Raw genomic sequence first — 72,089 nt, 5'->3', positions numbered from 1 at the left:
TGACCAAACTGCGGGAGGCAGTGGAAGACAGGAGTGCCTGGCGTGCTCTGGTCCATGGGGTCACGAAGAGTCAGACATGACTAAACGACTAAACAACAACAACATACAAGTTACCTTCTACTCTCCAGAACCCTTTAAGAAAAGCTTCCTTTACTGAAGATGCTGAACAACAGTGCTTTGCCTTAGGACATCTTGTGAGTTTGCGGTGTAGATGAGATTTGAACCTGGGTCTGCCAGGTTAGTAGCTCAGAATCTCAGCCACTACAGGAGATCTCATACAATACAAGGGAGAGCAATCCCCACATCCTCTTCTTAATGATTCCAGGGTGTTGACAAGAAGCTCAGCATTTGGCAGTCTGCTCAGGTAGCAAGAATCCGTCTGATCAATTAGCTTAGTTTTCTGATTGGAACAACTCACTAAATAGTCATTTTCTGTTTTCAGGCTGCTGACCTTCTCTCTCCTTTTTTGGCACTGCTAATAAAAGACCTAATGGTTGTTTTAAATCTGTGTAATATACTTCTCCGGGTAACAAGTCAGCTCAATAAAGTTGTAATTCTTTCAGCATCCCATCAATATGTAATTTCTCAATTATACGGAGCCCTTTGAGAAACTGCTGGTGGATTCAGGGCTTCTTGTCAGCTTCTTGGCCTCATTGTCCTTGAATTCTATAGAAGCACAAAACAAATCCTCAGGGTTCAGGGTCCATTTTAATTGATACCTCTTCAAATATCTCTGTCCAAGAAACACTCTGGTGGGGATTTAATCTTATTTCAGTGATAGGATTTAGAAGGGGGGTGGGAGGTCAATAATAGCCATGAAAGATATGTTTGTAATGATACTCAATGCATAGGAAAAACCCCAGGGAAACCTTTCCCCAAAAAACAAAATCACAGAACTAGTGCTGGAGATTTTGGCAACAATCCAAGGAACGAAGGAAGGAGCCTGCTGAAGATGCACAATGGTGTTTCTTCGACACAGGAGGCGGTTTATATGTGCTTCCCACACACCCTATACAATTTATGCTCTTGCACGTTCTTTGCAAGTTTCTCTGTTCTTTTCATCAGCAGCCAAGGGTATCCCATAATATTTCATTCCAAGATGTCTAGGGCAGGGGTGGTGAGCTGTATCTGACCAGCAGGCTGGACCCTGATCTCTCCCACCTGCTGTGAGTCACTTGATGACACAATGTTAGGTGACCCATTTTCCTTTTTCATCAGTTTGAATTCTCACAGTTCGAACTCTGAAAGCATCAGTGATTAGCCAACCAGCTATGCCTGCAAACCACCTTTCAACCCAGCCACCACTTTTCCTGCCCCATATCTGAAGAGGCCTGGTGAGTCTAATTTGGTCCATTGGCCGCAGGTTCTCCACCACTGGTCTAGATTATATATGTGAGGAAAATGCAGGTTTTTCAACTGTCTTAGGAAAATGTAGAAGTCAAGCTGTGATCCACATAGCTTACTAACAGCACTATACATGTCTAATTTGAAGTAGTTCCTACACAGCTCATTGGGATTTACTCCCAGGTATGGAATTGCAGCTTTAAACTATTATTACGACCACACATCAAAAATGCTGCTTTTTAAGCACACTTTTACCGACCTTTTATGGTACATTATCTCATTTAGCCATAGTTTATGCTATTTCTGTAATGAGGCAAATTGCCTTGCCCTTGGATGACATCATTCAGTACTAAAAGCTTGGAGAGAGAAAAGTCCAACTTATAATTAGGTTCAAAAGTCTCCATTCATGTTAGAAAAAGTCAGAGACAGTGACTTGCAATGGGGACATGGTTAGGTTTGTAAATGTCTCATTTATTTGCAGACTGTTTGGAAATCTCTCATTCATGGCTGCTAATGTGATGGGTGCAATCAAGGGCACAAATCTAAAAATGTAGGCTAAAACAGGATGCACAGAGTTTTCTGCTATTTTGAATTCATTATAGGCATTTATTTATTTGCAGACTGGGCCAATGCAATATGTGTGTGTGTATCTATCTATCGATCATCTATCTATCATCTATCATCTATCTATCTATATCTTATCTATCTATCTATCTATCTATCTATCTATCTATCTATCTATCATCTATCTATCTATCTATCATCTATCATCTATCTATCTATATCTTATCTATCTATCTATCTATCTATCTATCTATGTATCTATCTATCTATCTATCATCTATCTATCTATCCATCTATCTATCTATCTATCATCTATCTATCTATCTATCTATCTATCTATCTATCTATCATCTATCATCTATCTAATCTATGTATATCTATCTATCTATCATCTATCTATCTATATCTATCTATCATCTCAGTGGTTTTAAAAATATGCTGGTTTAAGTTCAGAGTTAATTCTATTTCATTTTGCCTCAAGCTCCACAAAGCCAGGAAATTGGAAGCTAAGGTTGATGCATTAATAGGCATGCCCCATGAACACCAACAATGCCATGCACTATTACAAATTATGTTTCCTTACAACTTACCCTCATCATTTCCAGATTGGTGCTATGCACTCAAACCATCTTATCCTTCTGAGCAACCTGGTCGCCAAATTCTGTACCAGCTGCAGCTTCTGAATCGCCTACAAAAGCAGCCCCATGTATAACATATTGGGGTAATTTAGCCTAGAGGTTACCAGAGCAAAGACAGTGAAAGTTGGGCTATCCCTGTCTATATAGGGGCATAGCTGGGCCACCAGCCAAAGCTCAAGTGACCTTGATGTGTCTAGATATATCCCCAAGATATGTACCTGCTCCTTCAGAGAAATTGTGGCCTTATCAAGAGCAATCCCCCTCCCATCTATCCATTCTAGGGAGTCACCCACCAAACACTGCTGCAATCTTGTCTGGATTAAGCTTTGCTTAATGGCTCTCATCAAGTCCATTTCCAAGACAAGACATTAAGCTAGTACATCTACTTCTGTACCTGAAAATGTAAAGAAGCACAGCTATGTATTGTCAACATAATGCTGAAAATGTACTCCAAAACTCTGGATGATCCTGCTCACCAGTTTCATATAGATATTAAACAACATAGGGGATAAAATCAAACCCCGCAGAGGCCCACACTGAAGGCTGCATGGGGCCGAACAACATTTCCCAAGCACCATTTTCTGAAAACAACAATCTAAGTTGAACTGGTACCACCCACCCTCAGCTCAGACTGCTACTCCAGAAGGATACTGTGGTAGAGACAGAGGCACTGAGAGAACAAGGAGAATTAACAGAGACACACATGCCTTGTCTCTCTCCTAACAGAGGTCATCAAACAGAATGACCAAAACAATTTCCATGCCAAAACTGAGCCTAAACTCCAATTGAAGTGGCTTTAGCAAATCAGTTTCACCCAAGAGAGCCTAGATCTAGCCCATGGCCACCCACTCAAGAACCTTACCCAGTAAAGGGAGATTAGTGACCAGCTGGTAGTTACTTTGATTTTCTGAACTGAGTGGGAGATTTTTGAGGAATGGCCTTACCACTGCATCCTATAATCAATGTTATTATTTACTGGGACCTTGTATATGCAAAGCTATGCACCCTCCTCATGAGTACAGAACATTATTACACATCGCTGTCATGGGGGGGGGCGGTAGGTAGAATTTAGCTTAATTAACTGTACTAAACCAGCTTGCCATAGGAAGCAGCCTAAAGGCAGCTGCATTTTCAAGTGCCTATGCACATATGAAGCAACTCTTCAGCTAGCAGGATTCTACACCACACCTCCTTGAGTAATTATATCAGAAGTGTCTTCCTTCTTAGATAAACCAACCAGTGAAGATGCTGTCAGGAAAGAGGTTAGGTCAGCTCTTCAGCAATGTATCATTAGTTAACTTTGACAACACCATTTCAGACAAAGGACAGTCTTGGTTGGGTTTAGGACTAAGACAACAATGATTCATCACTAACAATAAAGGCTCTGGGGAGAGAATGGAGGCAGGTATTTTTCACTTCAAAAAGGGGAAGGATATTCTCAAATGTCTTTCAACCTGAAATTTCCTGTGTGACTTTCAAACTTTCCAAATGGAGTAGGTTCACAAATTCATATTCATCAGTAAGTCAAGCAATATTCTTGGATGTGTGGACTAGCTGTTCCTTAATTGTATAGAAACATAAAGGAGGACAACAATGAAGGTTGAACTGACTCGAGCTGACATCGAAGGACTGAAAAAGCAGCTCTGTCTACCCTGACAGCTCAGATTAATCTGAATGAACCAAGTCTTCTTGAATGACGCTTGGGAGAGCAATAGACACTCTTTATCCTTGCCAGATCCTGGACAGGACAACTCAAGAGTACCAAAGAAGAAAACTATTTCACAAGTGCTGATATTATTTTTAAGAGAGGGTCATAGAAGGGCCATCAACTGTCCTCCAAGTTCAATTTTCAACTCAAAACAGGTAACTTTAGGGAAGGTAAAGAGTTAACGAAGTAAATTGGGGTGATTTTACAACCCCATGATCCTGTGCAAGTACCACCCAGCCTGGTGCTCCTGTTTATTCATGGCTGTTCACAACTTTTAACTATTTGTTTCTCGCTGTTATCTTGCCTTGCTGTAGTTTCAGTGGCATCCTGACTCTATTCCTTTTGTCCTTACATTGCCCCAATACAGTCAGTCAAAGACCATGCATTTGATATAATGACATAAGAACACTGTGTAGCCAAACTTAGCTGACAACAATAAGGACAAAGTGCTCATCTCAGTTGTTGTTGTTGTTGTTTAGTCATTTAGTCATCTCCAACTCTTTGTGGCCCCATGGACCAGAGCACACCAGGCACTCCTGTCTTCCACTGCCTCCCACAGTTTCGTCAAATTCATGTTGGTAGTTTAGAGAACATTGTCCAGCCATCTTGTCCTCTCTCGTCCCCTTCTCCTTGTGCCCTCAATCTTTCCCAGCATCAGGGTCTTTTCCAGGGAATCTTCTCTTCTCATGAGGTGGCCAAAGTATTGGAGCCTCAGCTTCAGGATCTGTCCTTCCAGTGAGCACTCAGGGCTGATTTCCTTCAGAATGGATCGGTTTGATCTTCTTGCAGTCCATGGGACTCTCAAGAGTCTCCTCCAGTACCATAATTCAAAAGCATCAATTCTTTGGCGATCAGCCTTCTTTATGGTCCAGCTCTCAGTAGAAAAGTATAATGCCAACTCCTAGGGGTGGAGGCCCCTTCGGCCCCCCAATAAAATATTTGAGGGGGCCAGCCCCCCCAAGTTGATAAGTATTGCCATTCAAATGGAGTGTGTGTGTGCCGCACCTTGTGATCATTTATGCGGGTTGTGGCTTATTTTATTCAAGGTTGCACCTCTGCACATGGATGATTCTATCCAATCAGAGATTGCGCTAGTAAATGCAGCTTCTCAGCCTTCTTGCAATGAAGCTTACCTGAACAATGACTATCCGATGAAGCTTTTCAGAAAGCGCAGGGGGAGGAGGGGAATGGACTCAGCTCTCTTTTTAGCTCAGCAGCACTACACAAAACAGATTTCTCAGCACTCAAATTTGCCTTCATGAAACAGCTGTCATTGTTAAGACGATAATTTCCCAAAGCTAATTTGAAGGATTGTGGTTTTAACTCTGCATAAAGGATATTTCATCCACTGGAATCCATTATGCAGAGTTAAAGCCCCAATCCTTCAAATTCACTTTGAATTTCTATTGAGGAAGAAACCACTAGCAACACTGGGGCAACGGAACTTTGCTGAGAAACCTCAGTTATTTGGTTTATCCCCTTGGTTGCCCTCAAAACTGCTTCACTATTTCATTAGAAATTCCCTTTTAAAGTTGGTTTAGTTGAAAGTTTAATATTCTTAATAATATCCCCCTTTCAGGAAGCTTTCTGTAACATAGATTTAAGATCATTTCTTGTGCACACACAATCTGTGAAACTAAAGTTTCAAGAGCTCCAAGCAAAGAGCAAATAAAGTCAATATACCAACACATTGATGATATATAGTAATGGCTTTTTGGTCCCCTTTGTCAATAATACAGGCAGCTGAGAGTCAATGATCCATTAGTTAAGGGAAGCCCAAGCTGGCAATAAAGTCATAGGCTATCAAGTTCTGAAAGAACTCTTTGTGTTGATCTTGTCAGGAGTCCATTAATTTATTTGCCCATTTTCCAATTTTAAAACATTTGGGAAGTATTACACACATCCACTAGATCCTAATAATCATGAAAAAAAATTATAGCTGCAATGCCTCTGAACTCCAATAAAAGCAGATGAAACCACATGGAAACATGGAAGCAATTTCCCTATGGGTTGCAAAGGGAGAGTCTGGATTGCTTCATCTTATCCATCGTCTCGAAAGTCTGTATTTTTTAATTTACCGATCCTTTAACTGTGGACAGCACAGTTAACCCGCTGCCTACATTTTTACTATATATTTTATTGCTTTCTCAAAAGACACATATATATTTGAAATTAGAGCCCTAAAGGCACGGTTGGAGTGCATCTGCAGACTATCACCCTGGGAGAGGGCGTCTAGTCAAGGCCTGGGTTGTTTCTCAACTCACACAACTCCCTCAGTGACTGATTGGCCAAAGGCATATATGATATTGTGGAATGAAAAGTGACAGACTGAGAGGAGAGATCATAGAGTATGGCACCACTACCACATTTTTGTGTGCCTCATTGCAAGAGCCTGCTCTGAACAACTCAAGGACGACTTCCGTGGTTAATCCAAGCCATTTCTGCCATTCTGAGTGGCATTGAAGGAAGAAGGTCACCCACTTTGCAACGATGTCCCTAGGAATAAGAGAGAAGGGTTCGTTATTATATGTACCCTGTTCTGGCATCTCTTAGCAAAGCAGTTGATACTATCTCATATGTTGAACATCTTCTAGTCTACAAGCTTGAAAACATTCTGTAAACAGCAGTGCCTTGTCAGACCCATCACACTGACGAGCAGGAGAGAAATACCACTGAATTAATCCTCACTACATCTTGTCATAGTTCTGTTACTGTTGCAGCTGACAACTGTCTTTGGGGATCAGTCTTTCAATTAAGCAAATGCCATCTAAATGTCTCCTGGAGACAGTGAGGCATTTATGAAACTTGATTGTCTGCTGAACATTAGAGAGTGACATTCTTAATGTATTATTAACATGACCTGCAACTCCTCCCAACTGCTGCTTTGGTCCCATGGTCTGATAGCAAACTTTCCCAATTCTTCTTGCAAAGCAGCCATCCTAAGAAATTAGATGCATGTTGTTTCCTTAAGGTCATACATGCATTGATTACTGTCAGTAGCTGTCAACATGATGACCTCTCCTTACATCAGTCACATTGCTACTATGTCCTGAGATGTAGAAGTGGAGGTACCTGGGAGTTGGGTGCAGAGCAAACACGCCAGCAGGAACACCAAGTTGGTTCCTCTAGTGAGTTTGTATTTCACTGATCTGACCATCACCTTGTCTCCACCCTTTACCTCCCAGTAAGCAGCAGTGGCATGACTGACCCAGAGGTCAGGTGAGCAGTACTGCCCATACATGCCATCTGCTACTGATTTCTGTACACCTGATGACTAGCATGTGAGTTTGTGAGGTGACTCCATTGCACAAATGCATTGCACTCCAAATGATATTGACATTTTTATATGTGGTAGTTTGTGACGACCCATTCACATGTCATTGCTTGAGGCAGCAGTTATCAGGTAATAAGTGGCTATGGATAATCTGAGAAGCAGAGTACTTTTCAATGGTGCTCACTTGACCCCCTAGATGGGGTAGTTTCCCCCATCCCCTTTGAGGCTGAAGGCATGGGGCCAGCATGTCAACACCCCAACATATTGGGTGCTTGGTCAATGAGGCAGCGTGGGACACACACCTTTATAAGGCAACCTGGCCTACCAGAGAGCTTTTGGCAGAACATCACAGGATCTCACCCCACTTACAGTGCAACAATATGGAGTCAACAAAGTGCCCTTTAGGGGTCAAGTAGGAATTTTAGAAGAAGGCTGATCACCGAAGAATTGATGCTTTTGAATTATGGTGCTGGAGGAGACTCTTGAGAGTCCCATGGACTGCAAGAAGATCAAACCTCTCCATTCTGAAGGAAATCAGCCCTGAGTGCCCACTGGAAGGACAGATCCTGAAGCTGAGACTCCAATACTTTGGCCACCTCATGAGAAGAGAAGACTCCCTGGAAAAGACCCTGATGTTGGGAAAGATGGAGGGCACAAGGAGAAGGGGACGACAGAGGACCAGATGGTTGGACAGTGTTCTCGAAGCTACCAGCATGAGTTTGACGAAACTGTGGGAGGCAGTGGAAGACAGGAGTGCCTGGCGTGCTCTGGTCCATGGGGTCACGAAGAGTCGGACATGACTAAACAACAACGAGACTTCCGGGTTAGCGCCATCAGCTAATGGCGGATTCTCTCCGAGCTCGGGAGGGATCTGGCTCCGCAGGAGTTGGGTCCTGCCGCGGCGACGACGCGGGGACCCTTAGAAATCACAGGCGCTGAAGCCTGTGAACTTGGTGACTCGGCGGGCACCATTTGCGCCCCCCGACCCGCGAAGGAGCCTTTTTAAAGGCTTCGGAACGGGGGACGGGGTGAGCGGCGCGGTGCTGAGAGTCGACTGCTTCTCCTGTGGAGTGAAGCCGCATGCCATGGTCGGATAGTGCTGACTTCTTCTTGTGAACAATTGGACTCTAAAAGCAACAACCCATGAGTAGTACGGAAATTGGATTTGTAAAGAAAAAAAATTTTTTTTTAATTAGGCACGATCGGGGAAGGCGCAAACAGGAAGTCCGTCTCCCCGTCTTATAAATAATCTAAAGCAAGGACTAGCTAACTAAGGTCAAGAGAATTTCTTCTTTATTGGGTAAAAGACATTAATTTCATGATTTGGCAGTATAAGTAATTTTACTGGAGGATAAGAGCTAATTTTGAGAGCTGGAGTGCCACCCCCCCCCCCGGACCCGGGAGTGATCCGCGAGAGAGCCTGTTGAGGAGATATAGAAGAGTTTGACAGCTGTCAAATTAGCTGTCAAGAAGGAAAAAGAGAACTTTGTTTTTGCTATCTCTGCTGGATATATTTGCTACAATTAGGTTATATTTTGTTGAAAATAAGGAAGAACTGATACAAACTAACTTGATTTTTGGATTTGAACTGGAAGGAAGATAAAGTAACCAAAATCCCTCTAGAGGGGATTTTGGGACATTACAAGAATGGCTGAAGGAGGAAAAATTCAAGCTAAATTGGACAGAGTGTTTCTTCTCTTGGGAAAGTTACAAGGCCAAATTGATGTTTTGGCTACAAATGTTGCAACTCTGGACTTAACAGTAAACAAATCCATTGAATTTGATAAGGACTTGACTCATGAAGTCCATGCAGCTGGACAAGAAGAGAAACTTGAGAGATTTGAGAGTGTGGAGAAAGAGATATATGTTGTTTCTGAGGAAAAGGAAGGAGGAGATGTAATGTTGCAGATGACAAAGGAGAGCCAGAGGCCTGACATGATGGCTACAAAGGAAAATAAGTACTGGATGATGAAAATCTGTTTTGAATTGAAGATTGAAGAATGGAGAGATCTCCTTATGTGGAGATCTGAAGACCTATGGATTACAAATTTGATTAAGGTGAAAGTTGGAGCTTTTGGGACATTTGGACTTAAAAGGAGTAAGAAACAAGATTCAGGCTCCACTTTTAAGTATGGAGGTCTGGCTGGAAGAAATATGGACCCTATCAGGACAGAGCTTCTCCGAGATCTGGTGTTTAATATTAAGGACTACCAAAAAAACTGGCAGAGAGGAATTGAGAGAGAATTAAGAGCCTCGGACGTGAGGTCTCCAGGCTGATAGTAGACTAAGACTGATGGACATTTGTTGGGGATTGAAACCGGGAAAGGGGGGGTGGGGTTTGGGAATCCAAAGGGTGCAGAATAATAATCTGTTTTTTTTATTTTGTTTTGTTATTAGTATGAAAATTGGGGAATTCGTGGAAGGGAATTTGGGTCGACTTTAGAAAAAAGTTTTAAGAATGAGCACTGATGTTTAAATACTGATGTTTATAAGTTAAAATTGGTTTTTTTAAAAATGAATTAAATATAAAAAGGTCAAAAAATGGGGACAAGAACTTGTTGAATTAACAATTTGAATTGGAATATAAGAAGGGGAGGTGTGGGGAAGTCAGGGAAATATGTTATTGAAAATAAGGATTGTAAACCTTATGTGTTTTTAATTTTTTTGTTTTTTGTTTTTGATTTTTTAATGTATAAAGGTGGAAAAACTCAATAAATATCTTTTTTAAAAAAAATAAGCAAACAACAACAACAACAACCAGGAATTTTAGGGAGGGGTTCAGGTGTGCCTTTTTTTCTGCTTACCCATTACTGTCCCAGCATCTGAGATGCGGTAAGCAATTTGGCAGGTTGATTTCACTTATTTGGTCACAACTGGCAGGTAGAGGGCCAGTTAGGATACCTTGGTGAACACCCTGAGGCAGCTAGAGGGTGAAAGGCAATTTGCTGCTGCACATACCGCTCATTTGCAAGCTGATTTGAGGGAAGTGGAAAGTGGTGGCCGTTGACCCCTGGAGGCAAACACTGGCAAGCAGGGATGAGGTGGAACAGACAGGAACGCTCTAGGTTTACCTTCATGCTGCATGAGCCAGGAAAGGTACAGGTCCACAAGTCAGTTGATCCACAGGGTGTTAGCACCCAGCAGGAGGCTCTCCCAACAGTCCCCTCAACTGAGGGGCTGCTTTTACTTTGCACTATTGTTTCTGCTTGTTGCAGATTCCCATTGGTTATGGTTAATAAAGTTGTAGTTCTTAACCCACTTACTGCTTTCTGTCTTCATTTGAAGGGGGGATGCTTTGCTGAATAAAAATAAATAAATCACATCTTGAAATCAAGATAAATGACATGCACAGTATTCCCACATTCTAATAAACCTGAAGCCCAATGAGCAAAAGAGAGAAGATTAGTACTGTAAGATTTATTCTTGACAAATCCCTGCTGCCTCCCCCTAATCATTGCAGTTATTAAGTTGCTTACAGTCTGATGGCTTTATTATCTGTTCTACTATCTTCCCTTGAATTGAAGCCTGGCTGACCCATCTGTGGTTTCTTGGTTCCTTCTTTCCCACATGTTTTGGCGATTTTAAAATAGGTCTCTTTCCAATCTTGTGGCACATCATCTGATCTCTTTCCAGGAGTTATCTGGGTGTGAGGGATTTGATCTTTGCAAACTTGAATATGAACTGACTGATCCACAACTCCTTGACTAATGTGCGGATCGGAGCTCAATTATCTGCTAGGCTTTTCACTCCCTGAATGTCCTGGCATTGTTTTTCATTCAGAAAAAAAAGTTTAGAAATGCATTGTTTCAAGAGAAAATGACTCAAATGTATGTATTTAAGTGTTTATTTTCCTGTGGAAGTGTGGAAATGGAAGAGCATAGACATATGGGTAAGGACATGGAAAAGTGATGGACCTGAAATAGACTGTTTCCTCCATCTTTAACATGAAATGCAACCATGGCTCCCTTCCAAATCCTTACTCACCTGGGATCAGGACTGGAGCTCCAGTAGAATAGCTGGTATGGCTGTGGTGGAGATCTGGATATTATTGACAGTAGCAAACACACCTGGCTTGTTGAAGCATCATGTTGTTGCATGCATGAAAGCTTCTGCACCCTGCCCTTCATGGATACAAACCCAAGTGGATAATGGCCTACATTATTGAGTTTCTGTGTAGCACATGCATTCATAAATAGAAATTCACATCCCTTTTATTTACGAGCATAAAATCATTTTACTCAGGGAGCAATTGTCATCACAAAGCATATTGTAATAGTGTGGAATTGAGTGGGTGAATATTCTTGTTTCGTGTTACCGGAAACAGAGGAGAACACAGCAGAGACATTTTGTTGATTTTGCATTATAAAAAGATGCTTGATGGAGGATGTGTGCGCATACATGAGAGAGAAAGAGACAGAGAGAGAGATGATACATGTGGAAGTGTTGCCAGTTTTATTGCAACTAACTTTTGGTAATTCATCTTTGTCAATAATTAGTCAACTTTAGTGTGGCAGACAAAATTTGCTAAAATGATGGATCTGCTTAGGGAGTGACATAACTGCTGATCGACTTGGATACATCCGTTAGAAAGTCACAATGAGAATAATAATATAGAGCATTGCGGAAGTTAATATCAGTTCATTTAAACATGATAATCAGTGGTTGTTAATGATGTAGAAGGCATTGAATGCACTACGGCAGGGTTTCTTAGACTTGGGTCACCAGCTATATTTGGACTACAACTCCCATCATCCCTAGCTGGCAGGGCCAGTGGTCAAGGATGATGGGAACTGTAGTCCAAAAACAGCTAGAGAGCCAATTTTGGAAAACCTGCACTAGAGAAACTAATGACTGGGGATTTGAACAGTCAACCATGTGAGATGTAGCTGGGGCATAATCTAGTGAACTACTTGGATGCATTTTGTGCTGGCCTCAGAGCCACTTTTTTAAGGAGAAGGCTGTCTCAGACCCTGTGACCAGCTGGCATTGGGGTTCCTAGGCTGGCCTAGCTTGGTGTAAGTGCTTGGAGCCTGACCTTCTGCCCTTACATGGTCAACAGAGCCGTACTAGATGCACACTTTCCAAAACAATACAAGGGCTGAAGCACAGCCATCTTTCTAAAGTCATACCTCTCTATACTTTGCAATGCAGTTCCCCAGCCAGGTAATTTGTGTGAAAAGTCACATGCTGACGCAAAGTGTGTATTAAAATGCATATATTACATATGCTTCGACTATCCCCCCAACATTGGGACATCCTGTTTTGTGAAGCTGTGCTCTCGCATGAGGGCAGAGCCATCCAATATATGCAAGATTGTGTCAGAGCACAGCGCCCAAAAAGACCTGTCTGAGGGCGCCATGCTCTTGTATGGGTCATGTGACTTGCACAGGAGTGCAGCTAGGAAGACATGCAGCCCGGTTTTGGCCTGCGACATGCTGGAGGATATGATGAAAATAACATGCAAAAATGGATTATATTTGGATAAAGCAGGTTCTCCTTCGTGGAGAGCACATGTTGTGGTGGGAACAACCATGACATCCCGTTGCTGGGCGGGTTAGTTTGGATGGCCATGGATTTAATTGGGCACCTCCAATGTTGCTGGGGAAAATTGATTGTTGCAATTTTAGGGTCCCTGTGTGCAGCGTTGAGCTTCTTCTTTTCGCTGCGCACATTGGATTACCCGCCCATCCTCCCTTTATTTAGGGTTTGTTTGCGCTGACCTTGCTATGCCTGTCATGGGGTCGTTTGCTTTGGAGCAGGGGCCTGGTAGGGATTTTACCATCTGGCTGATCGGCTGGTGCCATTTGGGTTTTGCCTACTGCATAGCAAATCATCACAACTTGTAAGTTGCAGTTAGGCGTTGGTTAATTTTTTGGTTGGTGGAGGGGATGAGGTTGGCTGTGCCTGCCCCTCCAATGCTGCTGCTGCAAGGGAATTCCATTAAAGGAATCCAAGGGCTCGCCATGCTTTTGTCCGTATCCCTGACAAAGGGCTAGGGCCATGCAAAAGCCCCAGGGAGCACTTGGGGAGAGGTGTGAGCCTGGCACCCAGCTTTTTCTCTCCCCAAAATTGCTTACTCTTACTGACTTCCGCATGGGTGTGGTTGTCAGTTCTGTTCCTACCTCCAAGTGGGAACAGATAGTCGCTAACCAATGCCTAAGCAACCACTCACTTACTGTAATTCAATAAAGTTGTGGCCAAAATTACGCCAAAAACCAAAACAAAAATGATGTGTGAATGTGTTTTTATTCAGGGGTGTCTTGGGGGACCTCGACACGCAAAGGGGTTTGCAAAGGAACAGCAGGGAGTGTGGGTTTGAGGTCTGTTACCTCATGTTTCAGTCTGTCCCCAAATACTGCCTCCAGCATCACAGAAAACATTATATGCAGCTGAATGGACATGGTGGTTTTTATTTCCAAAACCTGGACAGGTCTTATCCATTAAACACCAACCTGATTTGCAGATTGACTATTCTACTTATTATAGGTTGTTGGTTTTTTTTGGGGGGGGGGTACTTTTCCAGCTCATTGTTTCTAGGATGTCATTTTAACTTATATAATCTGTCAGACATAAACAGGGAAGAAGCCATGTTGCCTGAAATGCCACTCTTATTGTCCTCACAGGACTCTCAAACACTTTCTCATCCTTTGCACTCCCTCTGCAAATTTTGTTTGGCTCTGCCCTTGACCCAGGATTAAGGTGCTTCAAGCAGAATCAGGCCCCTTCATGGATCACTGCCTTGCCGTGGCGAAGGGGCTTGAAGAACTCAGAGAAGCTATGAACTACGCCGAGCAGGGCACACAAGATGAACAGGTCATAGTGGAGAGTTTTGACCAAACGTGATCCACCTGGAGGAGGAACCGGCAAGCCACTCCAGTATCCTTGCCAAGAAAACTCCATGGACAAAGACAACAGGCATATAAAAGTTATGACGCCGGAAGATGAGCCCCTCAGGTCGGAAGGCGTCCAACATGCTACTGGGGAAGAGCGGAGGGCAAGTACAAGTAGATCCAGAGCTGATGAAGCGGCTGGGCCAAAGCCGAAAGGACGCTCAGTTGCGGATATGCCTGGAAGCGAAAGGAAAGTCCAATGCTGTAAAGAAAAATATTGCATAGGAACCTGGAATGTAAGAACCATGAACCTAGGTAAGTTGGAGGTGGTCAAAAATGAGATGGCAAGAATAAATATTGACATCCTGGGCATCAGTGAACTAAAATGGACGGGAATGGGCGAATTCAGTTCGGATGACCATCACATCTACTACTGTGGGCAAGAAACCCGTAAAAGAAATGGAGTGGCCCTCATAGTCAACAAAAGAGTGGCGAAAGCTGTACTGGGATGCAATCTCAAAAATGATAGAATGATCTCGATACGAATCCAAGGCAGACCTTTTAACATCACAGTAATCCAAGTTTATGCACCAACTACTGGTGCTGAAGAAACTGAAATTGACCAATTCTATGAAGACTTACAACACCTTATAGAAGTGACACCAAAGAAGGATGTTCTTCTCATTATAGGGGATTGGAATGCTAAAGTAGGGAGGCAAGAGATAAAAGGAACAACTGGCAAGTTTGGCCTTGGAGTTCAGAATGAAGCAGGGCAAAGGCTAATAGAGTTCTGTCAAGAGAACAAGCTGGTCATCACAAACACGCTTTTCCAACAACACAAGAGACGACTCTACACATGGACATCACCAGATGGGCAGTATCGAAATCAGATTGATTATATTCTCTGCAGCCAAAGATGGAGAAGCTCTATACAGTCAGCAAAAACAAGACCTGGAGCTGACTGTGGCTCAGATCATCAGCTTCTTATAGCAAAATTCAAGCTTAAACTGAAGAAAGTAGGAAAAACCACTGGGCCGGTAAGATACAATCTAAGTCAGATCCCTTATGAATACACAGTGGAAGTGACGAACAGGTTTAAGGATTTAGATTTGGTGGACAGAGTGCCTGAAGAACTATGGATGGAGGCTCGTAACATCGTACAGGAGGCAGCAACGAAAACCATCCCCATGAAAAGGAAATGCAAGAAAGCAAAGTGGCTGTCCAACGAGGCCTTACAAATAGCGGAGGAGAGAAGGCAAGCAAAATGCGAGGGAGATAGTGAAAGAAACAGGAAATTGAATGCAGATTTCCAAAGAATAGCAAGGAGAGACAAGAAGGCCTTCTTAAACGAGCAATGCAAACAAATAGAGGAAAACAACAGAATGGGAAGAACCAGAGATCTGTTCAAGAAAATTGGAGATATGAAAGGAACATTTCGTACAAAGATTACCATAATAAAGGACAAAAGTGGTAAGGACCTAACAGAAGCAGAAGACATCAAGAAGAGGTGGCAAGAATACACAGAGGAATTATACCAGAAAGATATGGATGTCTCGTGCACCCCAGGTAGTGTGGTTGCTGACCTTGAGCCAGACATCCTGGAAAGTGAAGTCAAATGGGCCTTAGAAAGCACTGCAAATAACAAGGCCAGTGGAAGTGATGGTATTCCAGCTGAACTATTTAAAATTTTAAAAGATGATGCTGTTAAGGTGCTACACTCAATATGCCAGCAAATTTGGAAAACTCAGCAGTGGCCAGAAGACTGGAGAAGATCAGTCTACTTCCCAATCCCAAAGAAGGGCAGTGCCAAAGAATGCTCCAACTACCGCACAATTGCACTCATTTCACACGCTAGCAAGGTTATGCTTAAAATTCTACAAGGAAGGCTCAAACAGTACGTGGATCGAGAACTCCCAGAAGTGCAAGCTGGATTTAGAAGAGGCAGAGGAACCAGAGACCAAATTGCAAACATGCGCTGGATTATGGAGAAAGCTAGAGAGTTCCAGAAAGACATCTACTTCTGCTTCATTGACTATGCAAAAGCCTTTGACTGTGTCGACCACAGCAAACTATGGCAAGTTCTTAAAGAAATGGGAGTGCCTGATCACCTCATCTGTCTCCTGAGAAATCTCTATGTGGGACAAGAAGCTACAGTTAGAACTGGATATGGAACAACTGATTGGTTCAAAATTGGGAAAGGCGTACGACAAGGCTGTATTTTATCTCCCTGCTTATTTAACTTATATGCAGAATACATCATGCGAAAGGCTGGGCTGGATGAATCCCAAACTGGAATTAAGATTGCCGGAAGAAATATCAACAACCTCAGATATGCAGATGACACAACCTTGATGGCAGAAAGTGAGGAGGAATTAAAGAACCTTTTAATGAGGGTGAAAGAGGAGAGCGCAAAATATGGTCTGAGGCTCAACATCAAAAAAACGAAGATCATGGCCACTGGTCCCATCACCTCCTGGCAAATAGAAGGGGAAGAAATGGAGGCAGTGAGAGATTTTACTTTCTTGGGCTCCATGATCACTGCAGATGGTGACAGCAGCCACGAAATTAAAAGACGCCTGCTTCTTGGGAGAAGGGCAATGACAGGCCTAGACAGCATCTTGAGAAGTAGAGACGTCACCTTACCAACAAAGGTCCGTATAGTTAAAGCCATGGTTTTCCCAGTAGTGATGTATGGAAGTGAGAGCTGGACCATAAAGAAGGCTGATCGCCGAAGAATTGATGCTTTTGAATTATGGTGCTGGAGAAGACTCTTGAGAGTCCCATGGACTGCAAGAAGATCAAACGCATCCATTCCTAATGAAATCAGCCCTGAGTGCTCACTGGAAGGACAGATCGTGAAGCTGAGGCTCCAGTACTTTGGCCACCTCATGAGAAGAGAAGACTCCCTGGAGAAGACACTGATGCTGGGAAAGATGGAGGGCACAAGGAGAAGGGGGCGACAGAGGATGAGATGGTTGGATAGTGTTTTCGAGGTTACCAGCATGAGTTTGACCAAACTGCGGGAGGTAGTGGAGGACAGGGGTGCCTGGCGTTCTCTGGTCCATGGGGTCACGAAGAGTCGGACACGACTAAACGACTAAACAACAACAACAACAAGCAGAATCAGGAAGCAGATGAGTGTCATTTGGTATGCACACACTGTTCAGCAATACTCTTGACAACGGTGTTGTTGGAGAGGGAGGTATTTTGCATTACACCCTTATCTCAATTTCCATGTTGTCCAACCAAAGCATTTTCTTCTTATGAGCATATTTACTGCTACAAATATGTGTTGTGTATTTTTTTTCATTTCACAAAGAAAAAAGGCATTGAGAAAGGCAGGCTTGCGTCTCATCTTCATAACACATTTGACAAGAAATTATCTGGAAATGTTAAGCGTACCAAGAGAATTTCACTGGGACAGATCTGCCATACTCAAGGATAAGTGTTCATTCAAACTTCATTGAAAGGGTGATTATGGTGCGATGCTAGAGAGTATAAAGGAGAGTGCTGCTTTTGATTAAAAGGTTGCTATTAAAAATAGGTTGCATTCCCACCTCCTTCGCAGGAAGCTAGAAGCATCATTGGAGGGTAACAAACTGGCTTATACAGTCCACCATGTATACTATCAATTTATATGTGTTTTAGTGATTGACGTGTTTTAATGCTTGCCAGCTTTATAATGCATTCAAAAGGTTAGTATTCTCAAAACTGAGTTGAACATTTGGCTTGCCAGCTTACATTTTGAAATAAATTAATATTAGACTGCTTATTGTAACAACAACAATAAGGATTTGTTTGCCATTGTGAGCCACTTTGGCACAATTTGCGAACAGCTCAGTGCCTATAGATTCCTCTGGTAGAAAGAGTGGTAGAAACCCCAACATGTGAAAGACGAAGGGTTAACTATTCTTCTCTACTATGAGTGGCAATCAATGTTGCATTTTCAGTTCCATACTGTCCTGATACTCAAAACAGGGAGACTAGAAAGGTAGGGATGTAGCATATTTATAGCCCATCTATCAAGAGTAGAATTGTCTCCCAGACATAGGAGGAAATCCCCTCCTTCAGGGGAGAAAAGGTGCAGGGACCAGGGGATGCTAGGGAGAGCCTCAACACCGAGCCTGAGCGAACCAGATAGGCTGGAAGTACGCCCCTGCCAGCACCCATTCTGCGCAGTAAGCTTTCGTGCAGGGAGGGAAGGAAAAGGCTGGGGGTGACGCGACTTTTATGCTGGGGGAGGTACAAAGACCGACCACCCCCAGATTCTGTTAGCAATTGGGCCAGACATGAGCTTACGATGCTCTTCACTGTAAATAGTTTGCACCAAGAATAAAGCCTGGAAAAGAGAGGTTGGAGTCTTGCCTGTTTTGTTGTTTAGTCATTTAGTCGTGTCCGACTCTTTGTGACCCCATGGACCAGAGCACGCCAGGCACTCCTGTCTTCCACTGCCTCCAGCAGTTTGGTCAAACTCATGCTGGTAGCTTCGAGAACACTGTCCAACCATCTCGTCTTCTGTCGTCCCCTTCTCCTTGTGCCCTCAAACTTTCCCAACATCAGGGTCTTTTCCAGGGGGTCTTCTCTTCTCATGAGGTGGCCAAAGTATTAGAGCCTTGGCTTCAGGTTCTGTCCTTCCAGTGAGCACTCAGGGCTGATTTCCTTAAGAATGGATAGGTTTGATCTTCTTGCAATCCATGGGACTCTCAAGAGTCTCCTCCAGCACCATAATTCAAAAGCATCAATTCTTTGGCGATCAGCCTTCTTTATGGTCCAGCTCTCACTTCCATACATCACTACTGGGAAAGCCATAGCTTTAACTATACGGACCTTTGTTGGCAAGGTGATGTCTCTGCTTTTTAAGATGCTGTCTAGGTTTGTCATTGCTTTCCTCCCAAGAAGCAGGCATCTTTTAATTTCGTGGCTGCTGTCACCATCTGCAGTGATCATGGAGCCCAAGAAAGTAAAATCTCCACTGCCTCCATTTCTTCCCCTTCTATCTGCCAGGAGGTGATCGGACCAGTGGCCATGATCTTCGTTTACTCTTTAGCAACCACACCCGCATCTGACACATACATATTTAATTTGTAACATAAACCAAGTTCACCCACTTTGTGCAGAGCTGCATATAAAAGAATAAAGCCATATGTACAAAACACTTTAAAAAAAAATAAAATGCCTGTCTTATAAAATGGCCCGTGAATTGTGGGTTGAGGGTGAAAGTGTGTCTAACCCTCTAGCAAGGGAAAGACACTGGGCAAGGGAATTATGACTTCCTGGTCAAGCACCTCCTTTGCATGAAAAAAGTTCATGGTTCAATCCCCGGAACCTCTAGCTAAAATATCCATCAGCAGGAGAGGTGCTTCCTGAAATATCAAAGAGCCATCAGCATAGAAAATGGGCAACACTGCTCCATTATTATCAAATAATGGAGGCATATAATTTGGACAAAAAAATAGGCTTCCAAGTGGAAAAATCAAAATTGGAAACAGAATTGCTAGATCCTAATGTTAAGAATTTGTCAAGAATGTATAACTTGCTGTTGAAATGGAATACTCAAGATGAAACGGTGAAATCTGCTATGATTAAATGGGCACAAGATGTTGGACATAATATTATGATGGCTGACTGGGAACAGCTATGGACCACTGGTATGAAATTTACGGCATGCAATGCCTTAAAAGAGAATTTAATGAAAATGATCTATAGGTGGTACATAACACCAGTCAAGCTTGCAAAAATTTACCACTTGCCTGATAATAAATGTTGGAAATGTAAGGAGACTGAAGGTACTTTCTTTCACCTTTGGTGGACATGCCCAAAGATTAAGGCATTTTGTGAGATGATATATAATGAAATGAAAAAGGTATTTAAATATACCTTCCTGAAGAAACCATGGCATGGTTTCTCCTGGGCATGGTCGGCCAATTGGTGCCAAAGAAGGATAGAACTTTCTTTATGTATGCTACAACAGCAGCAAGAATACTCATCGCAAAGCACTAGAAGACACAAGATCTACCCACCTGGGAAGAATGGCAGATGAAGCTGATGGACTACATGGAGTTGGCGGAAATGACTGGCAGAATCCGAGACCAGGGAGAAGAGTCGGTGGAAGAAGATTGGAAAAAAATTAAAGTATATTTACAGAAATATTGTAAAATAAATGAATGTTAGAAGGATGCTGGAAAGAAGTTATATGGCTTTAGCAGAAATGTTATAAAGAATTAAGTAAAAATAGATTGTTAACGGATCAAAGTGTAAAATTTAAGGTTAAATTGCGTTAGATAAATTATGGAACAAAATTTGAGAAAGAGGGAAAGGACTTGCTGAAACAATTAATTGAAATAGAATACAAAAAAGGGAGGTGTGAGGAAGTCAAGGAAACAAGTAAATGAAAGATAAAGATATGAAAATACTGGATGGGTTTTTTAAAATGTTTTTTTTAATGTTTTTGTTTTTTCTTTTGTATTGTTTTGCTGTATGGTTGTTTTTTATTGTATTTTTTATTTTTGAAGTATTGTAACTTTTTATTGTTTGTTTTTCTTTTTTTCTGTAATTGTTAAACTTTAATAAATATCTTTTTTTAAAAAAAGAAAATGGGCAACACTGGGCTAAGGACTGTGACTTGGGATAAGTTTACTCATCCCCAATGGGAGTGTGTTTGGAGTGGGGTTAAAGAAACACAGTGGGTCTGAATGTCTGAGGGACGCTGGCTAGAATGGTTAAAGGGTACAGCTTCACAGAGCCAAATGACATTTTTACACACACTTTCCCTAGTCAATGCATTTTTGTAAACATTCTTAGGTTGGAGAACTGCATCGCAAAATTCAAAAAAGTGCGAATTTTAAAGGATGGTTGTGTTTCTGTTCTCGGGGGGGGGGAGCCAATTTGATAGTTTTGTCTTTACATGTGAATTGAATTGAATCTCTCCCCCTCATCCCAAGAAGAGCTCAGAACCCTGGTCATAACAGGGATGGGTACAGGGTGTGGACCATGGCAGCAGTAAGATGATTTGTATAATGAAATTCAGGATCAGTGCCTGATTGCCAAATAGGCAGAGTAGGCCCTATCCCTGCAACAATGAAAATTACAATCAACTGTTCTTACCTCAATGTTATCCCACTACAGCACACACATGAGAAACCTCCAGATACAAAGCTTTCTGCGAGTTAGCATGTTCTGAGTTCCTGCCGACTCCAGATAATTTGTGAGGGACCCCCCAAGATTTTTACTGCCTAGGGGCCTCCACAGGGTTTAATCCAGCACTGGTTAGGATGCTGAGAAGCACTCAATCATTCACTCAGAAAACAATAGAAACCATGCACCCCACCCACGACAACCTCACCCCCCAAATCCCCCCTTTGATAATTTTTTAACACAATTTCTTTTCTCATTAGTTGATAAAGAGTGATGGGAAAATATGGGAAATGTTTTCAGCACAGCAGGAAATTCTTTTCAACTGAGAGGTTTTCTTTTCTGAGCAGCTCTAGCACAAAATGTTCTGTCTAGAAAAACTAGTGGGAGGGGGGTTTCTCTCAACAACACAGACAATTCTCCAAGGGTCATTGCTGCCCCCCCCCACCAGAATTAAGTACCGTATTTTTTGCTCTATAGGACGCACTTTTTCCCCTTCAAAAATGAAGGGGAAATGTGTGTGCGTCCTATGGAGCGAAGACGCCATAGCCCCGCCGTGCTCTCCCGGCTGGAGAGGTAAAGCGGGGCTATGGCAGGAGCCTCCATAGGTGCGCGTCACCTCTCCAGCCGGGAGAGCGCGTGCGGGGCTAAAGAAGCCATAGCCCCGGGACCCTCTTCCAGCTGGAGAAGTGACGCGTGACTATGGCAGCAGCCTCTCTGCTGCGCCTTTCCGCTGCTCCCTGACCTGCTCTTTGGGGCTGGTGGTAGGCTTCCCCCCGCCAGCCCCAAAGAGCAGGTAGAAAGGAACCTGAAGCCTGGAGAGCGAGAGGGGTCGGTGCGCACCGACCCCTCTCGTTCTCCAGGCTTCCAAGGTAGCCGTCTGAACGCACCTTAAACGCACCTTGTTTTAGAGCGGGAAAACAAGAGAGGGGAAATTCTCCCACTCTCTGCGCAGCGCCTCCTGCCGCTTCACTGAAGGGGCGCTGGGCAGAGAGCGGAAGAATTTTTTCCCCTTGTTCTCCCCCCTCTAAAACAAGGTGCGTCCTATTGTCCGGTGCGTCCTATGGTGCGAAAAATACGGTAGCTAGTAAACCAGTCAAAAGTGTGTCAATCGGAGGTCATGGTTGAATGAAAAACTTGTCTATCAGTCTTGGGTATAAATATTTTTCAAGCATTGCTGTCAGAACAGCAGTGGTTGCATTTTAAGACAAAGGTGGAAGGCACATGTGGAGGAAGGGATCTTTGAAAGGGCAAAAAGAAAGGAATGGCAAATAAGGCGATAAAATTACGGTAACCATGATGTGTGGAGACCACAAGGGTTGAGGGAAGATCCCCATTGTGAACGGGGGTAGGTGGGCGTGGCAGGGGAATAAAACCAAACTTAGCTGAAGGTTTGAAGTGGGTATCAAAGGCTGTTGTAGGAGGGGGGAAAGGGGTCTGCTGTGAATCACGCTGGATGGGTGCAGAGCCCGAGAAACCACACAGGGCAGCAAATCCAGTCTCCAAGGAGTACACCACAGCTGTTGCTGCTACCATGGTGGCAGCAGTAGCAGGCAATGCATACCTTGGAGACTGGCTCTGCTGCCCCTGTAGACCCTGCTGTCCAAGGAGGTCACCTCACCTTGCCCCATGGATAGGGCCAGCTCTGGACTTGAGACAGGATAGAATGACATGTTCTCTGCTGTCCCATTTGGTGAGCCATGGGAAGGCTGTAGGTTAGAACTTTCTCTGTTTAGGTGATGCCCATCGTGCAGCCAATTCGCTATTCCAGACTTAACAGAAGAATGGCCAACATGTGACCCTTTGTTTTGTTTTTTTTAATGTTTATTAAGGTTTTACAAAACATATATCACATATAACAAAACGAAAACATCAACAACAAACAAAAAATACACACTTAACAAGAAAAAGAAAAGAAGAAAAAAAAGAAAAATTCCACTTTTTAAATTTCAAAAATCCATATCCCTCTTTCCTGACCTCCTCACATCCCCCTTTTTTGTATTCCTCTTTATTCCGTCAAATTCAGCAAATTCTAACCCTTTTTCCGAACTCGTTTATAATTATATATTTCCAGTTATTATGTCTCTAATTTCCCTTATCTTGAACCTTTACACCACCTTATATACTTTGACATAATATTATTCTAGTCATACCCCCTCCTTATTAAAATTCCTCTTTTCATAACTCTTTTAACCATATCCCAAATGCCATGTTGCCTTCACATCCCACATCATTTTAACACTCAAACATTTTACAATATTTTTGTAGATAGTTCTTGAACTTTTTCCAATCCTCTTCCATCAATTCTTCTCCCTGGTCACAGATTCTGCCAGTCATTTCTGCCTTCTCCATGTAGTCAATCACTTGCATCTGCCACTCTTCCACGGTGGGTAGATCAACATGTGACCCTTTGGATACTGTTGGGACTCCAATTCCCAGCAGCCACAGCTAGCATAGCCAAAGGCCAGAGACAATAGGAATTGTACTCCAGCAATGTCTGGAAGCCCACTGTGCTGGTCCCGAGGGTTAACCGTGCGGCGAGGTCCGAGTCCTGTCCGAGGTCAAAGGTGCAGGATGGAGACTGTGCTGGACCTGTGGGTTAACCATTAGGCGAGGTCCGAGTTCAGTCCAAAGTCGAAGGTGCAAGAAGGAGGCAGTCCATCAAAGCTGAGTGCAGGGCAGGGAGTCGGGCGAGGTCAGGAGCACCAGCAGGAAAGCAGGACAGAGTTCAGGCAGGAACTGGCTTCCAACAATGTTGCTCCTGCAACTTGGGACTGGGGCTGGCCGACTTTTATCTGCCCCGAGGCATAGGGCAGCCCCAATCCTCGGGTGACTCACCTCTCCTGGCCTGGAGGCGAGCACTCCTCCTGTGGGAACTTAGTTCCCTCCGCCTCTCTGCCCTGAGCCTCTGCACCTCAGGAGAGGCTGGAGGGTTACCGGACCCAGAGGCAACCTCAGCTTCCCCTGACGGGGCTGAGAGTGGAGTACCTGTAGGCAATGGGTCCTCCGTCACCTCAGGAGCCCGAGCAGACTCAGCTGGTGCCTGCACCTGAGGATGCAGCACAGGTGAGGACGCTTCAGGCTCAAGCCCCAGCCCTGGCTCAGCTGGTTCTGGAGGCGGGGACTCCTGTGCAGGCTAGGATTCCTCAGGTTCAGCCTCCGAGTCCGAATCCCAGGCCATCACACTCACTGGTTTTCCACCTCCACTATAGAGACTTCCAAGTCAAACTATGCCCAGTTTCTGGACAACATGACATTGTTACTTCCACCTGTGTTTGCCCAGGTGGCCTTTACCCAGGCACTTCTGTCTTCCACTGCCTCCCGCAGTTTAGTCAAACTCATGCTGGTAGCTTCAAGAACACTATCCAACCATCTCGTCCTCTGTCGTCCCCTTCTCCTTGTGCCCTCCATCTTTCCCAACATCAGGGTCTTTTCCAGGGAATCTTCTCTTCTCATGAGGTGGCCAAATTATTGGAGCCTCAGCTTCAGGATCTGTCCTTCCAGTGAGCACTCAGGGCTGAATTCCCTCAGAATGGATAGGTTTGATCTTCTTGCAGTCCATGGGATTCTCAAGAGTCTCCTCCAGCACCACAATTCAAAAGCATCAATTCTTCGGCGATCAGCCTTCTTTATGGTCCAGCTCTCACTTCCATACATCACTACTGGGAAAACCATAGCTTTAACTATACGGACCTTTGTCGGCAAGGTGATGTCTCTGCTTTTTAAGATGCTGTCTGGGTTTGTCATTGCTTTTCTCCCAAGAATCAGGCGTCTTTTAATTTCGTGACTGCTGTCACCATCTGCAGTGATCATGGAGCCCAAGAAAGTAAAATCTCTCACTGCCTCCATTTGTTCCCCTTCTATTTGCCAGGAGGTGATGGGCCCAGTGGCCATGATCTTCATTTTTTTGATGTTGAGCTTCAGACCTTATTTTGCGCTCTCCTCTTTCACCCTCAATAAAAGGTTCTTTAATTCCTCCTCACTTTCTGCCATCAATGTTGTGTCATCTGCGTATCTGAGGTTGTTGATATTTCTTCTGGCAATCTTAATTCCGGCATGGGATTCATACAGCCCAGCCTTTCGCATGATGAATTCTGCATATAAGTTAAATAAGCAGGGAGACAATATACAGCCTTGCTGTACCCAAGGAAAAAGGATGACAATTCCATAGAATCATAGAATCATAGAATCATAGAATCATAGAGTTGGAAGAGACCACAAGGGCCATCGAGTCCAACCCCCTGCCAAGCAGGAAACACCATCAGAGCACTCCTGACATATGGTTGTCAAGCCTCTGCTTAAAGACCTCCAAAGAAGGAGACTCCACCACACTCCTTGGCAGCAAATTCCACTGTCGAACAGCTCTTACTGTCAGGAAGTTCTTCCTAATGTTTAGGTGGAATCTTCTTTCTTGTGGTTTGGATCCATTGCTCCGTGTCCGCTTCTCTGGAGCAGCAGAAAACAACCTTTCTCCCTCCTCTATGTGACATCCTTTTATATATTTGAACATGGCTATCATATCACCCCTTAACCTCCTCTTCTCCAGGCTAAACATGCCCAGCTCCCTTAGCCGTTCCTCATAAGGCATCATTTCCAGGCCTTTGACCATTTTGGTTGCCCTCCTCTGGACACGTTCCAGTTTGTCAGTGTCCTTCTTGAACTGTGGTGCCCAGAACTGGACACAGTACTCCAGGTGAGGTCTGACCAGAGCAGAATACAGTGGCACTATTACTTCCCTTGATCTAAATGCTATACTCCTATTGATGCAGCCCAGAATTGCATTGGTTTTAGCTGCCGCGTCACACTGTTGGCTCATGTCAAGTTTGTGGTCAACCAAGACTCCTAGATCCTTTTCACATGTACTGCTCTCAAGCCAGGTGTCACCCATCTTGTATTTGTGCCTCTCTCTTTTTTTTTGCCCAAGTGCAATACTTTACATTTCTCCCTGTTAAAATTCATCTTGTTTGTTTTGGCCCAGTTCTCTAATCTGTCAAGGTCGTTTTGAAGTGTGATCCTGTCCTCTGGGGTGTTAGCCACCCCTCCCAGTTTGGTGTCATCTGCAAATTTGATCAGGATGCCCTTGAGTCCATCATCCAAGTCGTTGATAAAGATGTTGAATAAGACCGGGCCCAAGACAGAACCCTGTGGCACCCCACTAGTCACTCTTCTCCAGGATGAAGAGGAACCATTGATGAGCACCCTTTGGGTTCGGTCAGTCAGCCAGTTACAAATCCACTGAGTGGTAGCATAGTCAAGACCGCATTTTACCAGCTTCTTTACAAGAATATCATGGGGCACCTTGTCAAATGCCTTGCTGAAATCAAGGTAGGCTACATCCACTGCGTTCCCTTCATCTACCAGGCTTGTAATTCTGTCAAAAAACGAGATCAGGTTAGTCTGACATGACTTATTTTTCAGAAATCCATGCTGACTATTGGTGATCACAGCATTCCTTTCTAGGTGCTCACAGACTGTTTGCTTAATGATCTGCTCCAGAATCTTCCCTGGTATTGATGTCAGACTGACTGGGCGGTAATTATTTGGGTCCTCTCTTTTCCCCTTTTTGAAAATAGGGACAACATTTGCCCTCCTCCAGTCTGCCGGGACTTCGCCTGTTCTCCAGGAATTCTCAAAGATGACTGCCAGTGGTTCTGAAATCACATCTGCCAGTTCTTTTAATACTCTTGGATGCAGTTCATCTGGCCCTGGAGACTTGAATACATCTAAACTAGCCAAGTATTCTTGTACTATCTCCTTAGTTATTCTGGGCTGTGTTTCCTCTGCTGAATCATTTGCTCCAAATTCTTCAGGTCGGGCATTGTTTTCTTTATCGGAGAAGACTGAGGCAAAGAAGGCATTGAGGAGTTCAGCCCTTTCTGTGTCCCCTGTTTGCATTTCACCATCTTCTCCTCTGAGTGACCCCACTGTTTCTTTGTTCTTCCTTTTGCTACGAACATACCCATAAAAGCCTTTTTTGTTGCTTTTAACCTCTCTAGCAAGCCTGAGTTCATTCTGTGCTTTAGCTTTTCTGACTTTGTGTCTACACGTGCTGGCTATTTGTTTGAATTCCTCTTTGGTGGTTTCCCCCCTTTTCCATTTTTTGTACACATCCTTTTTTAATCTTAACTCAGTTAAAAGTTCTTTAGATAGCCACCCTGGCTTCTTTAGGCACCTTCCATGTTTCCGTCTCATTGGTATTGCCTGAAGTTGTGCTTTTACTATCTCCCTCTTAACAAACTCCCAGCCATCATGAACTCCCTTTCCTTTTAGTATTACTGTCCATGGGATCTCACCCAGCACTTCCCTAAGTTTTATGAAGTCGGCTTTCTTAAAGTCGAGAAATTGAGTCCTAGTATGCTTGGCTGCTCCTTTCCGCTGTATAGTAAACTTCAGAAGAGCATGATCGCTCGCGCCTAATGATCCTTCCACTTCTACCCCACTAACCAGGTCATCATCATTGGTTAGGACCAGATCTAAAATGGCTGTTCCTCTTGTTGCTTCTCCCACTTTCTGGACAATGAAGTTGTCTGCAAGGCCAGTGAGGAATCTGTTTGACCTTATGCTCTTGGCTGAGTTTGACATCCAACAAATATCCGGGTAATTGAAGTCCCCCATTACTACTATCTCCCTTCCTTTTGCATGCTTGGCCATCTGTTCCAGGAAGGCATCATCTATGTCCTCCATTTGGCTTGGGGATCTATAGTAAACTCCCACAATGAGGTCACTGTTATTCTTCTCTCCCTTAATTTTGACCCAAATGCTCTCACTTTGGCTTTGAGGTTCTAAATCTTGGATCTCTTCACAGGTATACACATCCCTGACATATAACGCCACTCCTCCTCCTTTCTTGTCTGGTCTGTTTCTCTGAAATAGATTGTATCCCTCCATTATTACATTCCAATCGTGGGACTTATCCCACCAGGTTTCAGTGATTCCTATTATGTCATATTTAGTTTGCTGTACCAAGAGCTCAAGCTCATCTTGTTTATTTCCCATACTTTGTGCATTAGTGTACAGACATTGAAGTCCATTAATCATTCCCCCGTGTCTCTTATTTAAGGATTTTTTCCTCCCACCACTAGGTCTGCGTGCTGTTTGCTCCATTCGGTCTATGACATTTGGATGATCATCTTCATCAATTGATAGACTCCTACCTTCAGGAGCACTGTCTCCCTCCCCCACATTAGTCAGTTTAAAGCCCTCCTGATGAGGTTTCTGAGATTTTTTGCAAAAACATTCCTCCCAACCGTTGTGAGGTGCAGCCCATCGCTTGCCAGAAGTCCATCTTCAAGAAACTGCATTCCGTGATCTAAGAATCCAAACCGTTCCTGTTTACACCATTTGCGAAGCCAGTTGTTCACTTCCACTATTTTTTCCTCTCTCCCTGGGCCACGTCGTTCAACTGGGAGGACAGATGAGATGACAATTTGTGCATTTAATTGCTTCAGTTTCCTGCCCAGAGCCTCGTAATCTCTTTTGATCTTCTGGAGGCTATTGCTTGCAGTGTCATTGGTTCCCACATGAACCAAGAGGAAGGGGTATTTGTCAGTGGGTTTTATGATTCCTTGCAGTCGTTCAGTTACATCTTGGATCTTAGCCCCGGGGAGACAGCACACTTCCCGAGACATCTTGTCAGGCCCACAGATCACTGCTTCTGTTCCCCTCAGTAGGGAATCCCCTATCACCACTACACGCCTCCTCTTAGGTGTGGTCGGGGTTCTTCCGTGAGCTGTCCGTTCCAAGGTCGCCTGCACATTCCCTGAGGACTGCCTTTGCTGCTCGTCTTCATATACCTGATCGACTGTAATGAGGGAGAGATCCTCAAATGGAGTCTGCTCTTCGTCTTCCATGCTAGGGGCCTAGTGAGTGAACTAGGGCCTAGAAAGGGCCTAGTGAGTGAACATGCTAGGTCCATAGAAAGGGCCTAGTGAGTGAACATGCTTAGTCGTGAGAAGAATCTGCTCAAATACAGCCGCAACACATGGCTAATGAATATAGTAAATGTGTTGTTATTAGTAGTAGTAGAATGTCATCCAAAATTTACGATTCATCAACTACAAAATAATATATATATCAGTCCATAACCAAGAAGTAGTCAACGAAATGAATTGCTGGGGAGGGGAAACACCATGACTCCCTTCAATAGATGATCTCCAAGACAGTATGCCCATGTTGAATCAACTGTTTCGAAGATGAATCTTCATCAGCAAATAGTTTTAGATAGAATATCCCAGGGGTCAGCAAACTTTTTCAGCAGGGGGCCAGTCCACTATCCCTCAGACCTTGTGGGGGGCCGGACTATATTTTGAAGGAAAATAATAAACAAATTCCTATGCCCCACAAATAACCCAGAGATGCATTTTAAATAAAAGGACACATTCTACTCATGTAAAAACACACTGGTTCCTGGACCATCTGTGGGCCGGATTTAGAAGGCGATTGGGCCACATCCAGCCCCCGAGCCTTAGTTTGCCTACCCATGGAATATCCATACATTTACTATATTCATTAGCCATGTGTTGCGGCTGTTTCTGAGCAGATTATTCTGTATTGCAACGCAGGGGTTTGTTTTAGTCGTGAGAAGAGACCTGCTTGGTAAGACCAAAGCCTTATCTAATCCAGCAGTCTGTTCTCAGATTGGCCAACCAGATGCCTATATGAAGCCCACAAGTGTGACAGCTCTCTCCCAGCTCTCCAGCAACTGGTATTCAGAGACATACTCCCTTCAGCAGTGGAGATAATACAATATCAGGACTGGTAGTCATTGATAGCTTCACACGCCATGATTTTTGTCCTAAAGCCATCCATATTGGTGGAGTGAATTCCGTACTTCAACCACGCACTGTGCAAAGAAGTTGCAGCTGGTGCAGAAGGCAGCAGTCAGTTTGTTTACTAGAGAAGAAGAAGAAGAAGAAGAGGAGGAGGAGGAGGAGGAGGAGTTTGGATTTGATATCCCGCTTTACCACTACCCTAAGGAGTCTCAAAGAGGTTCACAATCTCCTTTCCCCTCCTCCCCCACAACAAACACTCTGTGAGGTGAGTGGGGCTGAGAGACTTCAGAGAAGTGTGACTAGCCCAAGGTCACCCAGCAGCTGCATGTGGAGGAGTGGGGAATCAAACCCGGTTCACCAGATTACGAGTCCACCACTCTTAACCACTAGTGTACTTGGTTGAGTTCCTTTGCTAGAGGAGCTGCACTGGCTGCCAATATGATTGGGTGCAATTTACAGCCCTCCTTTTAGCATTCAAAGCCCTAAACAACATGGGACCAGGATATCCAAGGGTCTGCCTTGTCCACTCCATCCCTGCCCAGCAACTGGGCTTCCTCAGATGGAGTACTGATAAGAGTACGTACCATATATCCCAGATGTATGCTTAGCCTGTATTGGAAGCTGGGCTTTTAGTGTTGCAGCTCTGGCTCCCTGGAATCAACTACCAGTTGAAATCAGACAGGCATTTAGTGTGATAATCTTTAGGTGACTGTTGATGACATTTTTGTTTAGAAAGGCTTTCCATGAGGCCTGACACAGTCTTTAATGGACGATTGATTTCATATTTGAAGTTTTTAAGAGTTTGTGTAGAATGTTTTAATTGTTTCAGAGTTTGATGAATTTATTTTATTTTTCATGGGGCTTGTGCTTCTTGTGCTTTTTGTTTAAACCAGTGGAAGGAACCATGCAAAGCTCCTGGACTATACTCCCCATTATCCCTGATCATGTTGGCTGAGCTGCAACTGATAGGAGCTGAAGACCAATAACAGGTGAACGGCTGCACGTTCTCCACCGCTGGTCTAATCAAACTGCAATGACATTGGTCTCTAGTCCATAGCTGTCAACCATCCCTTATTTGGCGGGAAACTCCCTTATCCCAGCGCCGTGTTCCACTGCTGTCCCTTATTGATGATGTCTCTTAAATTTCCCAGGTTTCAAAGGAAGCAGCGCCTCTCCCTCCCTCCCTCCCTGCCAACCAGGGAGGAGGGAGGCTCTAACTGTGTTGCTTGGCTGCATTGCTCACCCAATAAGGAGTCTAAGAACGACTAGGGGGTGGAGCTTGCATGCCTTGTGCCAATCAAATTGGCCGCATTGCCTGGGGACTCGCCTTTGCTCAGCGCTTCCCAGCAGAGAGGCGACAGTGGTTTTCCTTGCTGCATCCCCTTTGCCAGGTCGCTGTGCTGTGCGAACCACCGTTTGGCTGCTGGTTGACTAAAATCCCTTATTTTGGCTGCTGATCCCTTATTTTTGAGGCTGCTGGTCCCTTATTTTCAAATCTTTAAGTTGACAGCTATGCTCTAGTCATTTAGAGAAGACCCACTTTTTCATAAAATAAAACACAAAAGCACTTAAAGACAACTCTTCACCCCTCCCATACAGCAATTAGCTTGTATTCCTCCCAATCTCCTAATTAATTTCTGCAGTTCTATTGATAGTGCTCTAGAGTTTTATAACCAAAATCTCTTAGCCCCAAGGGACCTACAACCAAAAACTGAAAACAATGAAAACAATGCAGAAAGGGAGGTAGAGAAAAAAGGAGGAAGCTGTTAAAGTGAGCAAATGCACCACCCCACCTCACCCAGTTTTTATCTTCATCCTCCCAACTGTAACCAAGTTAAGCCAAAAGCCTGAAGGGAAAGGTGGGCTTTGAGGAGAGTTTGCAGGAAGAGAGGGCAGTGGCCCTATGTACTCCCTTTTCCTGGAAGGAGTTCCAAGCATAAAGAGAAGAAAAGGAGGAAAGGGAGAGCCTTTTAAGAGAGCAGAGGACTTTTGAATAGTTGGAGAATCTTAAAGGAAATTAGAACAACCCACCTTTCAGCTTTTTTACCGCCCGGTTTCGAATCTTCCGTTCCTGGGTAAGGTGATTGAGAGAGCGGTTGCTGAACAGCTTGGTGGGTTTCTGGATGAAACATCGGCTCTGGATCCATTCCAGTCTGGCTTCCGCGCTGGACATGGGACCGAGACAGCTCTGGTTGCCCTAACAGATGATCTTCGTAGACAGCTGGATCGAGGCGGGTCAGGGCTGCTGATTCTTCTAGATCTTTCGACATGGTCGATCACGAACTTCTGGACAACCGCCTTGCCGACGTGGGGATCCAGGGCACAGTCCTTCAATGGCTGTGCTCGTTTCTCTCTGGTCGGGGACAGAGGCTGGCGCTTGGGGGGGAATTGTCATCGCGCCACTCCTTGGTGTGTGGAGTACCTCAGGGTGCGATACTCTCCCCGATGCTTTTCAACATCTTTATGCGCCCCCTCGCCCAGCTTGTTCGGAGTTTTGGGCTGGGTTGCCATCAGTATGCCGATGACACCCAACTCTATCTGTTGATGGATGGCCATCCTGACTTGGCCCCAGACACACTGACCAGATGTTTGGAAGCTGTGGCTGGATGGTTACGTGGGAGCCGGTTGAAGCTAAATCCTTCGAAGACAGAGGTCCTGTGGCTGGGATGGGGCGATATGGGATTGGGGGGGGCAACTCCCATCTCTTGCGGGGGCGCAATTAGTGCCAGCACCGTCCGTTAAGAGTTTGGGTGTAATCTTCGACACCTCCCTTTCCATGGAGGCGCAGATTGCAGCTATAACAAAGGCGGCATTTTTCCATCTCCGCCAAGCTAAGCAGTTGGCTCCTTACCTCTCTCGCCCTGACCTAGCCACTGTGATCCACGCGATGGTCACCTCCAGACTGGATTATTGTAACTCGCTCTACATGGGGCTGCCCTTGAGACTGACCCAGAAACTCCAGCGGGTGCAGAATGCTGCAGCGAGACTCCTTACGAGGTCTTCGCTGCAAGATCACATTCACCCGGTGCTATACCAGCTGCACTGGCTCCCGGTGGAGTACAGGATCAGGTTTAAGGTGCTGGTTTTAACCTTTAAAGGCCTATACGGCCTAGGACCCTCGTACCTACGGGACCGCCTCTCCTGGTATGCCCCACAGAGAAACTTACGGTCTTCAAATAAAAACATCTTGAAGGTCCCAGGCCACAGAGAAGTTAGGCTGGCCTCAACTAGAGCCAGGGCTTTTTCGGCTGTGGCTCCGATCTGGTGGAACACTCTGTCACTAGAGACTAGGGCCCTGCGGGACTTGACATCTTTCCGCAGGGCCTGCAAGACAGAGCTGTTCCACCAGGCCTTTGGCCAGGGCACAGCCTGACTCCCTCCCTCGGCAATCTTCGTGGAGCTCTGGCACAATGGTTGCCAGTGGTTTGATTTGAATCAATTTTATAATGAATGATTTTAGAACGTTGTTTATGCTGTACTTTTGTACTGTTTTACTGTTGTTAGCCGCCCTGAGCCCGGCTTCGGCTGGGGAGGGCGGGATATAAATAAAATAATTATTATTATTATTATTATTATTATTATTATTATTATTATTATTATTATTATTATTACTGGTGCTGTGTCATCTCCAAACACCGGTTTTCTCAAAACTTTTCATCCCCTGTGAAAGAGGAAGGCATTTCCCCGCCTCTTTCATGGTGGGTAGGATGAATTTCAGGAGGGGGAATGAGTGCTTGCTCATATGTGACTTCATGAAGTGACCAAGAGGAGTGGGTGTTATTTTCTTAAACTCAGAAAAACATTCGCTGCGTACAGCTCCCGTCCTTTGAAAGCCTGGATCATGCCAGTGACAGGCAGCACGACCCACACTTTCAAAGGCTCTCTGGGACCAGAGAGCTCTCATTTTGCATTTATTTTTCGTCATCAGGTGGGCAGGGCTCTGCTCTTTCCCACCTCAGCAGGGAGAGTCTTGGAAAGAGAGAATCACGTTTCCTCTGTCATGGTTATGATCCCTCCTATTAAAGTGTGGGAGCTGTGTGTGGTGTGAGAATAATTTTTATACTTTTGGAGGGACCCATACCTGCAACTCTCCACCGCTTAGTAATGTTACATACTGCTAAGAAGCAACTCCCTGATGTTTGCCCCAGTTCTCAAGGTAGTGTCTTTTCGCCCCTCTCCCAAATTAAATAGCAAGGGGGGGTGGGAAGCTGGGTTGAGAAGTTTGACACAGCTCTGAATTTTATGTAGGATATTTTCAAGGTAGCAGAGAGAACCATATCCAGAGCATACCTGCAATTCTTTAAAGCTTTCTTTAGCAGAGCAATTCTGTTCTTTGATCCCAGGAGGAAGAAAGCTAGTTCCTTGAAACAAAGAATTTTCTTTGCTCACCATCTTAAAATAAGAAAGGGTAGGTAGGTAATTTAATCTAGAGAGAAACTGACAAAGAAAGAGAAAGTACTTTAATCTCTGAAAAATGTTAATGATAAAGAGCTCTTGTAATCACAGTTTTACCATTGTTTGATGCTCCTGTTTCAAATCTTTAGCCAAGCTAATGAGTACTTTGCAGCTGAGGCTTGGGCAAAAAATGGTTTTCACTATTGCCCAAAACTGGCAGTTTTCAGGATTTGTTCTGCATTCATTCCAAAATGTTCAGCTGTACCCATCAGCAGCAGTGCCTGTATTAGTACAACATTTCATTTGCTCGCTTGACTCATAGGATTTATGTGCTTATGCTCTCTCACACCAGGCCACCACACATATTGTTTTAGTATTGTGAAAGATAAAGTAACCAAGCATATAGAAGAAGAAGCCTTGCTAAAGCACAGCCACCATGGCTTCAAGTTCTTTGGAAAGCATTTGGCAAAGGCAACTGTAACAAATCACAGGTGTCAGAATGCTTTCTGTTGAGACCTTTTCAGACCCTATTATACGTGCCTCTCATCAATTGTGTAATAATAATAATAATAATAATAATAATAATAATAATAATAATTCTATTATTTATACCCCGCCCATCTGCCTGGGTTTCCCCAGCCACTTTGGCTTTCCATTCATTTCTGGGCACAGTTCAAGGTGCTGGTTCTTACTTCCTAAAATATAGGACCAGGATATCCAAAGGACTTTCTCTTTCCATATGAACCTGTATGAATATGGAAGGCTCTGCTTTCCCTACCATGACCTGAAAAGTTTAGGTTGGCAGGAACTTACTTGAGACAAGGCCTTCTCTGTGACAGCACCTCAGTTAGGGATTTCCCTCCTGAAAGAAGGCAGACTGGTTTAAATGGCAGTAAAAACATTTGTTTCATCCTGGTTTTCAGCAGTGTTTTAACGTAATATTGAAGCTGAAATTAAACCCTTCTATCTTTGCTCTTAATCTTTACTCAAATAACCTTTTCTCAAAGGTTATTTATGTTGTTTTAAAACATTTAACAGTTTGGAACTCTCATTTAGGGTGAAATAAGTAAATGGATAACATTGGATATGAAAGATTTGCACAGTAAGATTTTTGTGCTTCTCAATTTGTGGCTGTGTCCCATTGTTTCACATATTATGAATGTGCTGCTCTGTGTGTCAAAGCATTGACCAAGCAGTTTCACACGGCTCCCCATTGGAAAATCAGAGAACATTCCAGGAGGCTGCCCAATGTTTACAATTCAGAAAGTAGGGGAAGAGACTCTTCCAACTGTGCACTGCAGACGTTATAGGCATGCAGAAGGAGCGCAAAGCCAGGCAACATGTTACACTCCTCATGCAGCAAGCAATTTGGCCTTTCTTGTGCTGAAACATTGAAAGCTCCTACCAGCAGCTTTTCCTACAGACAAGCAGGGAAGGAAATATATGAACAACTTGCTGACCCCACACCATCTCTGCACTCTTGAGGAGAGAGCTGTTTGCACTTTCCCCCTTGAAAAACAAAAGCCATTCTTTGCTAGGGGGAAGGTGGTGCTGGGCAGCTGTTGCTTTCTTCTCTCATTGCTATGCCATGCAGCTACTCTGCCTTGGCAGTTTGGAAGGGAGGGAAGCACAATAGATTAGCCACAAAGCATACCAACAGGAGGAGAAAGCCCAGCAAGCCAACAGCTTCTTACCTCCAGCAAACAATGGCTTTGAGTCTGATGAATAGTGAGTCTGATTATGGCTACACAAGGATATCTTCACACCTCGCTTTCTGCCTCAAGGAGGAAATTATGGAGGGAGCCGTCAGTGTTCCAGAAAGAGCAGAGCTTGCCTGATGAGCAGCATAATATGTAGCCTGACTCTCTTGGAAGGGTAGGGGAGATTTTGGATATCACAGCTGTTGATGCCAGGAAAACCTAGCCAGTCTGTCTAACTGGGGCAAATTTAGGGCTTACACGCGTCACTCAGAGTTGTGGGACTGGGCAAAGTGACTCAGAACGGCCTTCGTCAACACCTGAAGAGGTGCAACCTGTGGGAAAGGGGTAGGGAAATTAATAAATGGTAGGATTTTGATTATTTGGAGTGTGAATAATAATAATAATAATAATAATAATAATAATAATAATAATTTATTTATACCCCGCCCATCTGGCTGGGTTTCCCTACCCACTCTGGGCGGCTTTCAACCGAATATTGAAAACAATACAGCATCAAACATTAAAAACTTCCCTAAACAGTTGTTTTTTAAAAGTAAAATAGTTACTTATTGCCTTGACATCTGCTGGGAGGGCATTCCACAGGGCGGGTGCCACTACCGAGAAGGACTTCTGCCTGGTTCCCTGTAACCTCACTTCTCACAGAGAGGGAACTGCCAGAAGGCCCTCGGCACTGGACCTCAGTGTCTGGGCTGGACGATGGGGGTGGAGATGCTCCTTCAGGTATACAGGACCAAGGCGGTTTAGGGCTTTAAAGGTCAGCACCAACACTTTGAATTGTGCTCAGAAATGTACTGGGAGCCAATGAAGATCTTTCAGGACTGGTGTTATACGGTCTTGGTGGGATCCATACAAGCTGCAGAGGAATTCCTAAGCTTGTTGTTGTTTAGTCGTTTAGTCGTGTCCGACTCTTCGTGACCCCCTGGACCAGAGCACGCCAGGCCCTCCTGTCTTCCACTGCCTCCCGCAGTTTGGTCAGACTCATGTTTGTAGCTTCGAGAACACTGTCCAACCATCTCGTCCTCTGTCGTCCCCTTCTCCTTGTGCCCTTAATCTTTCCCAGCATCAGGGTCTTTTCCAGGGAGTCTTCTCTTCTCATGAGGTGGCCAAAGTATTGGAGCCTCAGCTTCAGGATCTGTCCTTCCAGTGAGCACTCAGGGCTGATTTCCTTCAGAGTGGATAGGTTTGATCTTCTTGCAGTCCATGGGACTCTCAAGAGTCTCCTCCAGCTAGCCTTTGCAAAAAGACCCAGTGTAAAGGGAATTGGGGTTGCTTGTGCGTAAAGGGTGCTGCAGCTCTAGGCAACGTTGCCTGGCTAAACCTTTCCCTGGCTGGACAGCCCTTTCTCCATGGCTGTGTCAGTCGCTGGCAGAATCCGTCAGTGGGCGTTTTCTGAACTTCTTCCAACATAGAAGCTCTTTGACCCCAAGTCTCCTCCTAGCCTCCCTGAGCGGAAGTCTCCTGCGCAGAGTGGGCGTGCCCAACGGAGGTCCTGGGCTCTCCCTGCTGGTCTCTGTGGAAGAGTCTTGGAGCCCTCTCTCCGCAGTCCCCCCTTGCTTCCTGGTGTCACTCCTATTTCCTTCCTCAAAGGAAGTTCTCTCTCTCTCCCTGCTGGTCCCTTCTCCTGCATCGTTGGGGAGCCTTACCTCCACTCTAGGCTCCGATGGCAGTTCCCTGACACCCAGCTAAGCTAGGGCCATTAAGAAACAATACAGGGTCTTTCAGGGCCATCCTTCCTGGTTGCCCTGTATGTGAACTGGGATTTGGAAAGTTGCCAGGGTAACTGGCTGTAATGTGACAGGACAATAGGGTTGTTTAGCAAAGGTGTTCTGGGAAGAAGAGGAAGAAGAAAGACTAGGATCCATCTTGGGCAGGCTGGCTGCAGGCTGGCTGCACTGCTGTGGGTGGCAAGCCCCTCTTGAAACCATGCTGTAGGATCTGGACTCCCTCCATGCAGACTGAAGGTGTAAATAGGTGTATAAACCACATCTCTTAAAGGTACAACAGTCTCCGCTGTGTCTCTTCAAAGGAACACAGACCCTGGGTGAGTGCCTGGAATCCCGTGGGCTTTTGCTACCACTCAGCAGAGAGAAGGGGAGGCACCCAACTTTTGTAATGATGCATTTAACAAAAACCCCACATATACCCCTATTCCAACCAACATTCCATTGATACACAATATAAATAATACCGTCAAAACATTAAGTCTGTAAATATTTTAGAACGTTAGGTGCTTCTACTCCCTGTCTTAACCAATTATCCCAGAGTGAGCCATGGGTAGCTGTTGCTGAAGGGACAAAATTGTTTGTTCCAGTGTACTGAATAAGCATGTACCATACAGTTTCAAATTCATATTTGGTCTTGTGTTCCTGACCACTCTAAGATGCTTTGTTAGCATTTTTGTTAGACCCTCTGTATTGCTATAGTTCCTGCTGCAGACATGAAAAAGATTTGTAGGTCCTTAAGCAGTCAATTCTTATGGACATCTACAACCAGATTTAATATCACTACCCTCGGATACCTGATATTTAGGACCACATTTTCATACATATTTATCCCCACTGCTTGGAAAGCAAATTGCATCTTCTGGTGGTGATGACCATGACGTGCTGAACAGTGATCTGGGTATATATGAAAGGTTCAGATAATTGTTTTATCATGTAACACATTTTAAATTCTCTAAGCATGCTGAGCATCTGATTTTTGGTTGTGTAAGGCATGGTAAGTTTCACAAAAGCAACAAACAGTGAGTCTGGGCCTAATGACGTAAGAGAATTGTGATGCTCCTACAAAGCACCTTCTGCTACTTACTTTTCATGTCTATCTAGAATCCATTCCTGTGGGGGGATTGCTGAAATCCCTTCACTCCAGTCTCACTTGATGTGTTCAAAAGTAAACTCTTCTACACTTTCTCCATTGCAAGGGCTGCATTGTGTTTTTACATCAGAGATGAATTTCTGCCCCAGTGGGTTTCATTAATAAGCTTCAGCAGTGATTTATGAAACAGGGAAAGACTCTAACCTTATTTTGTCCAGCTGTTCAGACAAATTAGAAAGGCTACCTCTGATTTCAGAAAATAAAGAGGATGAAAGGTGTGGGATTCACATACTGAGATGCTTTTGGCACAGAAGAGGTGGTGGTCTTGATCTTGTGCCAGTTTAGGAGATACATGCAGTGGTAAATAAAAACTGGAGCTTTGAGTTTTGGGAAGATTTGATCTGGTTTTATATATTGTGAGGTGTGTGGTTATTTCCCCCTAGTTGCACTTTCCTTGTCTCTGTGACTTCCCCATCCCATGTGTGCAGTTCTCACATTGTCAGGGGAGGCACATTACTGGGAGTTGGATGGTAATAATAATAATAATAATAATAATAATAATAATAATAATAATAATAATTTGTTATTTATACCCCTCCCATGTGGCTGGGTTTTTCCCCAGCCATTCTGGGTGGCTCCCAACAAAATATGAAAAACACGATAAAACATCAAACATTAAAAACTTCCCTAAACAGGGCTGCCTTCAGATGTCTTCTAAAAGTCAGGTGGTTGTTTATTTCCTTGATATCTGATGGGAGTGCGTTCCACAGGGCGGGCACCACTACCGAGAAGGCCCTCTGCCTGGTTCCCTGTAACCTCACTTCTTGCAGTGAAGGAACCGTCAGAAGGCCTTCAGAGCTGGACCTCAGTGTCCGGGCTGAACGATGGAGGTGGAGACGCTCCTTCAGGTATACTGGGCCAAGGCTGTTTAGGCTTTAAAGGTCATCACCAACACTTTGAATTGTGCTGCGAAATGTACTGGGAGCCAGTGAAGATCCTTTAGAACCGGTGTTATATTGTCTTGGTGGCCACTCCTAGTCACCAGTCTAGTTGCCGCATGCTGGACTAGTTGCGGTTTCCAGGTCACCATCAAAGGTAGCCCCACATAGAGCGCATTGCTGTAGTCCAAGCAGGAGATAACTAGAGCATGCACCACTCTGGCGAGACAGTCTGGGGGGACCTTGGGGTCCAGTCCAGCTCTACAATTCTATGACTCTATGTTTGGGGGGTATGGCAGCCTGAAGTCAGCATCATGAAACTTCAGTTTCCAGTGGAGTGTGGGCAAAAGAAAGGCAGGAAAATGCTTTATATAAAGTTTGACCCAGGGGCCCATCTACCTCAGCTTTGCCTCAGTATCAACTGGGATATTTCCTGAATCGTAGGGGTTGGACTAATGGCCGTTCCAACTCATGAAATTCTATGATTCACCCTGGGGAAAATGCAATGCCTTGCATTTTCAGGAGAAGAAAAGACTGAAGAGTAAACCCTACACAAATTTGGAGTGGTACCAAATGTACTGTTTAGCTTTCCTTTGGACTACATAAGTGAAGCTGAGAGTGGGGTCTTGTCATCTGGGCTGCCCAGGACCTCCATACACACTGCCCAGGCATATACCCTGGGAAGGTTTCCTTGAATAAAGAGTTAGATTCACTGACAGCACAGCCCTGCATCTTTCATGCTGACCTGTGTGTGACTCCAGCCCTGGCACTCCTTCTTCCCTAGAGGGAAGGGGCCATTTTGTGGTTTGCCTCAGGTGACAAAATGTGTAGGGCTAACCCTGCATTTATTGTGTGAAGAAATGACTCCTTTTGTCTAGCGTGAACCAGGTACCAGCCAGGTGATGCAGGGTTCAGGGTAATATCAGGTAGCTTACAGGACTCCCGGGTTCAAGACTGACCACCCCTGTTTATCCCAATTTAGGGTCATGGTGGTATGTGAAGTCTGGAGAATACGCAGTACAAGTACCCAGTGAGGTAGAAAGAAAGGAAATGGAGAACTAGCCATGCCGAAACAAATAAACCAAAAAATTGTATCACCAGATGCACCAAGATATTTTGTTGTTGATGTTGTTTAGTCGTTTAGTCATGTCCAACTCTTTGTGACCCCATGGACCACAGCACGCCAGGCACTCCTGTCTTCCACTGCCTCCTGCAGTTTGGTCAAATTCATGTTGGTAGCTTCGAGAACACTGTCCCACCATCTCGTCCTCTGTTGTCCCCTTCTCCTTGTGCCCTCCATCTTTCCCAACAACAGGGTCTTTTCCAGGGAGTCTTCTCTTCTCTTCTCATGAGGTGGCCAAAGTATTGGAGCCTCAGCTTCAGGATCTGTCCTTCCAGTGAGCACTCAGGGCTGATTTCCTTAGGAATGGAGAGGTTTGATCTTCTTGCAGTCCATGGGACTCTCAAGAGTCTCCTCCAGCACCATAATTCAAAAGCATCAATTCTTTGGCGATCAGCCTTCTTTATGGTCCAGCTCTCACTTCCATACATCACTACTGGGAAAACCATAGCTTTAACTATATGGACCTTTGTTGGCAAGGTGATGTCTCTGCTTTTTAAGATGCTGTCTAGGTTTGTCATTGCTTTTCTCCCAAGAAGCAGGCATCTTTTAATTTCGTGGCTGCTGTCACCATCTGCAGTGATCGTGAAGCACCAAGATATATGAGGTCACAAAGCATTCTATTGGCTATATGAGGTTTGGAAATGTTAGCCCTCTGTGAGTATTGGAGCCATTGAAATGCTTAGGTGACTGGGTTGGGCTGGATTGGAAGATGTTCTTCAGCACTTTGCAGGATCAGGCACCTCATGAGGAAGGAACAAGGTAAGCAAATATAATAGGTATTAATGGCTTTTAACAGCTCATTGTTCCTAGTTAAACTTACTGAGCAAGATCAGTGCAGATCAGCCTCTGGGTGACAGACGAAACTTTTTAATGAAAAGCTTAGGAAGGGAGGGGAAAAAACCAACCTCTATAAACTGGTGGCAATTAGGCTGCAGATTCTCACATTGCAGTGAGGTATTTGGGTATTACTATTTTTTAAAAGGTCTTTTGAAAAACCTTTATCCTGATTGTGACTTTGCTGACAGTGGAGAAGGGTCCATCTAGTAGAATCATAGAATCATAGAGTTAAAATGGACTCTGAGGTTCATCTAGTCCAACCCCCTGCAATGCAGGAATCTCAACTAAAGCATCCATGACAGATGGCCATCCAACCTCTGCTTAGAAACCTCCAAGGAAGGAGAGTCCACCATTTCTTGAGGGAGTCTGTTCCACTGCTGAACAGCTCTTACTGTCAGAAAGTTTCCCCATGAAAGTTTAGTCAGAATCTCCTTTCTTGAAACTTGAAGCCATTGGTTTGAGTCCTACCCTCCAGAGCAGGAGAAAACAAGCTTGCTTCCTCCTCCATGTGACAGCCCTTAAGATATTTGAAGATGGCTATCATATCTTATCTCAGTCTCCTTCTTTCCAGTCTAAACATACTCCGCTCCTTCAACCGTTCCTCATAAGGCTTGGCTTCTGGACCTTTGATCATCTTAGTTACCCTCCTCTGCACACTTTCCAACTGCTCAACATCCTTCTTAAATTCAGATCATGATTTGGCGGTGCCAGGACTGGAACCAATGAAAACTCTGGAAACTCCAAGGCAAAGCATGGAAAAATCTGGCAAGTGCAAGTTTAGGCTTGGTACAAACAAAATTCATTGTTGAGACATTAGTGGTTTAATCGTTTTCAGAGCCTTCATGTTTGTTTCTTCATTGAGAGTTATTTATCTTTCTTATGTGACTATTCCGAGGCAGGGGCTTGTAGTATCATAAAATACTGTGCAAAAAAAATTAAGGTCAGGTCCAATCAAGCAATCGATAGAAGAATAAAATTCTACAGTGGCTAGCATCAACAGCCAGAAAAGGCTATGGTGAGCAAGCACTTCCCAAAATTGTATCAAACTTTCCATCACCTGTCATAATACGTTGTTAACTTGGTTGAGTGATTGGCAACCGCAGAGATAGCACAGTGAAAGCAACACATTACCCCTTTTTACATTGGCCACAATATTAGAGACAAGAGGAACGAGGAAGGCTTTGTTTTAGTTGTGATAAATTATCCACCAATTAAATATCCATGTTTCTTTCCTTCCCCTAAATCAAAGGCCCATCTACCATTAAATTACGCCAAAGCAGGCAGCCTACAAATGCAACTCCATTAGGTGATTCACACTTGCTATTTAGTTAACATATGGCGCCCAGTACTGCTCCCTTTGGCACTGTATGTTAGAAGTGCCTCCCTATCCTGCAATAAACATGAATCACAACTTTGATCATCCTTCTACTGATGGCTAGGAAAGATGTCAGTCCTCAGTGTGCTCTTCACAATCAAATGCAAGTTGTGTTATTGAAAATCAGGGTATTAGACCTGGAGGCAATTTAGGTGTCTGAGAGAAGAGTCCTGATAGCTAAGCGTTTTCTGAACATATTTCCCTGACACTTTTTTTTGCTCCTCCAGTGAGCACATGCTAAAGAATTCCTCTTGTTGTCTTCTGAAGTGATTGTTAAAATAACTGTAAGAAATAGTAGTAAAACACGGACAAAAATAACATTTGCTATCAAGCTTTTGTGTGGTGAAGAGGGTAAAAATCCTCTCTTGTTCCTTTAACTCTGGAAGGAAAGAAAGAAAAATGACTAGGGCTCAAAGATATCTTTGGAATTCTGATTTCCAGCTTTCACAGGAACATGCCCATTTCTCAGTGATCTTAAACCTATGTCTAGGCTGAAGCATAATAGATTGCAAAATATATTTTGTATGCTATTCCTTCAAACTATACATTCTTTCTCACAAACCTTGGCTATGTGAAAACAATGGCAATGCGATGCAGTTTGTCTCTCTCTCTCATCTTCACCTCATGAAATCAAAGCCATGCTGGAGAAGTTCTGTTAGAGGCCAGTTCAGATTTAGGGAAAGATTAGCTGAGGATGTTGTGCTTATGCAAGAGTCAATTGGTACTTCTGTGTTGGAAATACCACCTCCAGTAGATGCAACTCAGTTCATAAGAATTTTAATCTTTTAGTATTTTAACTTTTTGTAGGTTTTAAGGTATGGCTGCAATTTCTTTTTCTAGATTTGGTTCTTGTTTCTGTGAAGGTTTTATCATTTTGTAAAGCTTTTCCTTCTACAGTCAAGTGAGGTATGGCTTTCATGAAATAGATAAATATATAAATACATTGCATGAGCCCCGCGGAGATCTCTTGACAGGGTTGGTTGAAGGGGGAGGAGGAATGAGATGAGGGATGAAGCAGGTTGTCAAGAGAAAGCTATGCCTCAGTAACAATGCACATCCCAAGGGGATGTATGATTAGTGTCAGGAACGTGGCCACCCCACAGAGCACAGGGGATGGGCTAGACTCAGAGACTGAACTAAGTGAATGAGGGTCTGATTATGCTGATGAGAACTGGCTGACAGAATCAAGAGAGAGCAGCCTGACCCCCCCCCCTTTTCCAGAGAAGACTCTATTAGCTCTCAATCAGAGGGAGAGTTAGAAGGCAGTCAGAATGTTGCTAGGCAACCAGCAGATAAGCAGAGGTCTGAGTCTGGGTCGAGTTAGAGTGGTAAGGAGGAGGAAGCTCAGGCTCTTTCTCTGTGTTCTAGGCATTTGGATAAAACCAGAAGGCAACGGAAGGGCAAGAGGGGAAAAATGGGAGTCTGGCGTCCTTCCTGTTGTGGGAGGGGTGAAACTTCAGAATGACCAACAAACGTAAATGTGAGCAGGCGAGAAGCCGGGCTCTAGGTGTGTCTTTTGTAAATAAACATACATAAAATTGCAGGAGAGTCATTACTTCTTTTTGGGGCTCGATTGCCTGCCAGATATCATTACAATTAGATCTTGGCCCTACCTCCTGTTAATGAATTACCTCCAGACTCTGGGGAGGTGCCAGAAACTTGGTTGGACAGTAAGTTGGCCATGTCAACTCTTTCTCCAAGGATGCAATGTCCGTTGACCCAGCGTGAGCAGACCAGCCTACTTTCAGAAGTGCGCTCTTCTCATTCCCTTAGCTCAGGGCAATGACTACATGATCCTCAGGGTGATTCTGTGATTCTGTGTTCACAAGTGACTGTGCATGCCCTGCTCTTCAAAGGAAGAAGAGCTCAGCCACGTTTGGGACAGCATCTTAGCTTACGCTTAGCTGTGATCCTGAGAGCTCTGCTTCAGCTGCTTTGTTCTGCCCCTTGTAACACATTCTATGATCAGGCTGCATAGTGACTTTTGGAATAAACCCTTTTGGAATAATCCTGCTGAGAATCCAAATACTGTGTCCACAAGTGTCAGCCAGGGAAGTGGAGAAGGAGCATGGCGGATGGGAGGATTTTGCACGATTCACTTAGGTGGTTTTCTCAAGGAATATACTGGTGCACACTGTGGATACCACATTGGGCTTGGATTAGGGAGCCCTTGGTCTGCATGCGTCAGATTAACTCGCATCACAGAGTTTAAAGGGGGGCAAAACACAACCACCCTATAGATGCAATCTTAACCTTCTTGGAAGGAGAGTGGGATACAAAAATCATAAATACAGTGGTACCTCTGATTACAAACTTAATTCGTTCTGGAGGTGAGTTCTTAACCTGAAACCGTTCTTAACCTGAGGTACCACTTTAGCTAATGGGGCCTCCTGCTGCCGCCACGCCGCCGGCACACAATTTCTGTTCTCATCCTGAGGTAAAGTTCTTAACCCAAGGTACTACTTCTGGGTTAGCGGAGTCTGTAACGTGAAGTGTTTGTAACCTGAGGTGTTTGTAAACCAAGGTACCACTGTAAATAAATGCTGGCCTCTGTTCAGCTCTCTCTGCAGCCTTTAGGAACATGAAAAACGGTAGCAGGTTTACTGTTTAAATTGGGGCCACTGTGTCAGCAGTCAGATGTGAATGGGAGGCATCATTTCCGACAAACAAAGCTGTGGCAGGCATTGTCCACAAGCTTCTTCCTCTTTTGCCCTGACTGACATTACTTAGGGCCTGGTTGGTGATAAGACATCCTATTTGTTTCTAGAAAGAATGGCACTGTTTTGTTTTGTTTTGTGTGTGTGTGTGTGTGTGTGTGTGTGTGTGTATGAAGTGAAGCTGGTGGTGGTGGTGTGGGAATGTAAGGTAAAGGGACCCCTGACCAATAGGTCCAGTCGTGGCCAACTCTGGGGTTGCGGCGCTCATCTCACTTTATTGGCCAAAGGAGCCAGTGTACAGCTTCCAGATCATGTGGCCAGCATGACTAAGACGCTCAAGCTTGCAAAAATCTATCATTTGCCCGATAACAAATGTTGGAAATGTAAAGAAAATGAAGGTACATTCTTTCACCTTTGGTGGACGTGCCCAAGGATTAAGGCTTTCTGGGAAATGATATACAATGAGTTGAAAAAGGTATTTAAATATACCTTCTTGAAGAAACCAGAGGCCTTTCTCCTGGGCATGGTCGGCCAATTGGTGTCAAAGAAGGATAGAACGTTTTTTATGTATGCCACAACAGCAGCAAGAATACTCATCGCAAAGTATTGGAAGACGCAAGATTTACCCACTCTGGAAGAATGGCAGATGAAACTGATTGACTATATGGGATTGGCAGAAATGACTGGCAGAATCCGTGACCAGGGAGAAGAGTCGGCAGAAGAAGATTGGAAAAAATTTAAGGACTACTTACAGAAATATTGTAAAATTAAGGAATGTTGAATGATGCTGGATTGAAATTGAGTGGTTTCTAGCTGTAATGGTATAAAGGAATATGAAAAAATGGTTGGATAGAAAACAAGGTGTTATTATAAGCTGTAATGCTTTAAATTAAGGATTTGCTGAACAAATAATTTGAAATGGAATACAAGAAGGGGAGGTATGAGGAGGTCAGAGAAATATGTTATTGAAAGCTACGTATTATGAACTATATGTCTTTTTAATTTTTTTGTTTGTTTTTTGTTTGCATAAAAAATTGAAAACTTTAATAAATATCTTTTAAAAAAAAAGCATGTCTAAGCCGCTTCTGGTGAACTAGAGCAGCGCACGGAAACGGTGTTTACCTTCCCGCTAGAGCAGTACCTATTTATCTACTTGCACTTTGACATGTTTTAGAACTGCTAGGTTGGCAGGAGCAGGGACCGAGCAACGGGAGCTCACCCCGTCACGGGGATTCGAACCACCGACCTTCTGATCGGCAAGTCCTAGGCTCTGTGGTTTAACCCACAGCGCCACCCACACACAAAAATGCTGAATGTGGTGGGCAGTGTGCAGCTCCTTCCTTGACTTCCCCTGAAGTGATAGTGGTGAGATTCTGTCCATGAAGAGCATTTTCAGATAATCTTCGCTCTCTTTCTCTCCTCCCTCCCCACACCCGATTTCAGCTCAGTTCTGCTTTTCCTCCTGATTGGTAATGACTCCCCTTGATCTGAGGCAGAGGCATTTCTCAGTCCTGCTCCTAGAGGTCTGTTAAGCAGAGATGTTTGGGAGCGCACCCGGCATGCACAGAGAATATGTGCTCTGCCTATGAGGTCCAGCTCATCCAGCAACACTGGGGAATGTTAGCTGAAGTGTAATTGTGTGTGTGTCTTTGTCGTCTCTCTGCTTGACTCCCACTCCTTTTTCTGTATTTACAAATGATGTCTGATGGTAACAGAACTGCAACTTGCTTCTGTTTCCCATAAAGACAAGTGGTTGTTGTAATGCACAGGCATTTGTTCGAGATATATTTCAACTTTAACTAAATCATATAATCTCACATCCCTCCACTGGCATTCTTCATAAATCACTTTTTTAAAAAAGACACGCACAACCCCAAATGCCTGTATTTCATTTTCATCCCACGCATTACTAAATGCATTACCAAATCATGAGCTGAGATGGAAAACAACAGAATCCAAATAAATATTGCAAGGAGACACGTCAAAAAGATGCTGAATTACAGTGGAGCGAATCCAAATTAGAAGTGTCTTTGTTATCCTGCAAGATCAATCATTTTACAGTAACATAAAAGGCAAACATCTTTCTCAGCATAACATGCTCTGCAGATCCCAGTCCAAGATTCTGCAGCGAGGAAAGATCCCAAAGAAAGCCGCAGCATGAAGCATCTGACAGCCGTTTCCATTATGTTGGTGCAACATCTCCCTCTAGCGGGAGTAATGTTACTGCATAAACAGTTGAATGCAACCCTTTTTTTAGAGCAAGAGGTCTCCAAACTTTCTGCCTTGCCACATCATTTTGAGCTCTGTTAAATACCTGCATCAATCTATTACTTAATCTATGCACGTTGCAAAGGTTTCCGTCTATGCAGGAGTGCTCTAGAAAGTCACCATCACCCCATGTGAATTAAGAACCCTCAACCCATGGCTACAGCTCAGCGTAGCAAGGGAAGATCAGCCCTAATGGGAAGCTTGTCTTCCAAGGAAATCTCCAACCACTGTAGATTTTCTTAATGAGAAAACCTTGAGAAGTTCCCAAATTACTGCATTGTAATATTTTGTTGGAAGCTGCCCAGAGTGGCTGGGGAAGCCCAGCCAGATGGGCGGGGGATAAATAAATTATTATTATTATTATTATTATTATTATTATTATTATTATTATTTATTAAGAGCTGCAGGCTCACCTGCAACAACACAGCATAAGAGCCATTGTTCTGAGATACACCCAGATGATCAGTGCAAAGTGTGATGCAACTGAATGTTAGGTTCTGTAGGCTAGCCCTGCTGCAGAGAGACAGTTGGACTGAGGCCTCCATCCCTCTCTCCCATGCTTGCTTGCATCAGATCACTGTGCACAAGTGGGAGGGGGGGAGTTAGGAGAAATCCTAGTAAAGTGGTACCTCAGTTTACGAACTTAATCCGTTCCAGAAGTCCGTTCTTAAAACAAAACCGTTCTTAAACCGAAGTGTGGTTTCCCTAATGAGGCCTCCTGCCACTGGTGCCCTTCCACCATTCAGATTCCGTTCTTAGACTGAGGTAAAGTTCTCTAACCAAGACACTATTTCTGGTTTTGAGGAGTTCGTAAACTGAATCATTCTTAAACTGGGCTGTTCTTAAACCAAGGTACCACTGTACTTTTGAAACTTTCATGGGGAAACTTTCTGACAGTAAGAGCTGTTCAGCAGTGGAACAGACTCCCTCAAGAAATGGTGGACTCTCCTTCCTTGGAGGTTTCTAAGCAGAGGTTGGATGGCCATCTGTCATGGATGCTTTAGTTGAGATTCCTGCATTGCAGGGGGTTGGACTAGATGAACCTCAGAGTCCCTTTTAACTCTATGATTCTATGATTCTACTAGATTCTCCACTGTCAGCAAAGTCGCAATCAGGATAAAGGTTTTTCAAAAGACCTTTTAAAAAATAGTAATACCCAAATACCTCATTGCAATGTGAGAATCTGCAGCCTAATTGCCACCAGTTTATAGAGGTTGGTTTTTTCCCCTCCCTTCCTAAGCTTTTCATTAAAAAGTTTCGTCTGTCACCCAGAGGCTGATCTACACTGATCTTGCTCAGTAAGTTTAACTAGGAACAGTGAGCTGTTAAAAGCCATTAATACCTATTATATTTGCTTACCTTGTTCCTTCCTCATGAGGTGCCTGATCCTGCAAAGTGCTGAAGAACATCTTCCAATCCAGCCCAACCCAGTCACCTAAGCATTTCAATGGCTCCAATACTCACAGAGGACTAACATTTCCAAACCTCATATAGCCAATAGAATGCTTTGTGACGTCATATATCTTGGTGCTTCACGATCACTGCAGATGGTGACAGCAGCCACGAAATTAAAAGATGCCTGCTTCTTGGGAGAAAAGCAATGACAAACCTAGACAGCATCTTAAAAAGCAGAGACATCACCTTGCCAACAAAGGTCCATATAGTTAAAGCTATGGTTTTCCCAGTAGTGATGTATGGAAGTGAGAGCTGGACCATAAAGAAGGCTGATCGCCAAAGAATTGATGCTTTTGAATTATGGTGCTGGAGGAGACTCTTGAGAAGATCAAACTTCTCCATTCCTAAGGAAATCAGCCCTGAGTGCTCACTGGAAGGACAGATCCTGAAGCTGAGGCCCCAATACTTTGGCCACCTCATGAGAAGAGAAGAAAAGTCCTTTGCCCCTCTTTGCTTCACTTGCAACAGAGGTTTCTTTTTCTGTGGGGGTTTTCTTATTAAAGATGGAGATTACTTCCAGAAGGCCTTGGTGTCAGATTGTTCTTCTCCCCACAGGTGTGAGGAACATCTTGCCCTCCAGGCGTTGCTGAACTACAACTTCCAGAGACAGACAGACGCCAACTTGCTTGCTGCAAATTTTGGTGCAAAGGTTGGGAACCTTTTGTTCTCCGCATGTTGCTGAACTACAACTCCCAGCAACATCTGGAGAACGAAAGGTTCCCAACCTTTGCTCCAAAACTTGCAGCAAGCAAGTTGGCATCCGTCTGTCTGAGGAGGACAATGGAGGAGTGGATCTTGGGGGGTGAAGTCTAACCATTGGAGAGTTACAGTGTCTGCTGTGGCTGTAGAGACCGATGCAGAAGAGACATGTTTAGTTGCAGCTGGGGCAGATGAAGGCTGCAGCTGCACCATGGCAACAGATCCTGCATATGAAACCAGATTATCCACTGCATCTGTTAAAAATATGTTGAATGTTGAAAAATGTGAGTCATCTAATTGTTTATTCAAATATGCATGACTGAGCAGTTTTGTAATAAACTACTGAGGTGTCAGTAGATTATCCCCCTCATCATGTTTTGGGATGGAATAATTTTCCACTTAATAATTCTGGCTACATGGCTCTGTCTCTATTTTTCACCACCATTCCAAGACAAACCTCATGTATGTGTTCTGATTTCACTCTTTTTGTGGAATGAAGCAGTCTTATTAATGAACCTAATGTTGTGCTCTCTGCATAGCTGTCATGTCAATATGTTGGTGAATTTAACAGAAGATTACCCATTAGCTCTGATGCCACACTTAGCTTCCTGCCTTGCCAAGCATGAACAAAGTGTGCACCAAGGGCTGTGAAATGCAACGTGGCTTGAGAGAAACCTGCCTTTTCAGGCCACGAACTGTTGCAATAACACACCTTGACAAGGAAAGTGTTGCCTTTAAGACACGGCTCCTGTTGCTTTCACATATTCTTCAGCTCATCGTAAAAAATTAAGCACTGTGTTGGTGATACTCTGCATGTGAAACATGCCCAGCAAAACACATTTGCTTCTAAAATCAGAAGGTGCCTGTTTGTGTATGTGGTAATTGTGTGACTAAATTTCTCAATATGTTGCCTGAAATGGGATTCAGCAACCAGCAAAACCAAGGGAGAATAATTCTCAGGAGCACCACAAAGCATTTTGGAGAAATTGCTTCATCAGAGGCACCATTACAAGTGAATCTAATCTCATCCTCCTCCTAGTGAAATATGACCTTGATGAAGGAATTTTCCAAAATGTGTTGGAATTTAAATAAATTGTTTGGGGCACACCTGAGAACTCTTCTCTCTTGGTTTTGCTGGTTTGTGGAGTGCCCTACCTGCTTTTGGTTTCTTCAGCAACCACTAGGAACAGGGCCAAAAATCAGTGGTCATCACCCCACGTGAATATATATATCTGAGAACATACAATGCTCTCCTGCAGTTCCATGTTTCAAAAGGAGGTTGCTAGTGATGGGCAAGTGGTCTTTCAGGGACTAATTACCAACTCAGAGCCAAAATTGGGGTGTGGGAGAAGTAATGTACTGTATGTGACAAAAAGACTTCCCAGCAGTCTACTTTGTATGAGGTACGAGGGTGGTGCTGTGGTCTAAACCACGGAGCCTCTTGGGCTTGCCAATCAGAAGGTTGGTGGTTCGAATCCCCATGACAGAGTAAGCTCCCGTTGCTCTGTCCCAGCTCCTGCCAACCTAGCAGTTCAAAAGCACACCAGTGCAAGTAGATAAATAGATATCATTGCAGCAGGAAGGTAAACAGTGTTTCCGTATGCTCTGGCACTCATCACGGCGTTCCGTTGCACCAGAAGCAGGTTAGTTATGCTGGTCACATGTAGAGATATAAAATTTCTGGAAATTTTGAAGCCATGAGGGGAAAAAAAATTTTCCCTGTTCTTTTCCGGGGGGAAATAAACTATTTTTTCATTTTTTTCTGGGAAAAATGGCTTTCTGTGTCCCCCCCTAGGCCTTCCCATCTCTAGTCACATGACCCAGAAAGCTGTCTATGGACAAATGCCTGCTCCCTCAGCCTGAAAAGCGAGATGAGCACCACAACCCCAAACTTGCCTTTGGCTGGACTTAACCATCCAGGGGTCTTTACCTTTTACCTTTTACTTTGTATGAGTAAGGATTGAGGTCTCAGTCCTCTGTCCCCCTTTCTCAAGAAACCTTCTAAGGAGGGAGGGGAATTTCCAAAGGCTCCCCCCCAAAAAAAAATTAGTCAGTTAGGTGATCTGAAATATCGAAATTCTAATGATTGATGTAAGTTTTAATTAAGACCTTTAAAATATCCTAAATCCAGTTTGACAATATCATTGCCAATTAGTCCACAAAGTTTACGATTCACAGCATATTTTTAGATGAAAAGATATGGTGACAGTAATATATGCCTTCCAGGTGGGTGCCCACAGGCATTCGTGTGCCCACCAAAACCTGCTATGGTTCATGCAAAAGGTCTCAGTAAACACCCTCTCAAAAATCAACAATATATGAGAGACCTTGCTTGCTCAGTTCTTGTTTACAAAGGATTAGCTTCTCCAAATTTAATAAAATTGGAATCTTTTCTAATCTTCTCTGTATCGTTCCAATTTTAGAATATGTGCTGCCAAAGCGAGCACAATATGCCCCCTTAAAAATGGACACATTTCATTGTATGTCTGGAAGGGTTAAAAAACTCTCTTCCCCATCCAGAATCTCTGTGAAAACCACCAACCCAAACCAAGCAATCAGGCTTGGAAAAAAGTTCACAGTGCTTTTTTGAGCCTATCTAAGGGGCAGCAGAGGGACGCGAGTGGCGCTGTGGTCTAAACCACTGAGCCTTGGGCTTCCCAATCAGAAGGTTGGTGGTTCGAATCCCCACGACGGGGTGAGCTCCTGTTGCTCGGTCCCTGCTCCTGCCCACCTAGCAGTTCGAAAGCACATGAAAGTGCAAGTAGATAAATAGGTACCGCTCCAGCGGGAAAGTAAACGGCGTTTCCGTATGCTGCTCTGGTTTGCCAGAAGTGGCTTAGTCATGCTGGCCACATGACCCGGAAGCTGTCTGCAGACAAACCCCGGCTCCCTCGGCCTATAGAGCGAGATGAGCGCACAACCCCAGAGTCGTCCGCGACTGGACCTAATGGTCAGGGGTACCTTTACCTTTTAAGGGGCAGCAGAGTGAAGTCTTTCTGCATGGTATATGTGAGGCATTGTGCGTGGTGCATGCTGTGTATGTGTGTGTGAGAGAGGGGGAGGTTGTTGGGGAAACGCCCTGGGGTGCTACTGCAGCCCCCGAACTCCGCGCGTCCTCCAGTATGCACAGCTCTGGAAAAGGGATTCCCCTTCTTCTCCAGTGTGCTTCAGCAACATATACCAACTGGTATATGCACACTAATCTGGTGTGAAACAGCAAGAAGAATGAGACATTGTAGAGCTAATCTACACATTTATTTACACACTACATACAGACAAAGGAATCACTGTGTCCTTTCTCTCCAGCTCCGAGAGACCAGACAGGACAAAAGCAAAAACAAAAGTACAGTGTAACAGTGCACACAGCGAAAGAGATAAGACTGTCTTCCGTTTCCACACTCTCCCAGACATGCATGTGAATTACACCAATCACATCTGCAGCATCAGAAGCATGAAATACTAACAGAAGTGACTGTGAGAGTATTTTTTATTTATTCTGCTCTTTTTCTGTCCCCTTCCTTTCACCTTTTTAAAGTTCCCCATTAATGAGCAAGCCACAACTGAAATATCTGAAGAGAGGCCCTCCCGTGATATCAATAATAAATTTTCCAACCTTCATCTTGAAACTAGTCAGATTCTTTAGAGAGCATTCAAATTCTTCCTTCTGAGATCAAAGCCGTCGTATTTTCTGCCAAATGCTATTTATGACCAAGGCACTCTCATTCATTACCTAACTTACCGGCTACCTATATTCTACTTTAGCATATATGGCGATTTCCCCTTCCCTCATATTTAGTCCTCCTGGTACATTTTTATGCCTGAATCGTATCTCCTTAAGCACACAGCCTTAAAGTACTTGTAATACAGTGGGAAAGAATTGTGTTGTTTTATGATTTTAGGACACAGTGTTTCATATTATTAGTTTAAATTGCAGATTTTAATATTTTGCAACTGATTTGGGAAGCATTTGTGGAGGGTGGGGAGAAAGAAGGAATGAGGCAAACCTCAGCTCCCTGCAGCCTTAGCCAGTAGGAATGGGATAAGAGTATAATGTCCCCTTTCTCCTCCTGCCTCCCTTTCTGACTAGGAAGTTACCCATCACCCTTTATGTTCCCGTTATATAAGCGTCTGCAGAATGTGCATTGCCTAGTTCCCTTTCATCCCTCGTAAGTAGAACCACCAGAACTAGAGAAGAGAGCTTTTCTTTCTGCTGGCATCTTAGAATGCAGGTATGAAGATTCTTCACCATGTTCCTGCTAACAAGTGGGCACTGAGGACTGGTTGCACCTCCCTCTGCAACACTTCTGAAATGTGCACTTTGCTGTAGCTGCTCCACCGAGGACAGAGCTTGTTTCAATCAGAGCAGCCGCTGCCCCCCAAAATTCTTAGTTGCGCGTCGAGGTCCCCAAGACACCCCCCCGAAGAAAAACACAATTGACACTTAATTTTTGTTTAAGGTTTTTGGCATAATTTTGGCCACAACTTTATTCAAATTACAGCAATGTGAGTGGTTGCTTAGGCATTGGTAGCACTAACTGACCCCGCACGGGGACAGCTCTGACATCCGCACCCCCCGTGAAGTCAGCAAGGGTAAGTCACCTGGGGAGAGAGACGGGACTGGGGAGAGCCCCTCTCCCCAGAATGCTCCCAGGGGCTTGCGTGGCCCTAGCCCCTTGCCAGGGGGTTTCGGACAAAAGCATGGGGAGCCCCTGGGTTCCTTTAACAGAAAACCCTTGAAGCAGCAGCAGCAGCAGCATTTTGGAGGGGCAGGCACAGCCGAATCCATACCCCTCCACCAACCAATTCCAAGACCAATGCCTAACCGCAAACCTTACAAGTTGTGACGATTTGCTACGCAGTAGGCAAAAACCAAGTGGCACACATTAATCACCCAAATGGACAAAATTCCTACCGGGCCCCTGCCCCAAAGCAGACGACCCCATGACAGGCATAGCAAGGTCAAGCAAACAGCCTAAAATTAGGGAAGGGAGGGTGGGTGATCCGAAGTAAGCAGCGAAAAGAGGAAGTTCTTCGCTGTGAGCATTGTATTTAACAAATAGGGCTGTCAATCAGCAAATGGCAACATCTAGATTTCCCCAGTAACAGCCCGCCCCTGCTGAAAGGATGGCCAAACCATTTGCCTAGTAACAGTGAGGTGTCTTGTCAGCCCCGCCCACAACCTGTGCTCTCCATGAGGGAGAACACACTTTGCTTTCATGGCTGAACTTTCTCCCTCCTCACCCCCACCCACTGCCTTTGGTTAACTTCCCTGGTCTTGAATGGGGTAACTGTGCCCCTGAAGGACCAGGTGCGCAGCCTGGGAGTCATTTTGGACTCACAGCTGTCCATGGAGGCGCAGGTTAACTCTGTGTCCAGGGCAGCTGTCTACCAGTTCCACCTGGTACTCAGGCTAAGACCCTACCTGCCCGCGAACTGTCTCGCCAGAGTGGTGCATGCTCTAGTTATCTCACACTTGGACTACTGCAACGCGCTCTACGTGGGGCTACCTTTGAAGGTGACCCGGAAACTGCAATTAATCCAGAATGCGGCAGCTAGACTGGTGACTGGGAGTGGCCGCCGGGACCACATAACACTGGTTCTGAGAGATCTGCATTGGCTCCCAGTACGTTTCCAAGCACGATTCAAAGTGTTGGTGCTGACCTTTAAAGCCCTAAACGGCCTCGGTCCTGTATACCTGAAGGAGCGTCTCCACCCCCATCGTTCAGCCCGGACACTGAGATCCAGCGCCGAGGGCCTTCTGGCGGTTCCCTCATTGCGAGAAGCAGAGGGCCTTCTCGGTAGTGGCGCCCGCCCTGTGGAACACCCTCCCATCAGATGTCAAAGAGATAAATAATTACCTGTCATTCAGAAGACACCTTAAGGCAGCCCTGTTCAGGGAAGTTTTTAATATGTAACGCTGTACTGTTTTTAACACTGATTGGGAGCCGCCCAGAGTGGCTGGGGAAACTCAGCCAGATGGGCGGGGTAGAAATAATAAATTATTATTATTATTATTATTATTATTATTATTATTATTATTATTATTATTATTAACTTTATGAGTTGGCCAAAGGGTTTTCCTCCTTTCTCTGTAGTTTTTGTTTTCAAAAAGCTCATGGCTCCCATGTGCCACATTTCCTAGAATAGACACAGAAATTAAATTCTATAAAATGCAGGACGGCTGGGCAGCTATGGCAAGCCTCAAGGATTTTCTTTTTTTCTTTTTTTAAGAGGAGGAAGTGGCTACAGAGAACCTCACAGGTGCAACAAACAAACACAACACTTTTTTAAAAAAATGCAGAAAAGGTCAGGGAAGATCCTGGTCAGCTCGTAAGGCTGACGTAGGGCTGAGCCACACTTACCGTTTGCTCCACAGTTTCCAAGTACTGTCCATATCCAAGCACCTTTTCTTTTTTTGCTCTGGAGCTTTTCCAACAAAAGAAACCCCACTCTTTAAAGCTGAATCGGACTAAACAGCAATCTATAGAAAAGCCAAATTGCCATTTGCTCCAATTCAGCTTCAAAGAGCAGGTTTTTGTACGGAGAGAGAGAGAGAGAGAGAGAGAGAGAGAGAGAGGCACTCAAACATGGAGCTGTAAAGCTGTGAAGGTAAAGGTAAAGGGACCCCTGACCATTAGGTCCAGTCGTGGCCAACTCTGGGGTTGCGGTGCTCATCTCACTTTATTGGCCAAGGGAGCTGGCATACAGCTTCCAGGTCATGTGGCCAACATGACTAAGCCGCTTCTGGTGAACCAGGGCAGCACACGGAAACGCCATTTACCTTTTTTTATAATAAATTTTTATTAGTTTTCGATACAATCATACAATTTTATCCAAATTTTGCCTGATTTTAACAAAATACAAATTTTGGACTTCCTTCAACTTCTCTGGTAATCATCCATTTTTACCCTTCAATACGCATTCCTTTAATTGCATTGCCATTTGTCTACCCTCCCTTTTCTATTTTCTTTCAGCAAGGAAACGCCATTTACCTTCCCGCTGGAGCGGTACCTATTTATCTACTTGCACTTTTGAGGCACTTTCGAACTGCTAGGTTGGCAGGAGCAGGGACTGAGCAACGGGGGCTCACCCCGTCACGGGGATTCGAACCACCGACCTTCTGATCAGCAAGTCCTAGGCTCTGTGGTTTAACCCACAGCGCCACCCATGTAAGACAAAAAGTAGGAGAGGGCTACTAGCCATGATGGCTATAATCTGCCTCTGCAATGCTTCTGAAGACCAGCTGCTGGGAACCACAGGAGGGGAGAGTGCTCTTGTGCTCAAATCCTGCTTGTGGGTTTACTACAAACATCTGTTTGGCCACTGTGAAAACAGGATGCTGGCTTGGGTGCCCAGCGGCATGTGTGACGTTACGTGACGGTATCCCACCACCCGAGGTGGCTGCTTCAGCCTGCCTCACAGACCCTGAGTATCCTGGTCCCAAGCTCTATAGGGCTTTTAACACCAGAGCTTAGCCCAGTAGCTAATTGGCAGCCGGTGCTTTCAGCAACAGCATGACATGACAGCAATAGTCGGCTACAGTGAGAAGTTGAGCCGCTGCATTTTGCACTAGCTGATCTTGCCACACTGTAAGCTGCTTTAAGCATAATGTACATGGGAAGCTGATAGGCAAATAAAGCAACTACGACTAGCCCTTAACTTGTGAGCAGCTCATGCTGGCTGCCTCCATGGCAGAGTGATTACTTCCTTCTCCACTTGGTCCTCTACCTTCATCCTCATGCACCCACTTAAATGCATTGTTCCTGTGGTGTGGGCTTTGACAAGGTCCACCTAAATTCTCAAACACAGGTATTACCAAGAGGAGAGAGACAGAGAAAGACAGACAGGTCCCGCCACAAAATCAGTTTATATCTCCATAACTTCTAATAGTTAGTCTGCTTAATAACATCTGGTGGTTCAGGTATCATGAAGCGGTATGCCAGTGTTGCGAAGCAGGGGTGGAAAAACGTTTAGCTTAATGGCATCAGGGCATGAGATTATATGAATTGTGCATTGTGATTTGAGAGGGAAGAATTCAACAGTAGCAGCCCTGCATCTACGATGTCGGTTCCTTTTTTTTTTGACAAGGCTTTGGGTTGCAGTTGTTTGTTTGTTTGTTTGTTTGTTTGTTTGTTTGTTTGTTGTTTTGCATCTTCAACCCAGGCCTGCAACCCCAAATCTTCACGGAATCACTAATCCAAGTGTGAGGGGCTGCCAAGTTCAACTGTGAACAAAATATTGTGGAAACATGTGTTAAACAGATTCTGACATTTTCCTTCTACATTTGTCATCGTTATTCATCAGCTTTATGGAGTCTGAAATAAGCAGCATCAAAATCATCTCCCTAGACATAAATATATTAAAAACAAACATATGTCTATAAAAATAAATGCCAACCAAAATCAAATGTGTCATAATATTTATCAAACATTCTGGGCCAATTCCAATCTGGGTTCAGGCCTGATTTGGGAGCTGAATTGGCCTTGATAGACCAACTTGATGTGCACCCCTGTTGGTCTTCCATGATTCCCAGAGGCTTTTGATACCATTGACCATGTTGCTCTCCTGGAATGGCTCTGAAGCTGTGAGTGGATGGCACTGTGTTATGGTAGTTCTCCTCCTATCTTCAGTCCCAGTTCCAGAGACATTGAGTGATGATATTTTGGCTCTCTGGCATTTATGTTGTGGGATGCCACAGGGTACCATCTTGTCCCCCAGTGCAATTTAACATCTATATGAAGCCACTGGAAGTGGTCATTAGGGACTTTTGGATTATGTAACTGTCAGGAGCTCATCCTACACTCGAGTAGGACCCTGGCAAAGACACATGCCTGACTGGCATGTTCTCTCCCTCCTGGTCAATTTTTGGGAGCTTCAAAAGCTTTCTACAGCCCGAACATCACAACGACCAATGCCAACAGACACCAGCACACTTAGGGATCCGCAGAGTCTGCGCAGTTCGCCTAACAGACCTCAGCAACTCAGCATTTTGGCTAATCTACTTTATTTACATATAAACTCACACAGAGCACTGCAGCATGGCTCCCTCTCTCTCTAGCATCAGACAGCAAAGAGAAAGAACAAAGGACAACAGTCCCACTTCACGGAACACAGTAACACAAACATCCTGTCTCTGTCACTTCCCACTCTGTGGAGTAAAAACATATACCATCATGTGAAAGACAACAATCCCATGACTGCAACCACGGAGCAGGAATTCTAACAGTAACATGTGAGTTATATGTCGCTGGCCACAATATTCCTTATGCATTCATGGGAGAAAAGGAAATGCTAATGTACATAGCAAACAGCTGTGTTCTCATGGCCTTGCAAGTGAAAGTGACAGTGTGAGGAAACTGTATTGGCTTATCTGTGAAAGCTAATTAGTGCATGCTCATACTTTACCAGCCATGTGACATTCTGATAATTCCTACTGAATAAATGCTGAGCACAAAGAAATCATATTAACTCCTGCAAGGAGTTTACAAATAGCAGGCCATGCTAAGTTCAGGTTTGTGAATGGGGGCATTAGACAAGGTCAGTTGTGATCACAATTATCTTCTACATTTGTGATGCTACATGCCCTAAGCCAGTGGTTCTCAACCTGTGGGTCCCCAGATTTTGTTGGACTACAACTCCCATCATCCCTGACCACTGGTCATGCTGGCTAGGAATGATGGGAGTTGTAGTCCAACAACATCTGGGGACCCACAGGTTGAGAACCACTGCCCTAAGCTCTTGACCATGGGTAGGCAAACTAAGGCCCGGGGGCCGCATCTGGCCCAATCACCTTCTAAAACCGGCCCATGGATGGTCTGGGAATCAGCATGTTTTTGCATGAGTAGAATGTGTCCTTTTATCTAAAATGCATCTCTGGGTTATTTGTGGTGTATAGGAATTGGTTCATTTTTTCTCTCTCCAGAATATAGTCCAGTCCTCCACAAGGTCTGAGGGACAGTGGACCGGCCCCCTGCTGAAAAAGTTTGCTGACCCCTGCCCTTGACCATTCACCCACAAACTCATCAGGGTTCAACTTCAGTTTATTAGCCCTCATCCAAACCACAACTGAGTCCATATAATGGTCCAGAATCTGCACAGTCACACCTGATTCAGATGTAATAGAGAAACAGACTTGCATTTCATCAGTGTCCTAATGGCACCATGATACAAATCCAGTCTGGTTTAACACCAGGCAATGAGGAAGCTTCAGAGACGCTATGGACCACCATACATGGCTGCTGCATTGTGTTTGGCTTCATGGATGACAAGACAGGTATGTAAGAAAGACTCTCCTCCCTGCAAGAGAGGGGAGTGGTTGTGGCCGGGAGCCGGACTCCGCCTCAAGCAGGGGGCGTTTGCCCCCTGCCTCCCACTCACCTGGCTGGCGCCCACGCCCTCGGCCAGGCACCCAACTAGGTGCCTTCAAGGGGGCGTGTACAGCAGCCTAAATTGCTGCGGTGCCAGCCTCCAGCCCTCACTTTTCTTGCCCATTAACCTTATATCACATGTCCTTGTGTTTCATTCCACTGCGCGGGGTTCGGGTCCTCGAACCACAAGACATTATTTCCATTCTGCCCTTGTATTTGGCACACACAGCACTGTTTCTGTTCCACTGCAATTGGTCTTCCACCCAAACCTATTATTTGTCTGGGAGGGGAAATGTAGTCAATTATATATTTCTTGTGAACTTAAAGAAGCAACATCAGCAAATCCTAATATATTTGCTTTTTGTTGCAGACTTGGGGAAAATACGCGAACATCAACAATTTTTGCTTCTGTTTCCATTTTTTTCCTCAGTTCTCAGACAACCAGGATAGAGTTGCTTTCACCTTCCCTCTCTGTGTGAAGAACAGCATGAGCTTTGATAGAGTCCAGCCGCTTTACTTTTCTCAACTACTTGCTCTCAAGTGAGTTTGTCATGGATCTCTCTCGTGAAAGGGAATAGCTAACGTACAACTGGGAAGTATTCTGGTAGGACCTCTGTGGCAGTTCACTTCAAGATGGGGAGGATCTTTTGTCTCTGGTAGCTGAGGAGAAAATGATAAAAGTGCATAAGAAGGAGTGGCGGCCTTGTTAAGGAATGCAGTTAATGGGTTAATTCTCCATGAGTCAGCAGAGATGATTCATTCTCCACATGCGCCTGCAGGCATATTGTGACTGTCTTATCCGTGTTACTGAGCTGATTTAGCATGTAACTTTGTGTATATAAGGGCTCAGGTTGCAGCATACTGTGTGGCTTGCTGTAGGAGATTGCATGAACAGCTGAAGGCTAGCTGTTGGAACTGTGAATTTGAGTGAATACTTTTTGGATAGATTGTCTGAGAAGAAGTTGGAGAACTGCCAGACTTCAGAACTCAGAGAGCTCTATCAGTTACAGGACTTTGAAAGCAACTGAACTTGGCTGCGGACTTAAGACAACAAGAACTTTGAAGCAGAGAACCCTCTCTGGGCTCAGAGAGAGAAGACTACTTGTGACATCTATAAATAGTGTGTGCATGTATATGTTGGTGTTAGCCTAGTAAAGACAACTCTGCTAACAACTGTTTTGTGTGGTGAGCTTAGCAGCTTTATTTAGCTTTTCCAAACCATGTACCTAACAGCCTTTAGGATTGGGATGGGAGACAGTCCACAGACATTTCCTTATGCAAGCACCACTGAAATAGCAAAATACTGGAAAAGTGAGTTAATGCCAACAAAAGACGTGTGGCAATTGAAGTTGTGTCAGTACCTCGAACTAGCCAAAATGACAGAACTAATAAGAAACCACTCAGGCGACAAGGTAAAAAAGGAATGGGTTTGCTTCAAAAACTACGTGACTAAGGATGGTTCCAAAAATAATACTTGGTTGTGCTTAGACTAATTTCACAGATATAATGGAAAAAATGATTTAAATAAAGGAGTACAGATTATTGGTAGCTAATGAGAAGTGTTGAAGCCTCAAGGGGATAGAGGGAAGTCAATTAACATATCAGGGATTCAAACAAGTTTCGTGGAATAGAAAGAAAGTGATTGTAAGGAAAGAAAGAAAAGAAGAAATATTAATGTCATTTCTTTCTGTATAGAATATTCAAATTTCGGTTTGTATCCTTTGAACACTTGTGTGTATCTTTTTAATTCTTTCTTTTTCTTTTTTCTTTTATTCTTTTTTATTATTCTTTTTGTGTATTCGGCTGTAACTTTTAATTTATACTTTTTCTCTGTAACTTTCAAAAATGCAATAAAAATATTAAAATAAATAAAAATGAAATAAATAGTTGTTGTCTGAAAACATGTTTCTTGATCATTTCAGGAGAATTTAAGATTGAAATCTAGTCACCCTTGTCGGTGGGATAAACTGGATTTAAATCAAGCTTTCCTGCTCGACTAGTCTTTCAGTTGAGCTGAAAGTCAAATAAATATGATTGCTATACTATCCCAAAATAATGCTGAGGTTCTTCGGTGAGAACTGGTGACACCTGCATAATAGCAGTCTCTGATAGTTTCTTGTAATAACACCCAAAGGAGAAGAAAGTCGCTTGAGGTTCCTCAGCTGATTGATGCTTTGAGAAAGGAACATTATTTTGTGTAGCATGATCATGCGGACAGAAAAAAAGGAAATGAATCAAAGGGCAATGTTGGTTGTGCTTTAAAGAAACAATCACAGGAGGATACTTCCTCTGTTAGAATTCAAAATACACATGGTTCCCTCAGCTTAATATTGAGCTGGGATATTTTTTAAGCTGCAGTGAATTTGCTTCCACCAAAATTGATTCCTTGTCAATAAAAAGCATCTCACCATACTTTTATATATATTCCCCATTAATATTGATAGTTCACAATTGACATTTGACAGTAGCTAATATTGCATAGCTGTGGGGACGCGGGTGGCACTGTGGGTTAAAGCCTCAGTGCCTAGGACTTGCCGATTGAAAGGTTGGCGGTTCGAATCCCCGCGGCGGGGTGCGCTCCTGTCGCTCGGTCCCAGCGCCTGCCAACCTAGCAGTTCGAAAGCACTCTCGGGTGCAAGTAGATAAATAGGGACCGCTTACCAGCGGGAAGGTAAACGGCGTTCCGTGTGTGCTGCACTGGCTCGCCAGATGCAGCTTGTCACGCTGGTCTGTGACCCGGAAGTGTCTGCGGACAGCGCTGGCTCCCGGCCTATAGAGTGAGATGAGCGCACAACCCTAGAGTCTGGCAAGAGTGGCCCGTACAGGCAGGGGTACCTTTACCTTTTACTTTAATATTGCATATAGAATTATATTTAGTAATTGACATGTTTAATATCTGACAGACAGCAGCTTTCAGTACTATTATTGGCTTGTGACAGTGTAAGTATTAGGTAGCTAAGTGGGCTTAGAAGTGTGGCGTGTGGATCAGGATTTACATCCTACATGCATTCACCTTACACGTGATAGTCAACATCTGTTATGTCCTGGCACCCAACCTGAGTCTGATCTAAAGTTTCGAGCATCTGGTTTTACCTTTCAGAAAGTGGTTAAAGGATATTGGAGGTAGAGTTATATCAAATGCAGTAGTGTAGTGGCAAATTCAGAAGTACAGGGTCCCTTCATGATAACTAGACCAGAGCCCCTCACATCCATGGCCCCTTGTAATACTATACAATAAAAATGAGCTTTCTGTCTCTTGCTTTGTTTGGAGTTCTGTTGAGTGATGAACTCAAGATGAGGGCATGTCTTTTTGAGGTTCAGAAAGAATACAATGAAAGAAAGAGCAAAAGTGAGGTTTTGGGGTTTATTTTAGAGAGTTAAGTTCAGCTGAGAGAGAGCAAATCTCTCTCTCTCTCTCTCTCTCTCTCTCTCACACACACACACACACACACATAGAGAGAGAGAAAATAAAAGTGTGTTATTGTTTTGCAGAGCAAAGTAAAGCAGCTTTCAAAAATTTCAATAGTTCAGTGACATTTAAATAAAAAAAAGAGAGTTGTGGGGTAGAGACATCAAGATGTGGAACTGAAATGAAAAGCCCCATGTTTCAAAATACCACATATACAGCCCAACAAGACAACGACAAAAATCTTCCAACAGCATACAAATCAGTCTGGCTAACCTGATTCAAACAAACACACACACACACACACACACACACACACCACTCACACTTGAAAACAATGTTTACCACAGCAAATCACAAACAAACAACCACACCTTAGGCCAACCCCAACCTCTCTCACCACCAAAAGAACACAAACAAATAGTAAAGAGAACTCGCACAAGCAACACTGACACAAAACCCCACACATACACTAAGTAGAATAGAAGCATCGCCGCCCGACCCCATCCCCATTCACCATGCCCTCCTCCACCTCATTCCCCCTTTTCTTCCTAATGTAATACTAATGTCTCAACAAATGAAACTGATCTGTAGAAACTGTAACTTGAAAAAAGAGACATCACAATACAGTGGTACCTCGGGTACATACGCTTCAGGTTACATACACTTCAGGTTACAGACTCCGCTAACCCAGAAATAGTGCTTCAGGTTAAGAACTTTGCTTCAGGATGAGAACAGAAATTGTGCTCCAGTGGTGTGGCAGCAGCAGGAGGCCCCATTAGCTAAAGTGGTGCTTCATGTTAAGAACAGTTTTAGGTTAAGAACGGACCTCCGGAACGAATTAAGTACTTAACCCGAGGTGATGTATGGAAGTGAGAGCTGGACCATAAAGAAGGCTGATCGCCGAAGAATTGATTCTTTTGAATTATGGTGCTGGAGAAGACTCTTGAGAGTCCCATGGACTGCAAGAAGATCAAACGCATCCATTCTTAAGGAAATCAGCCCTGAGTGCTCACTGGAAGGACAGATCGTGAAGCTGAGGCTCCAGTACTTTGGCCACCTCAAGAGAAGAGAAGACTCCCTGGAGAAGACACTGATGCTGGGAAAGATGGAGGGCACAAGGAGAAGGGGGCGACAGAGGACGAGATGGTTGGATAGTGTTTTCGAGGTTACCAGCATGAGTTTGACCAAACTGCGGGAGGTAGTGGAGGACAGAGGTGCCTGGCGTGCTCTGGTCCATGGGGTCACGAAGAGTCGGACACGACTAAACGACTAAACAACAACAACACCACTGTACTATTGTAAACCAAGAAATCTTCAATAATAATATGTTAAAAATAATTAAATACCAGAAGCCTTACTAAAGTAACAGCAATTTTCCTTCAAATGAAGCCCACTTCAAGCACTTCTCCAGAGAATGGAGGCATGGGGAGGAATGGAAGGAGTAGAATCTTCAGATATCCCTGAGCATCCTTGGCAATCGATGTTATGGCAAGAAATTGTGAAACTCTGAGGGGGGAAAAATCTGGTGGTGCAGATGATGACCTATTAGGTTCATTCTTTAACTGCTTAGAGCAGTGGTTCTCAACCTGTGGGTCCCCAGATGTTGTTGGACTACAATGCCCATCATCCCTGAGCTCTGGCCTTGCTAGCTAGGGGTGATGGGAGTTGTAGTTCAACAACATCTGGAGACCCATAGGTTGAGAAAGGCTGGCTTAGTGGGCAATTTACACCAGAACTTGGCAGCTCCTCAAGGCATGTCAATGCATATAATTACATTTTGGGAGCTGGGTTCACAGGATGCTGGCCCAACGAGAGCCCTGCTTCCAGAAAAATAACAGGTCTATGACCCTAAACGGCCCACGATAACTAGACTGCTTTCCCTCATACATGTTAAAATTAAAGCTTGATTTAAACTGGGAACATAGTTTGCTTTCAGGGATACTACCATTGGGCTTTTGAACTCTTGTTGAACTTCATTGTGGGACGCGGGTGGCGCTGTGGGTAAATCCTCAGCGCCTAGGACTTGCCGATCGCATGGTCGGCAGTTCGAATCCCCGCGGCGGGGTGCACTCCCGTCGTTCGGTCCCAGCGCCTGCCAACCTAGCAGTTCGAAAGCACCCCCGGGTGCAAGTAGATAAATAGGGATCGCTTACCAGCGGGAAGGTAAACAGCGTTCCGTGTGCTGCGCTGGCTCGCCAGATGCGGCTTGTCACGCTGGCCACGTGTCCCGGAAGTGTCTGCGGACAGCGCTGGCTCCCAGCCTATAGAGTTAGAGTGAGTTGAGCGCACAACCCTAGAGTCTGGCAAGACTGGCCCGTATGGGCAGGGGTACCTTTAACTTCATTTGGTAAACATGGAGTGCATATGTTTCTTTCTGAAGATGCTTATCAAGCAAGAGAATCAAGCTGGGATGTGTGCAACCAAGATGATCAAGAGTCTGGAAACCAAGCCTTATGAGGAAGGATGGAAGGGAAATAAATAAGAGGGACTGTAAACTCTTTCAGTATGCAATAACAGCAGCGAGAATATTGATGGCCCAAAAATGGAAACAAGAAGAACTTCCGACTTTGGAAGAATGGAGAACAAAACTAACAGACTATGCAGAACTGGACAAATTAACTGGAAAAATCAGACTTCAAAGAGACCATAAGTTCCTAGAGGACTGGGGAAAATTCAGAGAATATTTGAAGACTGTATGTGAGGAACAAACAACGCTAGTGTGTTTTAAAGAAGCTTTGTGAAAAAAATAAGGAATATTGCAAGAATGTAAATGAGGACAGAAAAATTTTACTTAAAGGCGATATTATAATTAAGGAATGTGAAGATAGAAATTTAACTACGGATGATTTTCAGAGGAGTTGAGGGAGGTTCAATAAGTCAAAATATGTGATTTGGAAAATTGTATGATTGGAGATATTATGGAAAAATTTAATAAAAAATCTATTAAAAAAAAAAAAAGGATGGAAGGAGCTGGGTATGCTTAGCCTGGAGAAGAGGAGATATGAGCCATCTTCAAATATCTCAAGGGCTGTGACATGGAGGTTGGAGCCATCTTCTTTTCTCCGGCTCCAGAAGGTAGGACCCATACCAATGGATTCAAGTTACAAGAAAGGAGATTCTGACTAAACATACGGAAAAACTTTCTGACAGTAGGAGCTGTTGGCAGACTCTCATTGCTTGGAGATGATGATGGTGATGATGAATTCAATTTATATATTGCCTTTTATCCGAAGATCCCAGGGCGGTGTACAACATTAGAAATACATTACAGAACACCAAAGATAAAAACATAATAAAAAGCATGAACAGAGGTTGGATGGCTGTCATGGATGCTTTAGCTGAGATTCTTGCATTGCAGAAGGTTGGACTAGATAACCCTTAAGGTCACTTCCAACTCTACAATTCCATGATTCTTTTAATCTATGAACTCGAACTCGCTTCAGTCCCAGTCAGCATGGCCAATGGTCAGGGATGACATTCTCCTAGGGTTGTATCAAGTGCTCTCTGTACACCAGTGCATGGGCTCTTGCACTAGCAGCTGGGTGAGTTTTAATCTTGTGATGCAGAAGAATCCAGCACAGCAGCCGTGCAGGTGGAAACTCGTAGTGCAACAGATTGCACAATCTATTGCACAACAAAGTTATCAGCAAGCTTGCTATGCATCCTGTTGCGTGACAAAGTCCCTTGGAATAAAAGCTTTATTTGAATGTCATGAGCCTGTTTCTGTCCACCTATTTATTTATTTCCATAAGAGGTAACCCTGTCCATATACAAGGCAACTTAAAGAACCCTGTGCCATGAGATGATTGTACTTTCTTTTCTGATAGGAACTATGACAGTATTGTCTACAGTTTAAACCTGAAGCCCCATCCAGTCCAAAACTCTGACCAGTGAGCACCTCTCTCAATCCTGACTATATTTATTTCCAGATAGGCAGAGGAAGCCAGAGGTCTAGTAAGCCCCTGTAGGGCTGTCTTGCATGGCCCCTGGGGCTGCATTGGAAACCTCTGCAAATAGTCTGAATAACCAGCCTGATTTAAAATAAATAAAACAAATGAATAAAGAGCAATTCTGATTCAATTGCCCTTCGTAAAGCACCTAGCATATCCACCTTTTTTTTAGCTCACCTGTCACTGCACCATTGCAGAATAAGAATAATGGAAATACAGAAGATTTCAGGTATGCTAGAAACCTTCCATAATGGAGAATGTCAAAACAGGTTTCAAATACTTGAAAGCAATTAGTTCTGACTTCTTCTTTAAGCAGGAAAGATTCCATCCAAAATCTGAGCAATTAACAGAGCGAGCAGGCAAAGGTCACATGCTATGGATCGTTGGCTGCTCAAATTATTTCAGGTAGTCTGGCTGCTCTTTTGGAGTCTGAGTCAGTTCACACCAGGTTGCCCCATAAAATGTTTTTTGATGGGCATAAAATTGATTCACAGCATGACCTAATACCTTTCAAAACTTTTTTTTATATAAAAAAATTTGGGGAATATTCCTCTTTTTCTATCCACCTGTGGATAATTTGCTACTTTAATGAATAAATATGCAGCACGAGATATGGCAGAGCATTCCAAACATAAGCTTCCCCCAGCCAGGTGTTCAGGGCTGATGTGCAGAGTGGCTACTTTATCAGCATCTTGTTTTATAGGCTAACATAGTCAATAGACAAGTTGCTGTGGTGAGCAGTTTACAGTCTAAGTTTAGAAACTATGAGAGCTTCTCTCATAATTCTTCAACTCTAGAGCGCCCAGTGAAGTTGATTGGCCATAGCTTAAAGAATGACAAAAGGAGGAACTTTTCCATACTACAGTGATACCTCAGAAGTTGAAGGGAATCCATTCTGGAAGTCTGTTTGACTTCAAAAACATTCAGAAACCAAGGCACGGCTTCCAATTGGCTGCACGAAGCTCCTGCAGCCAATCAGAAGCTGCAGAAACTGCGCCAGACATTCGCAAACCAGAACACTCACTTCTGGGTTTGCAGCGTTTGGGAGCCAAAACATTCAACTTGCAAGGCGTTCGTCAACCAATGCATGACTGTACACATAATTAACTTTGAAACACCACCTCAAGATGTGATGATTACCTCAAGCCTAGATGACTTTTAAAATAAGATTAGACAAATCAACATGTGTCCTCAGTCGTGTATACACTCTCGCACAATGAATATCCAAACACAGTGTGTTTCCTAAGATCCTGGCCCAAAGTCATGGCACAATGATTACAAGTTTTTCACAATAACAAGAAAGTAGGAATAGCACATAGCGTACAACAGCATCCAGCACTGAATGCACATTACTGCGCAGTGTGTATACACCCCGATTCAGAGTAAGGGCAATGCTTCTAGAATTGCTGTCCTTTAAATGCTACAGCACCTTAGATATGCAGATAACACAACATTGATGGTAGAAAGTGAGGAGGAATTAAAGAACCTTTTAATGAGGGTGAAAGAGGAAAGCGCAAAATATGGTTTGGAGCTCAACATCAAAAAAACGAAGATCATGGCCACTGGTCCCATCACCTCCTGGCAAATAGAAGGGGAAGAAATGGAGGCAGTGAGAGATTTTACTTTCTTGGGCTCCATGATCACTGCAGATGGTGACAGCAGTCACGAAATTAAAAGACTCCTGCTTCTTGGGAGAAAAGCAATGACAAACCTAGACAGCATCTTAAAAAGCAGAGACATCACCTTGCCAACAAAGGTCCGTATAGTTAAAGCTATGGCTTTCCCAGTAGTGATGTATGGAAGTGAGAGCTGGACCATAAAAAATGGCTGATCACCGAAGAATTGATGCTTTTGAATTATGGTGCTGGAGGAGATTCTTGAGAGTTCCATGGACTGCAAGAAGATCAAACCTCTCCATTCTGAAGGAAATCAGCCCTGAGTGCTCACTGGAAGGACAGATCCTGAAGCTGAGACTCCAATACTTTGGCCACCTCATGAGAAGAAAAAACTCCCTGGAAAAAAACCTGATGTTGGAGAAGGGGACAACAGAGGATGAGATGGTTGGATAGTGTTCTTGAAGCTACCAGCATGAGTTTGACCAAACTGCAGGAAGCAGTGGAAGACAGGAGTGCCTGGTGTGCTCTGGTCCATGGGGTCACGAAGAGTCGGACACGACTAAACGACTAAACAACAACAACAACAACAAATGCTACAGCAGATATATGGAAGCCTGTTTTAAACTGCTGAGCCCACAGTGCTGCTGCACTGATAAGAGACCCAGCCATGTGATGGCTGGTCATAAACATTACAGCAGTGCTGTGGAAGAGACTCAAGAAGGTAGCAACTATAGCACTGCTGTAACATCTAAACAAGAGTCAGTTTTGAACCCCTTTCTAGCAATCACTGGAAAAATGGGGCAAGGGAGGGCATTTTTCAGTGCTGCTGGGAATTTTCATGAAATGCACTCTCTTCCCCTAAATGAACTCAGCCCCAACTGTGAAAGGATGGAAAGGAGTTATGTTACCTGCTTATCTATGCTAAGGATCCCCTTTTTAGACAATGTTTAAGACCTCCCATCACAGGTAGAACTAATCCTCTGTGCTGCTTCTCTACTGAAGACGTGTTCCAGGAAGCTAGGCTGGCACCTGAAAGCCCGTGCAAAATTTGAATTCCTGCGGATCTTCCCCCCTCAACCTCATTTCTAGCCACTTTTACTCAGAGAGAAGCCGCTCACCCTGCCCTTCTTCCCCACAACCAACAAGCAACTTCTTTTTCCTTTTCCTATTCATCTTAAAACTTAAGGTGCTTAAGATGCTACGTGAGTGTAAGCAAGAAAGGATTATAAATGCAAGCTTCTGAAGTGTCCTGCAGAGACTGTGTCAAGCAAAGTACAAGCTGCAAGGTGCAAATTCCTCTTTGTGGATAATAAGCAGCCTTAATACGTACTTATTATGTGAAACAACAACAAAAGAACCCCTGCCACGGAAAACCGAAGCAGATGCTTGAAGCTCAGAATATGAGTGGCTCGGAAGAAAATGAAGGGGCAAATCGTTTCTCCTCCTTCGATGGCTGCAGTCCCACTATATCTGAGTACCAAAAATAGCTGGAGGATATAAACAATAATTCTCAGTTGATCTCCATTTTCGTTTAAACGGCCTTTCCTCGAAAATCAGTAAAAGTTTATGCCACCATGATAAGCCTGGTGTAGAATACTACACACACACACACACACACACACACACACACACACACACACACTGCAATAATAGCCAATGGGAGCTTCTCTCACATTCAGATTTGCAGGCAAAGGGACCCTGATCTGGACTGAGATCATAGTTTGCCTCTCTGTGTGTCTGTTTCTCTGTGTGTCATTGGATCGGATATGGATCTGCCTGCACTGGCAATTTGTGAAAGCGTTGGGGTTTTTTTGGGGGGGGGGGTTGCCCTCAGCTAACTTCCCATGTAGTTTGGACTTTGAAATTGAAATACTTTATTGTCACTTGTACAACTTGTATACAGTGAGATTACATGAGCACCCCCCACTCAACTCTCTTAGTCTTAATTCCCCTCGTTTACTGACGCACACCCACCAAACCCGAAAGTCAGTTGCCCTGTTGTTATCTTTTCATTCAGCAGCCTAACAGCCCACAGATAGAAGCTGTTCTTTACCTTGTTGGTGTGACTAATCATGCATCTATATCTTCTGCCTGAAGGCAGGAGATCAAGAAAGTGCCAGCCAGGGTGTGAATCATCCCTGAGAATTTTCCCCACTCTCCTGAGGCAACGTTCTTCCGCTATGTCATCTAGCGGATTCACGGGAC

Source organism: Podarcis raffonei, chromosome 13, assembly GCF_027172205.1.
Source record: "Podarcis raffonei isolate rPodRaf1 chromosome 13, rPodRaf1.pri, whole genome shotgun sequence".
In the NCBI taxonomy this organism is placed as follows: Eukaryota; Metazoa; Chordata; class Lepidosauria; order Squamata; family Lacertidae; genus Podarcis; species Podarcis raffonei.
Note: the sequence above shows the minus strand (reverse complement) of the source record.